The 68,465-nt window shown below is 51.6% G+C and overlaps 4 protein-coding genes across 4 annotated transcripts in view; 3 read left to right on the top strand and 1 right to left on the bottom strand.

Annotated features, from left to right (window-relative positions):
* Nucleotides 1–12,638: 12,638 nt before the first annotated feature.
* Nucleotides 12,639–17,131, top strand: LOC112550249 (kelch-like protein 6). The gene is made up of 4 exons (XM_025203720.1): nt 12,639–12,696; nt 12,929–13,007; nt 14,201–14,428; nt 15,643–17,131. The coding sequence occupies exons 1-4, from the start codon at nt 12,639–12,641 to the stop codon at nt 17,129–17,131; spliced, it is 1,854 nt and encodes a 617-aa protein (XP_025059505.1).
* A 2,937-nt stretch (nt 17,132–20,068) lies between these two features.
* On the top strand, nt 20,069–24,761 carry LOC112550240 (kelch-like protein 24). The gene is made up of 4 exons (XM_025203608.1): nt 20,069–20,126; nt 20,385–20,463; nt 21,508–21,735; nt 23,318–24,761. The coding sequence occupies exons 1-4, from the start codon at nt 20,069–20,071 to the stop codon at nt 24,759–24,761; spliced, it is 1,809 nt and encodes a 602-aa protein (XP_025059393.1).
* Nucleotides 24,762–28,563: 3,802 nt separating this feature from the next.
* On the top strand, nt 28,564–34,502 carry LOC112550245 (guanylate cyclase activator 2B-like). The gene is made up of 3 exons (XM_025203698.1): nt 28,564–28,801; nt 31,678–31,864; nt 33,255–34,502. Exons 1-3 carry the CDS (start codon nt 28,727–28,729, stop codon nt 33,317–33,319), a joined length of 327 nt encoding a protein of 108 aa, XP_025059483.1. The 5' UTR covers nt 28,564–28,726; the 3' UTR covers nt 33,320–34,502.
* Nucleotides 34,503–59,149: 24,647 nt separating this feature from the next.
* The window catches only part of LACTBL1 (lactamase beta like 1), an 11,542-nt gene continuing 2,226 nt past the window's right edge, over nt 59,150–68,465 (bottom strand). Inside the window, exons 2-7 of the mRNA XM_006023236.3 lie at nt 67,978–68,122; nt 67,545–67,654; nt 64,858–65,015; nt 63,823–64,070; nt 62,657–62,762; nt 59,150–60,502 (exon numbers count right to left, since the gene is read on the bottom strand). Coding sequence (XP_006023298.2) covers nt 59,524–60,502; nt 62,657–62,762; nt 63,823–64,070; nt 64,858–65,015; nt 67,545–67,654; nt 67,978–68,122 — 1,746 coding nt within the window. The 3' untranslated portion in view covers nt 59,150–59,523. The remainder of the gene's footprint in view (nt 60,503–62,656; nt 62,763–63,822; nt 64,071–64,857; nt 65,016–67,544; nt 67,655–67,977; nt 68,123–68,465) is intronic.

Genomic DNA, 68,465 nt, shown 5'->3' with positions numbered 1-68,465 from the left:
GCTCGGCGGGGACGGGACGCGGCTGCCGAGCCGCTGTGGAGGGACACGAGCACGTGTGCACGGAGCAAAACCGAAAGGCTCCTGGGACGATCCAGGCAAGCCCGACTCCGGAGTGAAAGGAAAGCAAAGGTCCCTTCCCGGGGCCACACGTGAAAGCTAGCAAGAGCCAAGGCACTGCCTGGCCCCGCCAGCTGGGCTCTGCCTGGGGCTGGGGCCGGGGCCGCACACTGACCCAGGCCCTGATCCTGACCCCGCACCCCGTGGCAGAGACCCAATGGCGAGCTCGGGGCTGGGGTGCGGGCAGGCTCCGCGTGCCAAGCCTGGATCTGCCCCGAGGAGGGGCCTCATCCCCCAATACCACTCCCCGATCTCCCTTTGCCCCGACCAGAGGGAGCAGGGGCAAGCAGCCTGGGGCACGGTGGTGCTGTTCTGCTTTCCTGGGGCACATGGCCAGCTTCCCCGCTCTTTCTTCTCCAGCAGCCTTTTATTCACACCCCGCCAGGCTTCTCCATGCAACACCCTGGCTGGGTAAGCATTGGCGGCGGGGGCCAAGCACCGCGTCTCTCCCTGGGTGACACGGGTGCTACAGTGCGCAGCTCCCCTGCAGGTGGACGAGCCCCCGTCCTGCTGCAGAGGGCACCTGGCACTGGGGTCCCTTGCTGGGCCACGTGAAGCTGGATGCCTTGGGGATAGGACAGGACAGAAGGGAGCCCTCGTGGTGGCCAGCAGCTCTGTTCCTGGGGGTCCCTCGCACAGGCCATACAGGTGTGCAACTAGCTTGCAGCTGATGCACACAAGCAAGCATCCACTGAGCAGCACTGCCTTTGCTCACACCCGAGCACCCGCTGACACCCTTGCCAAGTCCCAGTGCTGAGCCACCCATCATCACTGGCAGCTGGCACAGGATCCTGCCAGGGCAAATCCCCGGAGCTGGGCAGCGTTCCTGGGCATACCTGGCCCTCCACTGCCCGGCACTGACCCAGTGACGCAGCAGGTGCGTGAGAGCAGCCACGTGATGGCACCCGGCAGGCAAGGAGTCAGTGAATGGGTTGTGCGCTCTCTCAGCTGCACACACAGGCAGCATGCTGAGAGCGCGGCTCGGGACCTTTGTCCCAGGAACAAGCAGCCAAGGAGGCCAGAGAGCAGGCAGGTCCTTGGCTTCCAGCCCATGCACCTGAGCACGTGTGGTCCAGCGCAGCCCTGTCCCCTACCCCACCCAGGCCGCCTTTGAATAAGGGCTCCCAGGGCATCCTTCCCGGAGACTGTGCTGGGTCATCGACCCCGTGGACCGGTGGTGCTCATCGATGCAGAGCTGCTGCCATGGACCACACAGGAGCAGAGGCAGCACACAACCAGGAGATATGCCCTTCAGCCCCTTTGTGCCTGCCACCATCCGTGGGGCAGAGCTGGGAGAGGTTCCTGGTTGAATTCCTGCCCATCAGACAGCACCGTGGCAAGATGGAGGCTCAGGTTTGCCCATAGAGGGAGAGGATCCACTACCTACAGGCAATTCCTCGTGGCTTGCTTCGTTTCACAGCTGCAACATGGCTCTTGCAGTGCTTACAGTACACTTCCAGGCGCTGGGGCAGAGGAGGGAAGGGGTGAGACCATGTCCCCTCCCCATCAGGCAGTGCAGCCCAGCCTTGCACATCCCAGTGCCTCCCACATGCCAGGCCATGCTGGAGGGAGAGCCAACCATGGGGGTTCAGTCTCCTGCCTGCCACTGATTCCCCCCACCCTGGAGGAGAGGGAAATCCCACTGGATCTGCCTGTCGGCAAGGCAAATCTCCCCTCCGGCACCCCGCCACGGCCCAGGGGAAGCTGTGTGAGGCTGGGGCCTCTGGGCTGGTGCAGGGAGCAGCACAGGCTGGGGTCTCTGGCTGCTGTTAACCGGCTGCTGCATCTCTCCCCAGAAGTGGCTGCATTCCAGTGCAGGCCTGGGACATCCCTTCCCTGCCCCACCAGCTCTTTAATGAACGGCTTTAATTAAAGCTTTTGGCCTTACTCCTTGGTGATGAGCAGATAGTTCACAGCAACCTATCTGTGGCTGAAGCTAACCCCATGTGACAGCCGTGGCCGACCAAGATAAACTCGCCTTCACCCCCAGTTTCCAGCTCCCTGGCCAAGCATAGGCAGGCCACTCCCCTGCTTCTTCATCAAGGCCAGGCAGCTCTGAGTTCAGATGCCAACCAGTTTACCTTTACCGTGCCCGGGGCAAGCTCGTCCCTATGCCAAGCAAAGCAAACAATAAAATAAGCAACTACCAGACAGAACTAAACCATGTGCTTTCTTCAGGCCGAGAGGGCAACCCAGGCTCTGTGCTTCTCCCTCAGCCCACCGGCCTCTCTTCTCTGCCCCTTGCCCTCCACCCTCATGCACTGCACCCCGGGCTCCCAGCCTGGCAGACTCTTAACTGCTGTCTACCTGCAACTGCGTCCCAGCCTTTTGCAGACCAAGCACCTCCTTATGTGGGCAGAGGGTCTCCTGCAATTCATGCCAGGGCCAGAATTTGCCACCCTGGTCTGTCACACTTTGTGCTGTGAGTACCGGTGCCTGCTGCGTGATGGGTTCCCAGAGCCTGCAGCTCATGCACTGGAGGGGATCGTGGATGCTGCTGCACCCTGTGACTTGCTAAAGCCCACCTGGCTTGCCCACAGACATCAGAGGTGCCTTTCCTGCCCTCTGTGCTGCCCCAGGGTGGTACCAAGCAGGTTTGCAGAGGATCCTGGCTTTACCAGGCTGCTCCCCCATGCCAGCTGCAGAGGAGAAGCGAGACCCCGGCGTGCCCCGGGGCGGTGAGGCCCAGCAGCGAGATGCACTGAGCACATCTGCAGGGCAGGAGCATTCCCAGCCTGATCAGATTCCCAAAATCCCAGGCAGGCATGGGCTGGGCTCTGCAGAAAACTCGGCCTGGATTCCCAGGGCCGGGTCTTCAGTGCCTTGGAAGAAAAATGGGGCAGAAAATCCAGAGAGCCCAGCTGGATTTACACCATGCGGCATGCCCCAGAGAGCCCAGCCAGCACCTCCTCTGCTACAGCATGGTGCCACGGCTCTGCTCCTAATCACTGCCAAATCATAGGCCGAGGGCGACTCCCTGGCGGTGCCCCTTATGCAGCGGATGCACGAAAGGACCAGACATGGCGGTGATGGGTACAAGGTGGACAGCGAGCCTGCCGTCCGTGTGCCCACGCTGCAAGCAGGCGCAGGCCAGAGCTCCCCCACCGCAGCCCAGGGAAGTGCCCATTGCGCTCCAGCCCTCCGGCATTTCCATGGGGTGCGGAGGAATCTTCCCCCTCCTGCTCTGCAAACAGCTCCCCAGCCACAGGGCTCCAGGTGCCATTAATAATTAACCCATTTCCTGCAGCCTGGGCCTCAAACCTGTTCCTGGGAGGCCTCTCCAGGCCACATCCCCCCATGGATGAGCAGCTCTGCGGATCCCAGCTAATGCAGAGCAGCTGCAGCCCCAGCCCAGGCACCAAGTGGCTCGGTCGTGCAGGCGCTGTCGGACTCAGGCTGTGGGGGCAATGCCCACCCAGGAACACCCATCCGGCAGGGAGACCCCCATTGCTGGGGGCAGCCTGCCCAGGGGTGCCCTGCTGCTGGTGTACGCTGCAGGGACCATCCTGCCTCAGTGCAGAGGTGCTGCTCTCCCAGGCCTGGTGTAAGCACTGGAAATAAAAGCCAACACACCTAACTAGGGCCCAGGAGGATGAGCTGCAGATTTAGAGGCCTATTTCCATGCCTTGAGCCCACCTCCTCTCTTGTGAGGCTCCCTGGGGGGCTGGAAAACTGGGGCTGGGGTCTCCGCTGGCCTAGGACTGCAGGTCCGGCTGCAGGGCTGTGCAAAGCCTGCTCTCTGCCCGCTTGCCCGGGGAGAAGGGACCATGCTGGGGCAGTGCCGGGGGAGCTGTCGCTTTTTGTTCTGCTGCCGTGTTTGTAATTGTTGGAAAACACAGAGGTCGGGTCAATCGCTTTCTGCTAAACTGGGCCGCCATTCACCTCCGCTCCTTTGCCATTCCCAGGGAGATTGGGGAGAGGGGACCAGGCTGTGATGTTCAGGGCTCTTCATTGCAACCGATGAAGCCTCGAGCTGTGCTTGACCCTGGGGCAGCTCTGACCCCAGGCAGCGGGGGGGTCCGGGGGGATCTTGTGATGGCAGGGAGCACCGAGCTACACCCACCGTCGTCCCCAGCGGTGGTGAGAACGCCTCAGCGTGGTGTCGAGGCAGGTCAACATGGATACAACCCCCTGTGCCCTCCTGCTGCAGGTCCCCTGGCACCTGGGAGGAAGAGGAGGAGGCAGTGCCCAGGCCCCTGCTATCCCACGCCCAGCTCGGAGGTCACCGCTGGCAGGGTTGTGAAGGGAGCGGTTTGTCCCCAGGACATGGGCAGCTGCGGTGCATCCTGGGCCTGAGAGAGAAGCTGCAAAGGAGGCCCCTTCGCCCCTCCACGCTGCTTTGATGTCCGGGGCTCCCGGCTCTGATGCTGGGGATCAATAGGGCCGCCGGTGCCAGCTCCTTCCCTGCTTTCAGCAGCACACAAAGCCCCTCTCTCCATGCCTGTCATGGGAAGGGCAGCCCGGCTGGGAACGGAGAGCAAGTGGCCTTTGGGCAGAAGCATCCCTTGCTTCAGCTCCCTGTGCTGGGAGGGGAAGGGACGTCTCTCTTGGCCACCTGCCTGAGTGTGGTGGCTCATCCCAAGCCTTTCCTGAGCCCCCCCAGGGAGGAGGAGGGCAGGGATTCCCCACCACGGCTCCATGGGGGTAGAAGCAAGAGCAGAACCTGGGAGTCCTGCCCCCAGGTCGTGCCCACAGGTCGTGCCCCCAGGGGCTGCAGGGACCAGGATGAGCGGGAACAGGTGGGGATAAGGAGCCGGGTTCCCATGGGCAGGGCCCCCTGGGCTCAACTCTGGCTTCTGTGCAGCCCAAGCCCCTGCTGGAGCCTCGTGACTGCCCCCAGGAAGCATCTAGAGGTGCTGAGCCCCCAGCTCCCATTCACACCATTGGGACCTCGTGCACTGAGCACCACGCAGATGGAGCCTGTTAGGCTGTTGGCCCCAGCCAGAGGCTGTGGCAATGAGGAAGAGAGGATGCCCACTGCTGGTTTATTGCTATGTTAGCTTGCTGTCGCTCGTCTGGTGCTGCCTTAGTCCCTCGGGGCAAGCTTGAGCTAAGTTGCCTGCCACGCAGCGCCAGCTGCCAGGTGCCGTGCACCCAGCTGACATGTCTGTGGGGTCTCCAGCCCAGCCTGCATCGTTGCCCCCCTGCCTGTCTGTGGAGGGGAGGGCAGCCCTAGGATGACAGCTAGGGACAGGAAAGCAGGCTATAGCCCGGGGTTTTAAATAGCACTGGGTTGATTGCTCTGGAGGATGCCAAGTGGGTGAGTCAGTCGTTCCTTCCAGGCATGCAAGAAGGGAGCAGCCTGGCAGATGGGCTCCAAGGCCGGTCTGTGTGCATGCAGGGGAGGGAGGGAGGAGGGAGGGTGTCACCGGCCCAGAGAGCGGGTGGAAGCAGGGGGTCCCGGGGACCGTCACGAGCTACTCTCCAGTGTGGGGGTGGGCGGCAGGGCCGGCTCTGGGCAGAGGCACCAGCCGGGAGAGCCTGGTGTTTAATGATCTGTGATCACTGCACAGTGATCCCAGGCTGCGAGCCAGCAGGCAGGAGGTAAACACAGGTCCGGGCAGGGTGATTTAGGGTTATGGTGAGATTGCAGGGTCTCCCCGTGATGACAGCACAGCGCCTGTGCGGCTTTGTCCTGCAGTGACCCACATGTGTGTCTGGGAGGCTGTTCCCCTCCTGCCTGGCTCAACAGAAATGGGGTGTCCAGGACTGGCCAAGGACATGCACCCTGATCTGCAATGGTCTGTGCCCCGCTGCCCACCGAGGGGCTGTTGCTCAGGACATCTGCACTGGGCAGCATGGCCCAGCCGGCTGTGACCGTGCCCGCAGCCCTGGTGCCAAGATGCTGCTCGTAGACTGCAGCCAGCACCGAGCTGCCCGCCGAGACTGCCGTCACCTCCCCCTGCAAGCCTGGGCAGCCTAAAGCGGGTCCCCACGGGCCCTGCCCCTGCGGCACCTATTGCTCCCTATCAGCAAATAAAAACCTGGGCTTCCGGACTGGCCCAGGGATTGGCACGACACCTCGTTCGAGGACTGACAGAAAGGCTTTATTTACTACAAGTATTTAAAATCAAGTCAAGTGAGCCCGAACCCAATCCAAGTCCAGTAATTAGCTGTAAGGTGATGATTTCTCACCAAACAGGTGACGAAGAGGCGGTCCGTTTCTGTTCAACTTCTCGAGTAAGTCGGTGCATCAGCAACTGGTGTCAGAGAGATTTCTCACTCTTGAAGCGCACGTGCCATTTGCTGTTTTACTGCCTTTTTATACCCTTAGTTTAGCATCTTCAAATCATCCTTGTAGTAAATCAAGACAGAGTCCAAAGCAGTGATTGACAGGAAAAACCTGCTCATCACTGGTTATCAGAAATTTTTAATTTGAATGAGTTACCTTCTTCAGTAAGGAGGTGATCCAGTTTGGGACACAGCAAGTGATTAACAGCCAGGACAAACACACTGAATCAGGAAGAGACATCTATCACATATGGAGAATGTCTTCCTGCACATAAACACGAGTTAGTCGCAAAAGAAATATTTACCATACTAATTAATCAAGGATAGACATTTCATACCGTTACACACCAAACAACTAAGAGTCTGCTTGAAATCATTCTGAATATAGCAAGATAAGGTGGAAGAGATACTTCATTATTCCTTCCCAGATGGCCTAGCCATGAACTCGCATCCTCTTGCAATATGCAGTTAGCAGTATTATTCTGCATTTTAACTTTTGTGAGTAGGCCCAAGCTTAGCATGAGTTTCAGAGTCATCACTCCCAAGGAGGGAAAGCACATTGTTTTCACCAGGAAGAAATCACTGCTTTCAACTCAAGGGACAGCTAAAACCATCCAGCCCTGCAGCTCTCTCCAGGCCGGTGCTACCGTGGGGCTCTGCGGTACCAAGTGCACATCACCTCTCTCTCTCTATCACGTATCTGCACATCCACCCACCCATCCCTCTGCACCTCGTGTAGGCTACTTAACATTACATGGTCTTCAGTGAATAAAAAATATGTCCAAGTTCATCTTTTTCCTATGAGCAACAAAGAACAGCTGGAAACCTTTCCAACCACAATATATACATGACATTGCTCCTTGGTAGTGAATAAGCTGCCAGCCAGCTTTGCCGTCCCTGCTGCCCCTTGCATTGCGAGTCCAGAGCATGGCATTTGCCTCTGGCTCTGGCTGGGCACGTTGCAGCGAACATGCCCTGGACACGGGAAGGGATTGTTTGCTCCTTTGTGCAGGGCAGGGATGGCTTTCCTTGTCCTGGGTTTGACCAGCACCTGGCACCCTGGGGTCCTGGCCTGTGACCAGGGCTCCTTGGCATGGCCACGTAGCAAATGGGGGATTTCTCTGAAGGGGATAACCCAGGATAAAAGTTTCCTCACCCTCCAGAAGGTCCTGGGAGCCGGAAGGGAGCTGCTGCAGCGCAGGTACTGAGCCACGGTGGCAGCTGGCCGCCGGCACAGAGGGGAATCAGCCTTCGAGAGCGGGCGCCTATGGGAGCTGCTTGCACCCACCCACGAGGTACCAGGTTTCCGTCCACGGCTCAGGGCTCTGTCCTGCACCAGGCAGGAGGACGGACCGGCAGCTGCGGGCAGTCCCCCCGGCTTTGCAGGTTAGGGTGGCATGAAATGTCCCTGGTACAAGCGCCCCGGCAGGCCCCAAAGGACATGCAGGCAGCCTTTGACCCCTGTACCTTGCAGCTAGAGACTGGCTCAGGTCACCCAGGCTGCCCTGAAGGGGCACAGATGGGCAGCTATGCCCGGTCCAGCTCCTCGCTGGGCACTGGCAGGCTCTGGCTTGCTAGCAGAGGACCGGGACAAACAAAGTTTGCAGGGCAGGGAGGTTTTGCCTGGAGCTAGGAAGGCGTTTCCCACGGCCTGGAACAGCCACTTGGCTTCTCTCCGCATTATCGTTTCTTGCCTTTTACTTGATTTTCTTTTGGAGCCGGGTCTCCGGGGCATATGGGAGCAGCTGGAGGCTAGTGGGAGGTGAGCGGACAAACACAGGCCCCTCCTGAGCGAACACTTGGGCAGGCAGGGTCCCTGCAGCACGGCTCAGGGCCCGAGCGCTCAGCTTCAAGTGGCACTTGCTGGCGCTCGGCGCAGACCGAGAGCTGCACTGCGGCTTTGATAAGAGGGGCTGCGGCAGGGCGAGGCGATGGCAGGAGCCGAGCTGGCAGGAAAGGTCGTGCCTGATCTTGGCAGGCAGCGAGGGGACTGGACGTAGCATGTGTGAAGGCCCCAGCCTTTGAGACTCAGGAATTAAGAGCCCGTCCTGGAAAGTGCAGAGACCTGGGCACGAGGAGCCCTGATTAACACAGGTGCAGGATTTTCATTGCACACCGAGGAGTGGGGATCCCCTGCACTGCTCTCCTCTTGCAAGGTGGAGGTTGCAGGTGTGAAGGAATCCTGTTCCGCCCCCCATGTGTCCATCACTCCGGTTGCTAAGCAACCAGCTCGCTGCCTACCTGTCGGACCACAGGTAAGATGGTGGGGATCGCCCGCTCCATCACTTCAAGCCCTGACCTCATGGCACGGGGGCGGGGGGCTTGAGCCATGTCACGCCCTTAGGTGACCGGGATGCTTTTAAAATTGGTTGGCCGGCCTCCACCCACACCTGCCCCGATTGGGTCCACAAGGTGAGGGCAGAGCAGTTATTTAAGGGCCCTCCATCTCGGGGGTGGGAAGAGAGGCATCTTGAAACTCACGGACGCACCGTGAACTGCCCGCCTCCAGGGAAAGCTCAATCGGTCTCTGGACGATACTCGTGACCCACCTGAAACTTATCTAGAAACGTAGCCGAGTGTCATGTAGCCGCGTGTCAAAAGGCGAGCAAGGCGTACAGTTGGCTCTGGGTCATTCTTGAATACTTCCCCAACTTGTATCCCTCCCCACGCCTACCCTCTCTACCCAATGAAGCGATCTGCTATAACAAGCTCGGTGGTGCCTGCAGGAGAGGGATTGGGCACAACTTTTCTGTCCCCTTGGCTCGGCTGACCAAGGGAGGCGACTTTCTGTGCTTCAGGTTCATAGACAGACAAGGTTCCTTGGGTGAATTTGATATCTTTTATTAGACCAACCCAAATAGTTGGAGAATAGTTATTAAGCAAGCTTTCGGGTTCAAAAACCCTTCAGGTTCAGAGAAGCACTTCACGGTCCCAAGTGGTTCCCAACCCTTTTTTGCTGCGACCCTAAACACTGCACCGTTACCTGCCACCGCTGTTAACTGCCGTGACCCTAATGAGGACCCTGATTTGGGTCGCACCCCGAGGTTGGTCTACAGGGCCTGTGTATCCCGGGTGGCACAGGGCCCAGATAAAGGCCTGAGTCCGGGGGTGGCAGCGGTACCCCAGGCGTGCGGGTGTGCTCCAGAAGTTGGTGCCCCTGGGGTGGCGTCCAAAGCCAGGTTTTTGGTGGGGTGCAGTGAAGGGGGTTTCTCGGCACAGGAGTGCCCCCTACTTGCCCTCCACGCAGGAAGCAGTGGGAGTGAAGGCCCGACATCCCGAGCTGCAAACAAGGAGGTCCTGGGCGGCGGTGATCCCACAGCTGGGACTGAACAGATGGGCTGGGAGGCAGGATCCCCGGTACCTGCACCACCGGCCCTGTGCGTGCTCCCGGGAATGCATTGCATGCTGTTTGGGGTGCATGCCGAACAGGGAGCATCGACGTGGAGGGACGCGGATCAGTTGGGCTCGGACCCTTCCAAGCCCGTGCGGCGCTCTAGTTAAGTGCGTGGGTAAGAGCCTACTACAGCTGCTGGCTAGTGGAGCTCCACCTGCAGTACAACCAGCAAGAGTCCCTCGCTGCCTCTGGTTCCCTCCCTGCCGAGGATGAAGGGGGTGCTTGCTTACCTGCCTGTTGCCCCGGGATTGTGTGGGGGCTCCAGGGGCCCCGCGCTTGCAGGGCTGGGGCTGGAAGTTCCCGTGCTTGCTGCGGGAACAGGCCTGGAGCTGAGTAACAGGAAACGTTTGGGCAAGTGTCAGGAATAGACCACGCTTGTTTGTTCCTCTGCTGACTCCACCGCTCCATCCGGCGTTCCCAGACAGCGCTGGAGGTGAGGCCGTGCCTGGCCTGGCTCACGGGAATCAGCCCCAGCTTCCGCTTCCTCCCCTATCTCAGTGCAGACAGGGGCCCCAGCCCTGGGCGTTGTGCAGGCAGATAATGGGGAACAAATACAGCTCTGTGGAAAAACACTCAGTCAAGGCCCCTTCCAGGGCTGGTTGAGGCTCCAGGGCCAGTGGAGGGGAAGGGCAGGGACTGCTGCATCGTCCTGTCTCTTCGGTGCTCTGCGTCTCGGAAACCAGGGAGGCAACGAGCTGGACCGTGCTAGTGGCATGCAGACCCACGGCTGCTGAGCGAGGGTGCTCCACGGGTCCCCCGCCCCAGACTAGCCTCTTGGCACATGGTCTCTCCTCCAGCTGCCTCCTGGCAGAAGTGGAGGGTTACCAACTATTGGTAAATCTATGGACAGTCCGTAAGAAAAGCTTGCAAAATCAGTAAAAAAACCCAACTGAGCTGTCCGTAAAAGCCGAAGAAACCCCGAGCTTGATTCTTCAATCTGATGCGTTGTCGTAACGAGGCTGAATGCAAGCGTTGACAGACGCACCTTGTATCTGAGCAGGAGCATACCTCAGCACCCTGCACGAAGCTCTCCATCGAGGCTTTGGGGTCGTGGGACCCTCTGTAGCCCGCCCCCCTGCATCTGCTGGCCTCAGTGGTAGGAAGCCTGGGGCACCAGATGAGACAGAGGTGGGGAGGAGGCACTTTGCAGCATGGCACCTTCTTTCCCTCTTCCCAAGTAGCCAGCCCCAGGCGAGATGGACCCGGGCTAGCTCAGGTACTGCTGGCAGTGTAGCCATAACAGCTCCCTCCCCGAAAGATGAGGGAATAAATATGCAGGCGGTTGACCTGTGCAGATCTCCTTGCTGCTGCATCTACACGGGTACCGGTACTTCGTTTCAGCGCAGCCCCACGCGTTGTCCGCGCTGTAGCGTGACCAAGCCCAGGCCCATGGGTCACAACACAGTATGCAAAACAGACTGTGACACAAATCCCAGCTCCACCAATTAGGAGACAATTAATAGATCGGGGCCGGATGTGGCAATATCGTTACTCCTGGACCCTCGTCACTCGCGTCTTCGGCGTTGCAGGCTGTAAGGTCTGCACAGAGCGAGCCGTGCACGACTTCCAGGCCAGGACACCCTCAAAGCCAGGTCAGGTCAGGCAGGCACGCGGCTGGGACGGTTTGGCTGGAGATGATCCTGCCTTGAGCAGGGGGCTGGACGAGGCGACCTCGTGAGGTCCTTACCAGCCTGATTTTTCAATGATCCTATAAACTGGAGGAATTAGGGAGGCCCACCGAGTTTAGGGAGATGTGACTGTACATGGCAGCAGGTCTGGGAGGTGTTGTGTAGGATAACCTGGATTTCCCTGGGTTGGAAGGATCTTGCATGGCGCGATCCATCTAAACAGCTTGTGGCAGTGTCTCAGGTTAGTCTCTAACCAGGGCTATGTCTTCCCTCTGAAGGGCACATTTATTTTATTTTCCCCAAATGCTGCCCTTCTGTAACGGAGAAAATTGCCTACCAGTCGTACAATGCAGCCCCAACAGGTACCTGGTAGATACCTGCCCAGCTTCCCACCTGCAGAAGACATTGCTCCTAGGCGTGCATTTTGAAAATGTCCAAGTCCCCAGAATATCCCTTTGAGAAACTCTAGTCGTCTTCAAGAGAGGTTTAAATGGGGCATGGGAGCTTTTCAAAGTCTGACCCCAGTTACAGATGTTCTGCCCTTCTGAAAGTCTGGCCCTTAAGTACTCATTTCTCCTTGACTTAATATCTCTCAGCATCTTGAAGAGAGCCTTTCTATGCAAAAGCAAGAGGCTCGTGGCGTGCAAAGGGAATAGTGAACAGGCTCTCACCTTGAATTGGCTTCCATGGCTTTTGTGGGGATGTCATACCCTTAAGGCCACACCAGAGCATTTCTGGGTTTCCTTTCTCCTGCCCATCGTAGCCCTTGAGCATGTGAGCATCTGTCATTTCACCAAAGACCGGCTGTGGCTTTGAGGACGTTCTCCTAGTGCCTTGTACATAAAACTAGGGACTAAGACCGTGTCTCTGCTTCTGAAGGTAAAGAGCAGCAAGGAGTACATGGCTGCAGTGGAAGGGGATAAAGCAAAAAGGAGGAAACATGAGGCAACCGACAGCTTCAGGGTGCACAGGTGTGTTTAAACAGTTCTCTCTGAACCTGGTGCAGATATCTGTCTGAAAACAATGGGGGAAATGAGGGACAGTCGTGACCCACAGGTAAGATACTGGGGGAAGACAGGACATCTGCTGAGGTTTCACTGCAGAGGTGAGACATCAAAAGGACTGCGTCCCTCTGATGGCGGTCAAGTGTCGCTAGCTTGATTTCCTTTCTTCCAGCGGGCCTGCCGTGTAATACGGACCCCCTTGAAGTCTGACTTCCCGGTCAGAGATTCCAGCCCTGTCTCCGGACCGGCAGGATCATCTCCCAAATGGACAGGGGAGAAGAGAGAGCGACACTTCAACCACTGGACCACTGCATCCGTGAGGGTAGGCGGGCTGCTTTTCGCACGAGGGTCCCTAAGAATGGGTCCCTTCGGTGCGATGTCCCATGGAAGGGGAGGGTCATATCTCCAGCTGTCACCAAACCATGTTGCTGAGCTGCCAACTATTTAACACGATTTAGGTACAATTTCCCTGAGATCAGTCACTGCCCCGGAGGTTCCTTCTCTCCCCCTGGATAGTTCACATTTGAAGCCTCGCCGCATCTTTGTCTCAGCAGGTTTCAAGAAGTTGTACCAAAACCAGCAGCTCTGTGATGCCACCATCGTGACCGAAGGACAGCGGTTCCCATGTCACAGGTAGGACGGTTTCGGCTCGTGTACGTCGTCACCTCTCGCGTTGCTTCGGTGGAAGATTCGTATGTAAAGACAACGATACCCTGACATCTCATCACAGGATAACTGTACAAATCTCATTTCTCTTCAGTCGGGTTTCTAGTTGGTTTAATTTGTCTCATGTTCTCCCAGAAAGTGAAGTTTGAATCGTCTGAGAAATCTTTTTAATATGTCTCTTAGCAAAGGCAATTCTCTGGTTTTGTCTCTGACTTTTTTTTTTCTGCAGGCCTTTTATTTTTTTGTAGGGCATGCCCCAATGTCAGATTTCTGTTTGACTCATTCCCAAAATCAAGAATTCTTTTGAAATTAAAATTAATTTCTAGCTACCTTCCTCCAGGAGTCTTCTGCTGTTACCGCATGCTCTTTCTTTTAGACTAGCTGTAATAGCACACAATTAAATGGAGTAATGGCCTTGTTCTGAATGTGTCGTTTCACCCGAGCCCGTGGTGTTTCACAAGGCTGATTCTCGCCCGCTAGCATGGGAGGAATAGCTCCACAGGGATCAGCGAGCTACACCAGAGCAGACCTGATCTGAGAGGAGAATAAACAAACCCTCGTCTTTAGGTCTTGCAATCTGCATTTTGATTAACTTATTTCATTCCTTGGCCTGTCTTTCAACTCTGGGCATCACGACTCTGGCAGGTGCATTCATAGCAGTCTAGTTAGGGCTGTTTCTTCATTTCCCCATACCATTTCTTGGCAGAAAAGCAAAGGTTATGGATGCCAATGGTTATATATGGTCGAATGGATATGTTAGTTAGGCATTAACCTACCCCCCTTTAATTAGGCGTGCCATTTCAGCCTCTTTTCATCTCATTCCTTTTAACCAAACTAAAATCAGAAACCAGGTCATGGTCTCAGAGAGAGAGACTAGTTTTGCTTTGTGCCGGTAGCAAGAGAAAGATTACTGAACAGGTGGAGGCAGGGAGGAGAAGACCAGAGCTCTGTTTAGCAATCTTGAAACCGAAAGGGAAAGGATGTGGCACGACAGAAACTCCAGTATTCAGTGCCTGCCAGTTTGGCTGCAGTTTTTCCTTTCATTTGTTTATCAAACTCCACACGTAGCCTGTGCACGTGCAGCCAGGATTTCCCCTAATTCTTCTATTCCTCTCAAGACAGCACCGTGCCCATTGACTGCGTCTTCTTTCTCCGCGCAGGATGCTGCTGGCTGCAGTCAATCCCTACTTCCGAGCCATGTTCGTCAACTCCTTCAAAGAGTCCCACGACGGCGAAATTCTGATGCATGACATGGACCCCTTCACCCTGCAAACCGTCCTGAACTACCTGTACACCGAGGAGATCTCCATCACGGCGGAGTCAGCCCAGGCTGTGTTTGTAGCAGCCAGCAGGCTTCAGATCCTCCCGCTCCTGGAGATCTGCACCAGGTAATAGTGATGCACATGCTATGTTGCTCTGGACATATGTATGGTTTTGGCTGGTGGGAGAGCTGTGTTAAGCCAGCGACGTGTTCCCCGCCACCTCTAAAGGAACTGGAAGGTAGGCACTTCGGTCTTCTGGGATGGCCAACGCCTTGGGCAACTTAGAGTCTCCCAGGGCTGGGGGACAAGACCAGGTCAGGAGTAGGAAGCTTTCCAGGGGTCATGCTGGTCCAGGGGTCCAGAAAGCTTTCCAGGGGTCATGGTCCAGACTGAGGCAGGGGCCAGGGAAGCTGGGAGCAATACAGACCTGAGCATCAACCAAGCAGGAGCCAACCGTGACAGTCAAGCAACAGCACCAAGACACTCAGCCAAGCCATGGGAGCAAGGCTGAATATATATTGTCTTGATGTCCTCAAGCCAAACAAAGCACTTAAACACCCATCCGCTGCTGCCTGGAGCCAGTCCCACAGCTCCCCCGGTGCAGCACCCCGACTGAAGTCGAGTGGCCCAAACGTGGGACTCAACAAGAGGAGTGATGCATCCTACCTCTACGTACCTGGTACGGAGACACCTCCGTGCCTTTTGACTGGGATTCGCAACCGCCTTGCTATGCAGAGAGGAAAGAAGTTGGGGCAAGAGTGGTTCTGGTGCAGTAATAAAGACCAGAACCAGAAGGTTTCCGGGGAAGGATGCGATTGTTTTCCAGCTCCCGATTGGGAGGGCATGGGGAGCGGGCTGCAAAAGGGAGCTGAAGCTTTAGAAAGGACTTCCAGGGTTGGAGCCTGAATCTCCAGGAGAGAGGAGTAAAGGCAAGTGGCAAAGACAGCAGAAGTGAGAGGGGCAGAATAAACCCACAGTGGAAGGAGCAGTGAAAGGCAAGGCGTAGGGCTGGGTCCTAACCTTTTTTCAGAGTGGGGCGCCACCGGTTTATGGAGGGGGATCTGTGATGCGGTGCCTGCGATAGAGGGGGGCTGCACCTAGTCGCTCCGGAGGTCCCGCTTGCTCCTATTTTCCTAAGTGATTTTCATGGTCTAGTCCCAGCTGATTTGCCCAGGCTCCGAGACTTGATGTCTAGGCCACTGACCATCAGCTTGGTCCTTTCCATAGGATGACTTTAAATCCCCGTCTTGTTATACAGTTATTCTGTCAGGATGAAGGGCTTATACAACAGTTCATTCTCGTGGTCTTCCTGTTAACACATATTCCAATTTTTCTCCCAGTTTTCTTCTGAAAGAAGTTTCCTTGAAGAACTGCGTGAAACTTTATGAGCTGGGCTATGCCCACAACGAACAAGCTCTGCTTCAAGCAGCCATGAGACATATCAGCCTGAACTTCAGGCGCCTTTTCGTGAAGGCCAACAGCTTCCGACAGCTGCAGCTCAGCTCTCTCATCAGCATCATCTCCTCCGACAGCCTCCTGGTCTCTTCCGAACTAGTCGTGTACTGGGTCGTCCGGCGCTGGGTGAGGTTTCAATCCTCCAAACGCCACCCGTTCCTGGGCGAGCTAATGAAGCACGTCCGCCTGCCTCTCCTCACCCACGAAGAGCTGCGGGAAGTCCAGCTCGAATCGGAGCATTACCGAGACATTCGGCTGCAGTGGAAGCGTCTCAACGGGCAAGAGCGGCTCCAGGAGTGTGGCGGGCTCAGGCAGGGGATGTACAACAAGTGCATTGTATGCGTGGACCTGTTCAACAAGGAGGGCCCGGAGCTGAAGATCAAGGACTCTCAGATAGGCTGCTACAACCCTCAGTCGGGGGCGTGGGAAAAGCTGCCCCCCCTGAAATGCTTGTATTGCGCGCGGTGCTTGGCGGTGAGAGACAAGCTCTACGTCACGGGGGGCGTCCACAGGGACTACTCGTATTCAGACACCCTCCACGAGTACAGCTCTTTCCGAGGCCAGTGGATACGGCTGCCCTCCATGTCCACGCCCCGCGCGTCGCACGGCTTTCTCGACTGCAACCAGAAGCTTTATGCCATCGGCGGCTGGTGCTGTTACGAGGGCTACCTCGACTCGGCGGAGTGCTTTGACCTAGCGAAAAAGGTCTGGGCGCCCATCTCTCGGCTGCCATTCACACTGAGCCATTTTGCTTCCACCGTGCTCAAGAACAAGCTGTATATAGTTGGCGGGGTGACCGGTGCCCGGGGCTCTTGGACCGCTTCCAGGAAAGTTTTGATCTACAAGGCGAGCTCCGATGTGTGGGTGCAGGTGCTCCTGGACTTCGAGTGCTGCTGGGCTGGAGCCGTCTCCATGAACAACGGGATCTGCGTGGTCGGTGGGTATTTCAGGAGCAGAGCGAGACATTACAACGAGGGGTGGCCTGATTCAGGAAGCCTTCACTGCACGAGGAAGTGTTTCTTCCTGGGCGAAGATGGCCGAGTGAACAAAGATGTTGCCATCCCAAAGCTGCCCGTTGAGATTGCTGGTGCCGGCGTGGTACGCTGGAAGAAGAGGATCTACGTGCTAGGCGGTGAGAAAACAAATCTATATACAAACCGGGATGATAAAAACAAAGAGGAATATTATAACACAATTTACTATTGGGAACCTGGAGATGCCCGATGGACTCAGTGCCCAGAAAGGCTCCCTTTTACCAACTGGGGTCTCAGTGGGTTTGGCTGTTCGACGCTGAAGGTACCGAAAAGACCTATTCTGTCTCTTTTCCGAAAGACATCCATTGCCCTGACAGCAGTTGAGTTAGCAGAGAGTTAGCTGCGTTTTAGCCGTCGACCGACTGCCTCATGCGTAGCATATCCTGTACTTAAAACTGCTTGCGTGAAAATCATTGGGCCGTTATTTTACTGTGTATCGACGTGGCATTCGGAGGTGTTGCATTGAAAACCAGCAGGCTGTTGCTGAAGGGAAGGATGCCTTCTGTTGGAGCCATGTTTTGCCCTTATTCATTGTGTACCTACATTACTGTCAGACCCGAACTCCCCCACCAAATTTTATCTATTAAAATATATTGAATATATTAAAACCAGCTAACAACACACTTCTTGGTGTAGGAGGGAGGGCTGAAGATCGTATTCAATCATATCCCAGTTGTGGAGTTAGCCTCCAACTGCTTGTGGCCTGCTTTACTTGACCAAAAGCCCAGAGAACTATTCTGGGGGTAGCTGGGATGTTGGGCTCCCAGGCACCTAAGTCACTTAGGAGCATCTGGAAATGTTATTAACTGTGTCTACAGCTGTTTCTCCTAGACATGCCCTTGCCCTTACTATTGAAACCAAAAGGTCAGCAAGGTTTGGTATAGTATGGGGTACCTGAATGGATAGCAAGAATATCCAGAGCTAGTGTGGAAAAAAATAAGTAAAAGGAAAAAAAAACATGTACATGGTCAAATCATCATGTGTACAAGCGCCCCAAGTGCTTTAGGTGCTGTTTCAGTTGTCTTGTGATCTTCCGTAGCTAGCTCATGTTAATTAAGAAACTTTTAATAATATTTAATATCAATTTTACAAAGCGTTACCTACTTATTGCCTAAACCCTTTAAAACACATGTACAATATTATGCTTGTTACATGTAAAAATGCTTGTCCCGGTATTTAAAAGTTCTTGATTAAGGTGAATGGTCGGATACAATCTCCCGCTGATCAGCTTTAGGACTGCTCGAGCATGTTCCCGCAACATCTTAAGGTTCATTAGTTGCACAGGGACACGGTAGATTCAGACAGACTCGCTTCAGTTCCAGTGATAGTTTCTTTATTCGACCTTAGCAGATGTCTGGTGTTCAATTCCCGAGTACAACGGCTCTAATGCTTGTTTTGGACCTGGCACAGATTACAAGCTTAGTAAAAGAATAGCATGCACACATTATCCATTGTAACATCACATTTTCCTTCAAAAGATTTCAACCCCAAGTCCTTGTCTTGGCTCAACTTTGATTTAGGAGAAAAGCAACTGGGATGATGTATTTCCCCTTCCTGTAGCCAGAATACAAGTGTTCACGATGCGTATAAACATTTTCCTGTGGGTATTAAGTCCTATGTTTTGTTACATAGCCCACGCGTGACAGGGAACATGATCTACCGCACAGATCTGCAGTGACTGAGCAAGTGCCCCAATGATGTAAAAGCGACTCGCTTTTTTTCCTTCCCTTGCTCACATGTTTGCAATGCACTGCTTTGTAATAGCGCGCCTTTATTCCTAATGAGTTGTTTGCATGGGAGCGAGGACCATTGCAGCTACTTTTTCAGAGACGGTTGGGAAGAGGTCAAGGTTGGGTGGGTTTTGCCAGTGGTACTCAGTTGGAAAACACCCAGCGTGCCATGATGGGGGGGTGGTACACCCTCAGTTGTCTTGGTAGCAATGACCGAGCACTGCGAAGCTGGGTAGCTGCAAGAAATTAGTGACTTGTCTTAAATTCTGGGCTTGAAGCCAGGGCTAGTGCCGGGGAGTCCTAGACCTGGCTCATCGCCTGGGCTACTGCTGCGGCGACCTGCACGGGCTGTGCTCCCCCAGTCACGGCGGCACTGGAGTCTTCATCGCTCTCCCGGGTGGTGTGGGACATGCCCGGCTCGTTTTGGCACATCCCAAATCACCGTGCAGACCTGAGAGGTCTCACTGATTGTATCTCCCTTGTGGCACCCCGTTGGGATTTCCACTTCTCCTTACGCAGCCGGGCTCCGCAGGAGACCCTCCGCGGCGGCCAGCTCTCCCCAGACCTTCACCAAAGGATGGTTCCCGGCATACAAGGAACTCTGCCAACCTCAAATTGCGCGACTCATTTGTCCTTTCCCTGGCAAGGGATTGTGGCTGCTCCTGCCAGACCTTTCCTCCTTCCCCACGCCAGGCCCTCACATCGGTTTAATGGATCGGAACAAATTACGATTGTGATATTTGTATGCCATGTACCAGTCCGATTCTTCCCTTCCGGGTCACCCTGCGCAGGGGATGCAAATGAAGCGGGAGACGATGATATCACAATGCCGCGCTCTGATACAGCAGTTGACATTTGCATAATACGTCGTCAAGTTCCAGCGAGTTGGGGCCGAGGCCGTAGGGGAAGCGCGTGCCCGCGGGCTTGGGTAGCACCGTAACAGGCTCAGGTATGCCATGGCACAAGTCATTTTAAGGTCAAGAGGGATAATTACATCATGCATTTGAATGCCAGAATATCACAGAGACAGAATTTCATCCAGGTATTGTGGGCTTGACTGTTCTTCCAACTCGAGCACGGGGGGAGGCAGGAGGTGGGGGTTGGCTGGCTCCCAGCACAACATTTTTTAGCTCCTAGCAGGACCCTCCCTGCCGATCCAAATACCATGCAGCCGGGCTCTCTCCATAGGGCTGCCTGGTCCTTCTTAAAGGGACAGACTGCTCTGTCCCATTCCCCCTTCAGGTATTTGAAATCTCCTCTCCTCAGTCTCCTCTTTTCCAGGCTCAAAACTCTATCCGAAGATGCATGTAAGCAAACAGCTTTATTAGGGTTTTATTTGAATCGGTGTAAATGGAAGAAAATGCCCTAAGGAAACCTGGACGTCTAGTCATGGAAGCGTATTTGTTCAGCCTCCCTTGTCTTGTGGAGCGGTGCCTCGAGTCTAAACAACGCTGTGCCCTCCTACTGACGCGGCTGCAGAAATCCAACAATTAGCACGGGGGTTTCATACATCGTCTCCTCTCCAGGGTCCTTTCATTTGGTTCGTCATGACCCTTAGCCAGAAAGGGGGCAAACAGAAGTCAAAGCCACTGGGCCTGAGCAAAGGTAGGTTGGCTGATCTTCATGGATCGGTAATCTTCTGGTTAAGCTTGGGGCGGCGGGTGCCGGCCATCCAGAAAGTGGTTGTGATGGGCCGAGCGCCGGGGCTCCTGTCACTTCTGCAGTGTGCCGTGCACTTGTAATTAAGGGGCAAGGAGGAACTCCTTCTCATTTTCTCAGCACGAGGGATCACTTCCTCCCCTTGAGATATTTGTATGCCATGTACCATTGCAGCTTTGCCTTTTCCTTCCCCAAATCCCACAGGTCTAAGGCAGCTGTACCAGCACCAGTTGCTCTGTGACAGCACCGTAGTGTGCGAAGGAAAGAGGTTCTCCTGTCACCGGTGGGTTTTTGCTTATTTATCATCTGCACTTAGCCCGTTAGACAGCAGGGACCTATGTTTGGTATTATCAAGGGTGCAGCACAGGCTGCTGCAGTGTGCTGGGTAAATCAGGCAAAGTGAGTGTTGACATGATTGGGCTTCCCTGTTGTGCGGCGCCAGGGATGGCACCGCCACAGGCAGGTGAGATGGGCCCTGAGTAACTGGTTCATGGGACTGCAAACTGGGCTGGTGGCCTGACCTCTGATGGTGGAACTGCTTCCCCCAGTGCTGCTCACTGGCAGATTTCTAGCTGCCTAAGTGGCATTTTGGGCATTCGTGCACAGGCAGTGATTGTACTTCCCTGGCAGGGTGCGTGTGTATAGGGTACATGCTGGCAGGGCATGTAGATGGCCACGTGTGCATACTCTAGACACACGACGTGGAGGACAGCTTCATAATATGGAGTGGTTAGTGCACCCACCCAGGAAGACAGAGGGAGGATGCAGATCTGGGTCTCTCACTCAGTGGATTAAAGTGACCTGACCAGGAGGCTAGTGGGATAAATCACAGATAGGTTTAATTCAGCATCCTGCCTCTCGTAGGTTTTTGCCAGCTACAGTCTGAGGACTTGCGGGACATGAGAGCACAGCGCTGTGTCGATGCCGAGCCCGAGCACAGCGCGACTGGGCAGGCTCAGTGGGGATGCACACGCTTCCATGCCAAGAGCTGACTCACAAACGGTGCACACGTGTCCGAAACTCCCAGGCATCCAGGTTGTAGCCGTATGGGTCTCGAGGCAAAAGAAATCAAAACTTATGGATGAGGCAGTATTTTTATTAGATCAACTAGATATTTGCAAACAAATTATTTTATTTATTTGCAAGCTTTCAGGCCCAAACGCTTGCAAATAAATGTATAATTTGTTTGCAAATATCTAGTTGGTTTAATAAAAGATACCACCTCTTCCACGAGTTTCAAAACTCCCAGGATCTCTCTCCTCACCAGGGTTGCATGCCTACCAGTAACAGATGTGATCCAGTAATATTGTTTCTCCACTCGCCGCAGAGCCGTGCTAGCTGCAGTGAGCCCTTACTTCCACGATGTGTTCACCAGCTCCCAGAAGGAATCCCCGAGTGGAGAGGTCCTGCTGCAGGACGTGGCTCCTTCTCTTTTCCAAAGCATTTTGACATATATCTACACAGAAGAAGTATCACTGACAGAAGAGACGGCCCAGGCTCTCTTTGAAGCAGCCGATAAGCTAAAGATCCTTCCTCTCGTGGACATATGTTACAGGTAAAGTGAAAGAATGGATAGCGCGGTGTCTGTGCTTCCAGACAAAAGACGCTTGTGCCTGGGAATATCAGTGGCATAACCAGAGGCAAGTCAAGGCAAGCATCAGTAATAGTTCATCTGAAAATCAGCACGTTGCAAAAGCTCGCACTACTCTGGATGGTTTTGGAGCATCCTTCTCATGAGAAGAGCTCTGCAGCCTAGTGAAGGTGGATGTTGGAGAAGACCATTATTATTTTCATCAGTAGCTCTCAGAGTTATCAGCTAAAAAACTCAACCGATCACTCTGAGAACTACTGATGACAATAATACCGATAGCTACCAGGCCATCTTCTCCAGTTGCTTTGGAGGAGATGGCTTGCATGGAGAAGATGGCCTGCATAAAGATAGGCCGTTTAGCCTGATATCTCTTTAGGGCAAATCATTAATAAAAAAAGATAAAGATTAAAAAAAGTGAATTAACAGATATGATTGTGATTGGTTTTTGTAGTCCCTCATTGGAGTCAAACAGCAGTTTGATTAAGAAACAGCACTACCTAAATTCCCTGGGTCACATAAAAGGGTTAAGAGTTGGATCTCAGCGTGTCATTGCTAGCTAGGGTTCACCAAGGAGGGAGGGGATTGCTGGCCAGTTTTCAGGGGTTGTTCTTGGTTCCAGTTCAAATATTTGCATCTAACCTGGAGAAAATACACCAGGCCTCTGTCTCCACGGCTGGCACTCACCTGGAAGAACTCACTTGCATGGCTGGCACTGAATCCATGTGAAAACACAGCTGCCACGCTGGCGTGGAAGCAAGAGGTTTCACAACCCCAGGAGGGGAAGATCTGTTCATGCAGGTTCCTCGTACACCGTGCCTCCTGACCCCTCACTCGCTTCGGCGTTCAAGCTACTACTGCCGGCTACTGGAACTAGTCCTTTAGCTCAGTGGTTTGCAACCTTTTTTGTATCAGGACCCATTTGTGACCATCAATGGCCAGTCCTGACCCAGTGCCCTTCACTCCCAACCCAATGCCCCCCATCTCCAGGCCCCAGACCCCCAGCACGTGGGGCAGGGGGTGGGTATGTGGGGCAAGGGAGGCCCCAAGCAGCCCCTTGCAGGCTGGACTTCTGCCTCCTACAAGGCAAAATCCATGGGTTTTCTCCTTTAAAGGAGAATCCATTTTTAAAGTTTGTGCTTGACCCCTTCACATATTCTTGCAACCCACTTTTGGGTCACGACCCATAGGTTGAGAAACACTGCTTTAACTCAAGCAGTAGAAGTCTATTCCTTGGTCCTGAGTTACTGGTTATGTGTATGACCTGTGGTGGGGCTGTGCCAGTCACCTAGGGCACGTCTACACGCGTGCTCTAATGTGCATGAGCCTATTTTAATGAGCATTAAAGCATCACTGGAAAAAACCGTGCTCTTTAGTTAATGTGCATTGAAATAAGCTAATGCACATTAAAGTGCCACTAAAAACTGTGAGCATTAAGATGGGCTAATGCTCATTTTCCTAGTACTTCACAATGGAGGTACTAGATTTAACATGCATTAATGTACGTGTAGATGCGCCCCTAACGATTATGGCCTTTGATGTTCCTCAGGTTTTTTAGGAAGAACATCTCCCCGCAGAACTGCTTTGCGCTTTACAGACTGGCTCAGGCTCACAGCGACCAAGCTCTTCTTCAGGCCACCGTGCGGTTCGTAATCCTCAACTTCAGCCGGTTCTGCGAGGATGACGACTTCTTGTACCTGGACCTGACGAGCTTAATCACCATCCTGTCTTCAGGGGACCTGGCCGCTGCTTCGGAGTTAGACGTCTTCCGGGCCGCGCAGCGCTGGGTACGGGCCCATCCCGGTACCTACCATTTCCTCGTCAATGCTCTGATGAGCCACGTCCGGCTGCCGCTCCTGACCGACAGCGAACTTGCCGAGGTTCAGGCCTATTTGGGACAGGTCGGGGATGTTCAGCTTCAGTGCAAACAGCTGGATGGCGAGGAAAGGTTGCGTGCAAGCAGAGGACTCCGAGCGGGCATGTACGACGAGTGTATCATGTGCATCAACACACAGATATTGGAGACCCAGGCGCCGGACACTGAAGACTCCTTCATGGATTGTTATGACCCTTGCACCAGGACATGGAGAAAACTACCAGGCCTGACATCCTTGACCCACCCAGCCTGCGCGGCACTGGGGGACAGGCTCTTTGTGTCCGGAGGCATCCGCAGAAACTCTTATTCGGACGCTCTGTATGAATTCAGCTCCTTCAAAGGCAGCTGGGCCCAGCTTCCTTCCATGCTAGTGCCGCGTGCTACCCACGGGTTCCTGGTCTGCGACCAGAGGCTCTACGCTATGGGAGGGTGGTGCGGGTTTCACGAATTTCTCAGCTCTGCCGAGTGCTTTGACATAGCAGAGGGGACGTGGACTCCCATAGCGAGAATGCCGTGCGTCTTGAGCCGCTGTGCTGCCGCAGTCTTGGGGAAGAAACTGTACCTGCTTGGAGGAGTCACCGGCCTGACCAGTTATTGGCAATTCCACAAAGGGCTTCTGATCTACGACGTTAGCAAAGACGCGTGGACGCAGGTGCTTCTGGACGCGGCGTTCTTCTCCGCGGGCGCGGTGGCCATGAATAACGGGATATATGTGGTTGGGGGCTACACAGAGAAAAGAGCAGGAGAACGGATCTACGAGGGGGGCCTCATGCCCGAGAACCGCTACTGCAGCAGAAAGTGTTTCTTCCTCGCGGAGGACGGTAGCGTCAATCATGAGATTGCCGTTCCCAAGCTGCCGAAAGGAATTGCCTACGCTGGGGTAGTCGGCTGGGGAAAGAGGATCTATGTCTTAGGCGGGGAAGATACCACGCACTGCTACAAAACTATTTACTATTGGGAACCCGGGGAGCATAGGTGGAGTAGATGCCCCGATGACGTCCCTGTCCCCGAAGGTGTCAGCGGGTTCGGGTGCACGACACTGAAGATACCCAAGGAGCGAATGCTGTCACTTTTGCAAGAGACATCTGTAGCCCTGATAGCCGTTGTTGGCAAGTAGCTGCCTTTAGAGGTTTCTTTCTAAATAAAAAAGACTGGAGCAAGACAGCTGTAGGCGAAGGGCTGAGCACAGGGCGCGTCTACACCTTCACTAATGCACTTTAATTACTGCGCATTTAGTTTAGTACCTCTAATAAGAGGCAGTAACTGCATGCGCAGTAGTGGCAGCGCGTGGTTTTTTTCGTGATGCTTACTGTGCATTAGCCTAATGACTGCACAGTCGGCTATTAGCACAATTAATAACCACTACGCTACTGCACAGTGTTATTAGGCTAATGCACAGTAAGCGTCTCATGTAGATGCGCCCACAAAGTAGGGGAAAACACCCTAAGTACATACCTATTATTTCCCCGCCCCTTGTTCACTGCCATGGAGAGGCGGCTGCTGTCTTGGGTTCCTTTCCAGGTAAAATAAATGAGGCTCCATCCTTCTCAGTAGCCCCTCAACTGTCTTCTGTCTATCCCGAAGCCACCTTCCAACAGCCACTTCCCAAGTGAGAAGCCGAGGCAGCGTGGCACTGGGAAGGGGATCACCTTGACCACTTCACTGAGGATGTGCCATGCGGACGACTGTGTGGGGTTCACATTTATGTTTCCTTCCTGGGCAGCATCTGCTGCACCCTCGAACACCATTGTCCGCTCATCCAGTGCAGGTTCTTCAGCAGGGCCGAGACGAGCAGGTCCGCTTTGCTGCTTTCCGGCGTGACACGACAGGGCCCCGCTAAGTTGCAAAGCAGAACAACGGGTGGGGACCCAGCTGCATCTGTACGGCACTTGGCAGTCAGTCTCGTGGCTCGCAGTGGGTCGGCGTTGCAGTGTCAAATGATACGATTCCCCCCCTTGCACTTCCTGGGACAACTTCCCGGGACAGCTGTGCATTCGCAGCTGCAGGCTGAGTGCCCGGGCAGCAGGTGCCAATACTTTTTGAGCTTCTGTTAGGACTTGTACTCAGTGTCAGGGGTGTCACCCACTAAAAAGAGCTGTTGCATATGTGCTGCACTTGTTCTGCATCCTAGGAAAGGAGCCTGCAGAAGTGATGCTGCGTGGCGGTGATCTGTGACCAGCGGAGCCTGGCTTTGCCCCATATAAGTATGGCTTAAATTTCTCCCCTGCGCCCCAACCGGACTATTTATGCAGTGCTCTCCTCTGCAGCTGCAAGTGATGGCAGTGCAAATGCTATGGGCCAGGCCGTGCCAGCGAGAAGAGCCCCGGCGCCGTGCGAGGATGCCCCAGACCCTAGCCGATGTGAGCAGTCTTTGTGTTTCCAGGGAAGCTTTGTGACATGCATGGCCAAACGCGCTTGTGGTTTGTCTTTAGCAAAGGACGCATGCAATGCAGTGGCTAGGTTTGGCCGGCTCTGCTGCACCTCGCTGCCCCACGCCGACATGGCCTCCCTCCAAAGAGGGCTTTCCAAATGATGACACCACTTCTCCCACCCCCATGCCCTGGCTGCCAGCTGCTTCCAGTTGAGCTGGGACCGGGCACCTGCAAATGGCATTTGCACTGACACTGCCTCTTCCCTGCTCCCCTTTCCAGGTATGAGTGATGTATGCCACCAGTTTTAATCCAGAAGAAAAGTGTGCCCCAAGTATCAGAAGTCTGGGCCACACCGAGCTAAAGTGTGCAATGATCAAACCATTTCCCCAGCAGTTGCTGCCCTCTAGCGATCCCATGCGGGTAAGAAGCAAGAGGGAAGGGGAAAGACGCACCTTGTCCTTCACAAATATAGATCTGCCGGAGATGTATTACATGCAGGACTGCGGGGAGTCCAGACACGTGGTGGGGTAGCAATGCCGAGGCCGGGCATCTGTGTTTGGTGCCATGCTTGCTCACCGCAGAGCTCAACAGCCAGAGCATGAATTTGGCCAGGTCTCCACTCACTCACCTATTAGAGCAATTCTCACCCGGGGTGCCTTGAGATCCTTTCAAGGGTGTTATGTCTTGTCAGCTCTGCTAAGGGTGCAGACAGGACAAACCTAGAGATTTCAAACAGGCGTCTGTATCGCTACAAGCATTCTGCCCTGCCGGGGTCTTTCTGAGGTTTTTGCAACACAGGAATTGCTCTAGTGTTTTTCTGTAGGCAAAAAGCAAGTGAGGGGGCCTCGTGTCGACATGAGGTGCCTGGAGTCGAGGAGCACCGGCCTGTTATCTCCCGAGTGGAATTTGGTGTTGATTTTTAACCTCAGATGCCTCAATAGCATAGGGCTTTCTCATTGGACTGATGCCTCTCTCACACCGCAATGCCAGTTTGGATCTGTATGTCCTTTCTGAATTAAGATTGCACTCCATGGGTCAGATCTAGTTGTGCAGGCTCATGCGGTTTGTGGCACCGCAAACCTCCTTGCAGCACCACAAACTGCACGTGTTGCATGTTAAAACTCTGTCCCCTGCTGCTAATTTGCAGAGCTGGGGCAAAATTTGCTACTGGGATTTCCCAACAGCAACAAAAATACCCAGAAAAAAAAAAGCAACGCAAAGCATGCCAAAGTGTCACATGCCACGTCCCAGGACAAACGTGGTAGTCCCAGGTAGCCCAGGACTGCCTGCTCCCTCATTTCCACGTGCTGAGGCGCCTTGTGCCCCAGGCGGCCTCTCCCTGCAGCACAATGTGTCCTGCTGCAAACTGCACATGCAAGGGCATGCACCACAGCACAAAGTAGCGGCACACGTGTGCCACTCCTATTTGTGTTGCTGCAAAGGCACACCCCTGCTCATGTGGACACGGCCATGGGGTCTTTAAGGATTCATTTTTCCCAGCCAAAAGCCAAAACCCAGCTTTGATAATCTCCTGGGCATCCCAAAATGGCAACCAAGCTGCACCTGTACCACCAGGCTCTGATGCTTCAGAGCTTGTCACACCTGGGGATACCCGTCCCCCCAGTCGGGGGGACCATTGCCCTTAGATGGTACAGGGACCTTCTTTTCTTAGGTGCTTGGCTGATGTGTCTTCCTTATGGATTTATAAATGACCTCAACCATTGTAGCCAGTAGAGATTAGTCTCAACGAACAGCTCTACCAATGCAGCAGCCTCTGAGGACTGTGTTAAGATCATGGTAGCTAGCGAACAAAGGGAGAAAGGAGAACAGCAATTAATGGACACAGCGGGCGGGGCAGAAATTAGGCCTAAATGATGAACAACCGGGCAACAATATTCTGCCCATCATTTCCTCCTGTGTTGGCAGTTCCCAGGTTGTTTCATAAAGTTTAAGCAATTTGGACGGCTTTGCTCAGAAAACGAACGAGAACCTCACCGTAAAATAAATCGACGCCTGCTCTGACGCCACGTGCCTCGGGTCATAAATGTGATGGTAACGCAGCGACCCTTCCCGGGGAAAGGCGTCTGTCCGATGGCTATTCTGCGGCGCACACGTGGGCATGTTCGTGCGCCTCTTGTACGCAGCGGCTAGAGGAACTCATCGCCCTGCCCATCTCCATCACTAAAGGTCAGGGAGACTCTAAAACGAACGTCATTTGGGGCAAGGGCGCAAACACGCCTTATCTTTTCCCAAGCCTTTTCCACCAGGGCCCACGCTACCCGGGCACATGGTTACGTCCCGTTCGCAGGCGAGTGGGTCAGACGGGCATTCCCTCTACTTTTCACCAGACTTGTATGACTCTTTATAGTCTGACTACTTTCCCAGGCTACCAGAGGCTCATAAATGCTGAGATTGGCTTGGGTGTGGTTGATCTACCCTGTCAATAAGTAGCTAACTGTGAGTCCATAGGGTGATTATCAGATGGCAATAAATTTACTTGGATTAATGAATTACCAAGTAAATGTTGTCTGCAAGCTTTATAAGGCCTTCCTTTGCTTTGGGAAGGTATGGCCCTGGAGGCGCGAAGATCTGAGGCTCAGAAGCCAAAAGAAAAAGAGCTGGAGAGACACAGAAGAAAAACAAGAGACTAAAACCAAGAGAGAAAAAATAAGATTTTTTGAGAAGAAAAACGCGGGGTCCTGCCGGTGCCATGAAAGGCTTCACTTTCCCGGCGATGCTTGTGCTCGTGGTGTTTATACACAGCGTCCGGCCTGTCTACGTCCAGGTGAGATCACTGGCTCTCAGACATTTCTTTTTTATTACTACTAGGTCAGCACAAAGTATGTGATAGCAGAGCGCACGGTTAGAATAAAATTAAAAACTACGCACACCCCACCCTCATGGACTCAACTCCTTGCTTAAACACTTTGCACAAATACCGTGTCTCTCTCCGGGGGATTCAGAGTGTTTGTGCAAGAAACGTGCGTCTCCAGACCTCGGCGGACCTCTCTCTACGGCGAGCGTGCGTCTGTTGATAAGTGAGCACCGGGGAGCGCACGTTTCTTACACGAGTGCTCCGAATCCTCCAATGAAAGACACAGTATTTGTGCACAGTGCTTACTGGCCCACTGTCATGCATCACATTAATTACAGGCTTTTCCTGTTTTATAAAAGAAGCTGAATTTCTTTTTGGCACAAGGGACCATGTGGCCTCACTAATTAGTCTGACTTTGGAGGAGCACACCCCTGAAAAAATCTGCTGGGTTTTGTGTGCAAAGATCTCCGCGGAGGTAGACTGAAGAAAGCAATGGCTAGGTAGGGTTACAGATGCGTAGCAGTGGGTCTTAGACCAAACCACGGGGAAACAGGACACGATTAGCTGTGCGATCCCATGCATGTAGACTAGGCGTGGATGTGGACAAGTCTTGGAAAGAGCTGACACTGGGGGAAGAAAGCCTGGGAGCTGAGCAGTGAGAGCACTCGCCCGGGAAGGCAGGGCCCAAAGGCTCCAGGCCCCTTCGCTCAATGGCATTTCAAGGGAAATGAATCTCCAAGGCTGCATCCAACAGTTGCATCCATGAAACAAATGTTTTTTTGAAGGCTTCAGCTTTCTTGAAGGATTCAACTAACTAGCACCCCCGGCACTTGGTGTTATTAAGTGAAGTGGAGCTGCTGCTGCTGCTGCTTGCACACTACAGTATCTAATGCACCAGCGAGAGCAGAGTCAGCCTGAAAATACTTATATCTGTGTTCGGGTCTGGTCATTGGGTGACTCGCTCTCAAGGTTGGGTGCTTTACATTAGCTACCTAAAGCCCTAATGAAGAGCGCAGCTTATAGGAGCATCGTAGCTCCTGCTGACTGCAGGTGAGATCTGTGGGTGCTCAAAGCATATTCGGCTGCTTTTTAGGTGCCTGGACTCCAATTGCAGTTCTCATTATAGGCTTCCAGTTTTGACAGTAATTGTCATAAATGGCTACAGATGAGGAGCGGGGTGGTGATTGCAATTATTGTGACATTCCCTCTCTGTCATCTCTGCATGTCTTCCTCCTCGGTCCAGGATGAGCTGGATGCAATCCTAACCAAACTCCATCTCCGCTCTTGGGATCTGTGGCATGTGCAGATGCAGCACTGTCTCTCTTTTTATTCTGGGTGGAGCGATCGTCATCAATAAAATCTGAGTTCATGGCACGGTTCCTGCTGCTCCAGATGTTTCAGTGTCTTTTGGAGCAGGAGGCTGGGGGAAAAGAAAGCAAAGCTGTTGGTTCTGGCACCTCATGTCCTATAAATGATCCTCTAGTGGGCACGTCTCTGTGGGACGGCCAGCTCAGGTTCCCGTGGCTGCCCCTCTCCTAAACACCCGCTCCTCTCCCACTGGGATCTAAGGGCTGTAGCATCTTCTTGGTGTTGTCTCCAAGCCCTTCTGCTCTTTTAGGATCACAGGAAAGGGAAGGAAAGGCTTCCTGCATTATCTATAATGTAGTTAACACTCCTAATTTGTCATGACTGCTGCAGTGCTGATAAAACTATTAGCTGGAGCATCTAGGAGGGAAGACTATCCTATCTGTACAGCCACTGCTGTTTAATGGTGTGCGCTGGTCTGTCTGATTGACCAGCCTGATCATATCAGCACCCTCCAAGGTCCAAGTGTTAACATCAAACTTCAAATCCATTTCTGTTCAAATCTTTCTTGGCAATCTTGATGGTTGATGGGTGTCTTGGCTGATTTGATAGTCTGCATCTCCAGGTGCTGAGAGCGCAGGAGAGATCCTGGCGCACACCGCTTGGAGATTATGAACATTGCTCTGCAGCCCAGAGCAGGTGGGAACTGGAGAGGACCATGCTCAGCAGCAGAATCAAGCAGGACTTTACTGCTTCGTTGTGAAACAAGATTAAAGAGCTGGGAGAAGTTTATGCAGGGGATGGGATGGCAGAAAAGGGGCTCCCTAGCTAGTGTGATGAGTGGGGCTGTGTTGGCAGTCTGCGGTTGCAATGCAGAGAGGAAGGTGTTTCGTTTCCACGGGCCTCTGGCTTTTGCTCATTGCCACATGGGGCCAGGAAGGAATTTTTTTACCCCTTCCCGGGTTTTCCCACCTTCTCCTAAAGCATTGGGGGTTGGCTGCAGCAAAGGCTGGGGATTGTGACTGGGGTGAGCCGGTGCCCTCGCTGGCACGTGCACCTGCAGGTTTCTGGCCACATGCTCTGGATCAGGCAAATCACCACTGGGGCGGTCAGCAAGGAGTTTGACCCAGCAATCAGACTGGCATGGACCGGGGGGCTTTGCCTTCCTCTGTAGCAGGGGACACCCCCCCCTCCTCAGATCGCTCAAGCATGTGCAGTAACAATCTTCCCGGCTTTGAAAGTGCCCTCCTTCTCCTGCTTTACCTATGGAAAATGAGAGGTTTTTTATGTTTGAGGAAATCAGGGATAGCAATTTTGCAAGAGTGCTTGTGCAGTATTAAGAGCAGGTTCGACAAATACCTGTCCAGGGTGGTTTAGATAGGGATGATCCTTGCTGACCTCCTGAGGTCCCTTCCAGCCCTCCTTTCCTATGCTCTTTTCCTATTAATATGTAAGATTTGGCATGCATGTGCCACCCCTGGGTTGTGGTGAAGCGATAACAACCCTTTTCCTGATGCATTTCTTTGATTCTCTCTATACAGATAGGGAATTTCTCCATCCCGCTGGAGGAGGTGAAGGTGCTGAACAAATTTTTGGGTCTGGACACCAATGTTAATGCCCGTCTGATGAGGAACATCGGTGCCCTGTGCGTGGATCCAGAGCTCCCGGTGGAATATCACCGTATCTGTCAAAGAGAAGATGCACCCGAGATTTTCAGAAAGCTGCTAAGTGAGTCACGCAAACATGATTCACGTGGTAACCCAGAGATTTCACATAGGAATCCGTCCTGTTAAAGCAATCCTGCCTGAGCTCCTTGCACGAGAAGAATTGCTTGATTATGTTGCTATTACAGTCAAAAAATAAGTGACAACTAAGTGCTGGCCTTAGACTCGAGGCATCCCTTGGAAAAGGAGGGGTGAACTGCTCTAGAGAAGCTGTGAGGTCCCCTCCTAGCCAGAGCTCCTGAGCCACCCCTTTTACTTACCTCGGAGACAAGTGTAGGACTGAAAAATTGGCAAGGGCAGAGAAAAGTGACACAAATTAGTCAACGCCTGGAAAAATGCTGTACAAAGAGAGGTGAACAGAGCTTCCTCTGTTGCATTTGACAAAAAGAAATCTGGGAGGTGACTTGATTAGAGTGAATAAATACACCCCGAAGGGATATAGTCGGAATTAAAAGACTCTTCCTTCTAGCCAAGGCAGGGCAATAATCAACAGCTGGAAGTTAATGCTAGACTTTTCCTTTTTTAATTTCAAATTAGAACTAAGGCAAATATTTTTAGCAGTCAAGGTCATTAACTGCTGGAATCAGTTGCCAAGGAAAGTAGTGGACTTGCCTTCTCTTGACATCTTCCAAGTTGGGATGCGTTTGTGGAAGATGGGACTAGCCAAACACTACACAGGCTTTAGTCAGACCAAATTACTGTGCTAGTAATTCCTGCGCAAAATTCCTGTGCTAGCAACAGGATGAAAATTAATGGTCTGTGTTACAAAAGAGATCAGCTGAAATGATATAACTCCTTTGTTGGCCTGGAGCTCTATAAATGGCTGTTGGTTCAGTACATCGTATTTCTGTGCCTCTGGTAGGCTTCGTAGCTTGGTCGCTATATTTCTTCTGTGCTGTCTTCCCTGGGGGAGGTTGATGGGGGATTCCTTACTTAAGGCTTTAACAAGGTCCTCTGTTCCCTGTTATGACTTATTGGACATGTCTACATGTGGATTTAAGCACACCTAAATTTAATGTGCATTAAGCAGGTTTAGGCTGGTGTGTTAAAGCGCATTAATGCTGTGTGCACTGGCTTAGGACTAAAGTTAATGCGCTTTAATGCATCTAACGTGCATTAATGTGCTTTAATGATTTGTGCCTAAATTGGATACCTACGTTTTCCATTTTTAATGCGCATTAAGGGCACACGTAGACGTGCACACTTAATGCGCATTAAAGCTAGGCTGATGTGGCTAATGTGCATTAACGCATCACGCGTAGATGCACCCATTGCACACGTGAACGTGAAAGGTCCCTAAACTGCAGTGAAACATCACCGGCCCTGATGTCCTTGCAGATTCCTCCTTGAAACATTGCCGGACAGCATCACTAATCTCATTTCTTCTTGCACAGACATGGATGCCCGAGCCATGGAGCTGTGTGAGATCTGTGTCAATGCGGCGTGTGCCGGCTGCTGATGAAACCGTATGCACAAGAAGGCCAAGTTCTGCAGTCTTGATTCTTACCCTTCAGCTTCACACGTCTGGACAACACTGCTATCGTCTGGTACGTCCTCACTGCATTCAAGGGGGACTGCAGCCTACGTAGATGTACCAAGCCAGCTTGCTGGAGACTGATAACAGAGTAGCCGGGTAGCATGACGCTCCATGCTGCTTGCAAAACCTGTCGTAAGAGGCAGTGCAGAGCTCAGATCCACATGCAGCTCCACGCTGCCACCGCTACACTGCTGTTAGTACACAGCGGCATTAGTTTTAGGCTTTTTAGAGGTACATCTACCTGAGATGCAGCCGCACCTTTGACTGCAGTGAAGAGGCACTTCTCTGGGAACGCTGTATGTTGAATTTGCTCTCATCACTAGAGTCTGGGTCACTGTTTCAATCTCCACAAATTTTGCTGAGGAGGGTGGAGGGGTTTGGGGAATAGTAGGCTGCTATAAAAGCTTTGGTATGTCTAATTCAGTGGGTGATTAGTCACCATCTGTAGGGGCAGATCTAGCAGCATGGCAAAAACCTTTATTGCGACAAATTCTGTGAAATACAAAGGCAATGCTCTTCTGGTGCAAGACAGTTTTACAGGAGGAGGTGGGGATACGAGCAGGATTGGTTTAGTGCCCACGTGCATTGTCCGAACGAAGCAGTGTGCGCCAGATCACGCCAGATCAGTGAGATAACAGCACGTGCGAGCCAGCTGAAAGCACTCCAGCCAGCAACGATCACAAACCAGACATCTGCCCCCCATCCCTTTGCACTAGCCTGTTTTGAACAAGGGTTTTTCCCAGCACGAGGCTCACCCACCCGGCAGAAAGGATCAATGCCTTTGCAAAGATGCTGTGCTGCTAGCAGTGGCGATCCACACCCCGAACAGAGGCCTATGGCTTCCCCATATGGCATCATCAGTAATTTCTCCGCATGCTGCAAAGCAGTCCCAATGGTTTTGGAATGAGCTACGGAAATTCAAGGCTAAGAATATTTCTGCTGATGCAAGAGGCTCCTAGAGGGAAACCCCCACCCCCCCGCCCTTTGACCTGGTAGCTTTGTGCAGATGGTTGATCTGCTTCTTGGCACACTCATGCTCTTTGCACTTTTGTGGGTTTTAAATGCTTAACTTATGGCAGTGAAATAAAGGATTTGTGCATACGACTGTGGTGTTTGCATGCACGTGCTTTGCTGTGTGTAGCATACAAAGAGTGGCGCATGGATGCGTGTTTGCAGTAAACCTGTAAGCGTTTCGGGAAGGAACAGGAACACCCTCTGAGCTTTGTGAACAGCAGGGGATTTTTCTTCCTTTGTGTTGGCTGCCATTCTGCAGCTTCCCTGATAATTCATCGGTGTTACTTTTTATCCATTTATCATCAAATCCCATCAGCAAAAGGTACACTTTAATCTTTCATGCAGGCTACTAACATGAATTGCAGCGTGAGGACGTCACAGTTGAAATATGCATGGGAAAGATAATGTTTCTACAGATACACTAGAATCACAGAATCAGAGAAAATGGGGGTGGGAAGGGAGCTCAGGAGGTCACATCTCGTCCAACCACCTGCTCGGATCAGGACCAGCCCCGACTACATCATCCCAGCCAAGGCTTTGTCTACCCGGGTTTTGAAAACATCCAAGGATGGAGCTTCAGCCACCTCTAGTCCCATGCCCCAACCCCCAAATCATTTTCATTGCCCTGTGCTGGGCGCTGCAACGTGTCCACATCCTTTCTGCAGGGGGGCCCACAGCTGGACACAGGACTCCAGATGTGGCTCCCCCAGTGCTGAATAGAGGGGAAGAATCACTGCCCTCCATCTGCTGGCACCGCTCCTACCCATGCAGCCTAGGATGCCAGTAGTCTTCTTGGCACCACGGGCACACTGCTGGCTCCTGTTCAGCTCCTTGTCCCCATCACCCCCAGGTCCTTTTCTGCAGAGCCACTGCCCAGCCGGTCACCCCCAGCCTGTACCTGGGCATGGGATTGCTCCCTCCTAAATGCAGGACTTTGCACTTGTCCTTGTTGAACCTCATGAGTCCTTTTGGCCCAGTCCTCCAATTTGTCCAGGTCACTCTGAATCCTAGCCCTACCCCCAGTGTATGTACTGCTCCCCCCAGCTTGGTGTCATCCGTGAACTTGCTGAGGATGCAGCCCAGCCCATCCCATCCTCCAGATGGTCAATGAAGATACTGAGCTAAACTGGCCCCAGGAACAACTAGTTACAGGGAATGAGACACTTCCTTTTACAGCCAGGGAGGTACCAAACGTTTAGACTCGGTCTGGCCTTTGGATTTTGTCTCAGTGGCCTAAAGCGGGGATGGATGGTCTGGGCAGCCTCCACTCCTGCCTAGGCATGTGCATCAATGGTCTGGATAACCTCTCTCACATACGCCATGACCCGGAAGGATTGATGATTGCCAAACCAACCTGGCTGCTCCCTTTTCACTTATCACACAATTCAGTTAGGATCCACCTCTCTCAGTGCACATTTAGCAGCTCCAGTATGCTGTAATGCTGTTATACATTCATAGATTGTAGAGTCGGAAGGGACCACAATGGATCATCGTGTCCGACCCCCTGCCCCTGGCAGGAAAAAGGACCGAGGTCAGATGACCCCAGCCAAGTTCTCTTGTAGACACCACATAAAAATGCACCTTTTGGTGTAAAAGCGTTACCAAAAGTTGTATGTTGCATATATTCCCATAAGGAGAAAGTCTCCTTTTGTTCCCATATACATCAACAAGTTTCCAATTCACAGAGAAAAATCCAGGAGCATTACAGTTAAAAAAGCACCGTGGGCATTTTCTTTGGTCAATAAATATTCTGTGCTAAGAGAACGGCCAAAGGCAGCAGTTGTTTTCCTTTGCTCATCTGAAAGGGAGTCTTTTATTATCCAAGTGGCACACGTTGCGATCACGTACAGGCAGCCATTCTGGCCCCGGCGGCGTGGCAATGAACGTGGGCACACGTCGTGTGCACAGAGACATAGCTGGCCAACTTCCTCACTCAGCCCCACTGCCCCCCAGATCCACTGCTTGGTGGGGGGCCGCGCAAAGCCTCTCCCACTGCTGCGAAGGCTCCCAGCGGGCGATGCTGCCCGTGCTCCTGTTCCCACCCCCCGGGCCCGGTGCCTTAGAGGTGGCAATAGCTTATATTAACGTGCATTAGCTAAAGAGTATGGTTTTTTCTGATGCTTTCATGGGCATTCAAATAGGCTAATGCACATTAAAGTGCACATGTTGACGTGCCATTAGTGTATCTGTGGGGCAGGAGAGCGAGGTGGGGAAGGTGAGGGGTCCCCTCCCTCCATCCCCGGGACCCCTCACTGCCCCAGGTGCTCAGTCTGCTCACTACGCCCCCGTTCCCAGCCTGCCTTCAGCGGTTCTCACACGCTCCCAGCATGCTTCATTTACTTTGACCACCTCCCCGACATGGTCCAACGATGACTGTCGTTGACAGCGGGGCAACGGCTCTGCTGTTGTTTGCATCTCCCGGGTTTCAGGCCTTTTTTGAATCAATAAACCTATACTCACCTTTACATTGGTGTGTCCGATGGGATATCACTGCGTTAGGATAAGCCAGATACGGGACTGCCACCTGCTGCAATGTGTTTGCAGTCGGTTCTTCCACTTCCTGGCTGCTGTTTGCCATGTAATAAAAAAACGGTATCAAGTTGTGATAACAAATGGCCTCGTTTCTTTGTCAATTGATCCTCTTCTGCATACAGAACAAATGTGTCTGAAAATAACAGTAATGATTGACACGACATCGCGCGGGACAAAGGATTCAAGTTCCTGTGACAGACTAAACTCTTCTGACCGCACGCATGCGTGCACTCCTGATCCCAAAGCATTGTGTGAAGGAGCGCTTTGCGGAGAAAAGGGACTGCGTTACGCAGCACAGAAGAAGGGCAGAAGAGGCTCCCGTCACAAAAAAAAAAGAGCAGAAATTCTGGTTTCTTTGAGTTATTTAAGTGCACTTACGTGCAGGTAGCCGTTCTGCTCTCTGACTTGAAATCCTGCATGCATTTGCCTCTGCGGGGCAAGTCGGGCTGTGGTTTGAGGGCTGGGAGCTGGTGCCACGATTAAGGAAGGCTCTTCCGCCCTAGGCAGCGTGCCAGGCTATGTGCTTGGCCCTTTCTGCCTGCAACAAGGTGCAGTCGGGTTTGCCTCTGGATCAGGAACTCGAAAGAGGGTCCCTGCAGCCACTCGCTCTGGGCAAGACGAAAGCAAGGGTTAGCTGATCTGGGCCCTGTGCATGAAGCCTGGCTGCCTCCCAGGGTGCAGCTGGGAGCAGAAGCAGCTGGCAGTCAGCTCTCCACCTTTTCTATCCCTTGTCAAGGAAAACAGTGACGAGCCCAAGGGAGCCATCTCCTCCAAGGGCATCTCCGGGGGGCAGTGGCCCACCCTGAAGGGATAGCCACCCCCAGGGAGTGATGGCAGCCCCTCTTGCTCAGGGTGACGACTTTGGACACATCAAGGCCTCCGGGCTTCATGGGCCCCCTCTTATCCCTGCTATTCTCAGGCCCCGAGGTGGTGTGTGTGGGGCTCCCCATCCTCCTCAGTGGTCCTCCAAGGTCTCTCTCCACCCTGATTTTCTTAGGAGCACATTTCCCTGGGCTGGAGTTTCCTCCAGCTCTCGGGCTTGCTTCTGCTCTGCACCCTTGGCACAGAGGGCACAGAAGAAAACTCAACCTCCAGGTCATTGCTTCTGCACTCAGAGGTCTCCTCCACTCGCTCACGGGCTGCAGGACCTGCCGGGCTGCAATGGCCGGACTGGGCTGGGGGTGCCCTCAGTAGGAAACAGGGCTTCTTCCACTGCAAGGGTGCAAGTGGAGGGGGGCTCCCTTCCCCAGCCTCCGCCAATGCAGGACAGTCCTCAAGGACTTGGCCCCATCCTTCAGGATCGTCAAGACCCATCTCTTGAAGGACAGGCCCTGCCTGAGCTCAGGGCTGTGCATCCTAGCAAAGAGTCGACTAACGGGGCTTGATATTTTACTGGCACGAGCCCGCTCGTCACCACCGAGAGAGGGGAGGGTGTTGGACAGCGCATCCCTCATTGCCAGGGTGTGCAAAGGGGGAGCAGTGACGTAGGCTCCCCTCGCCGCGATGCCCTGCTCTGCACCCCTACCTTGATGGTGCCGGGGGCTAGAAATCTGCACATCCCCTTGCAGACTGAGGCTGTGGGTTAGAGAGGGCTGTTTTACCTGGGAAAAGGCTAATGAAAGATGTCTCAGGCTGCTGTAGCATGGAAGGACTCAGCAGCGCCAGATGCGGTCAGACCCGTGGTCCATCTAGCACAGTGTCCCTTCTCCAAGAAGGCAGGAGTGGGTGCTAGAGAGAGAGCGCATTGAATCCCATCTGTTCCCTATTCATTACCTTCCTGGGTCTCCACCCTTATTAATTTAGAGATGCCGGAGGAAACCTCTTCAACCGCTCTGTTCAATAGCCACGAATAGCTCTATGCCCCGTGCCATTATCCAGTCCCTTGCTGAACCTGGCTGTGCTCTCTGCCTCCATCACAAGCAATGAATGCCACACGTTAACTACGGGCTGCATAAAAAAAGGACTTTGCCTTGCTATAAGCATGGGTGGATGAGGCAAAAAGGATGGTTTAGAAATAGCAGGAGAAAAGGTACAAAGAGGAGGAAGATCAGGTAAGAGCTACAGAAAATCCTAACCTAAAGAGAGCAGGAGTGATTTAGGGCAGGGGGAAGCTGCTAATGCCTTAAGTTTGGCTCTCCAGGGCGTGGGGTGGGCAAAGGGCTGCTGCAACACAGAAGATGGAAAGCCCCAACGCGGTGGCGGTGGAGCGGGGGTAACAGCTGAGAGGCTAGATCTAACCGAGGAGGTGTAAACAGCCCCGAAGTCCAAAGGGTGAAGGACGAGGGGGAATGGAGAGCGTTAATCGCTGTGACACCGGGACAAGATCAAAGCAGCTGCCAGTCACCTCCAGATGGAGAGAGAGACACCGGTTCCCACCCTGTGATCTGTGGTCCATTGTGGTGCTCCCTAGCAAGGCCGTTTTATTGCATCCCAGAGATTATCATGCTTTGGTGCCGGACCGCATTTCTTCCATCGTTTTAAACTGCTCAGTGAGTATCTGGACTGAAAGATATCCAGAAAACCATTGTCAGACTTGTCCCCGCAGAACGGGAAGGCATTTCACACAAGCTTCCTCTGGTCCCAGCGTCCCGGCCTGTTTCCCAAACCAAGCTCTGCAGCCTCAAGCGGGGTCACAAGACCCTTGCCGCAGCGTCCTAAGTACTTGCCAGATTTGTCTTTACTCAATCACGTGATGGGGCCGAGGGGAGGAGCGCGCGCACATCTCCGTCCAAGCGTGTTTGAGAACCGCGGTCGTAAATGGTTTCTGAGAGAATCGGGAAGAGGAAACCTCAACTGATCGTACTTCACGTGACTTGCTTCTCTGCTAGACAGCCCCTAGCAGGGAGGACTCGGATCAGGGAAGAGGATCGGGGCACGATTGTCCTCTCAAGAGTCACATCTGGGCTGATACAGTACAAACCGAACGATGCCCCGCGGTAGAGCAGCCACGGCGAGGGCTCGCGGGCATCCCGTGGAGGGTCCATGCGAGAGGTCGAGGCTGCGGGGGCACATGCATTACGGGACAGCCAACCTTGCACTCTCACGAGGCACTAGTGCAGCTCAAGTAGACACGAAGATTAATATCATCGGAGGCTATAAGATTCTCCCAATGGAAAATTAAGCCCAAATTGATCTTTTCCTATGGGAAATTTGGATTTTGAAAGAAAAAAAAAATCCCATGTTTAATTCCTGGCTGGAACGATGCAGGCCTGGCTGGGAGGATGTAGCTGGGGCTGGACTAGACGTGACCTTCTGCGGTCCCTTCCCACCTGAATTTTCTGTGATTCTGTGATAACGGGGAAAACAACACAAACAAGTCATCCAGTCTGCAAGCTGAAACCTGCTGTGCAAAGCATAGGTGCAACTTGTACCCATGGGAGCGTCAAGTACTCGGGGCTTATGGAAAAGAAGTTGCTTGGCCCTTACGGTCGGTCCTAACGATGCGTTTAAAATGACCGTCCTGTTTTATAAGCCTTGTCTTGAATTGCTCTGGGCATTATAAATGGAGGACAGAGAGATGCTGTGAGGTTTGAGGGGCTTAGCTGGAAGTCAGGTCGTGGAAGGACACTCCACGTTCGAGGAGATGATTTCAAGCCTCTTACCCGGGCAGTGCCGCCATCGGAGCGCAGACAGACAAGCACGCATGGTGCACCAAGGTCTCAGGAAGCGCTGCTCGGCTCTTGCCTACTAGCATTTCTTTGGGCTTCATTTCCTTTAGCCTGAAGCCACCTAGGTGTGATTTTTAAAGGATGTTGCTGTTGTCCCTGAATAACGAGGGCACCGTGTCAGTCTCAGTTTGATCGGCAAAGGCTCAGGGGACACCCAAGGAAGGAAATCCTTCCTTTTTCACGTCCTTGGGATACGGTATTTAGCAGAATTTGCAGAATCGGTTGGCATCTGACAGGCCTCCAAAGAAAACGAGACCAGATGAAAGATAACAGGAGTCTCCATTTTTAGCATTTCCATTTGTTGACTTGCAGTTAAGCTTTAATGCATTGCTGATAGGAGTCTGGGGCACAAGGGGTCAAGGAGCTGGCAAGGCAGTCTGGAAGCATCGGGTTTTGGGTTGGGGCCTGGACCCAGGATGAAAGCAGAAAGGAGGACCCAGGCCTCCAGCTTCCCGTGCCAACATGCCAACTAGGCAGCTATGAAGACTACAATGTAGGAGAAGGATCGACTGGGATTTGCCCTCAGGTACGTATTCATTGATGCATTCGGGCTTATGCATCCAGGCATCAGGCTGCTCGCCCGTGCCACAATGCGCACACGCAGCAACTCAAAGAGCAAAATAGCCGGCGAAAGGGGAAGTCCCAATTCCCGCGGAAGTTGGTTGGGTAAAATGGTTTGCATGAAACAAAGATGTTTGTGGGATATTACCCATTTCAACAAAGCATTCACACAGCATGTTTTTCAGCACCGAGAAGGAGGAAGTAGCCAAAGCAGAATGACCCAACACAAGCAGCCCGGCAGTCGTGGCACTGCCGGGGACCGGAGATATTACACCGGATAAGGACAGGAACTGCACTGGCCCAGAAGAGCGATACAAAGCAGTCTTGACCCTCACATTCCTGGTGAGCAGCCCAACCCACAAGCTATTTTAGGGCTTTTGGTTTGTGAAAGACTTCAAAATCCCTTTGTTTCTTCCAACTGCGGAACAGGGATTTTTTTTGGGCTCATTTTGAGCACTTTTGTAAGACAGGAACACTTCTTGCATTGTTTCTGCTCCCCGACTTGGGGCCTACACTCCTTAAACAGTCAAACCTAAAATTAGGACATGACAAATAATGGACTTTATCTACTGAACTGTTACTTAAATGATATGTTGTAAAAAAACTTGCCGAAAGTTCAGACTTCAGGAACGTTTTCGGAAATCCTTAATCACTGTCTGCGTGCTGAGCAATGGCCAACAGCATGTCCTCACAACTCCAGAAAACCCATCGACTTACTTTTGTTCACGAAAATATTTGGGAATTATACCTGTGGTTTGTTTGGGTATTTTTGGTAGTTAGCCATCTCTAGTTTTTTTTTTTTTCTGGAAAACAGCTGTTTCTGTCTTGACGTCACGGAAAACTTCCACAACAGTTTGCGGTGTTGTATTATGATTAATTTGAAAACCTGATTTATGTGTATAGCAAAGCAGAGGGACATGACGCAGGTCCCTATAATAAATCAGCGTATAAGAGGAACTGACTCTGCCCTCATCACTTACTGAAGACAAGGACGCTCTCATATTGCTGGTTTCTAGGAATAAAGGTCAATCCAATGCAGGATTTAGGCACCCAAAGTGGGATCTAGATGTCCAGGTTTCACATAAATCCCAAAATGTGTTGAAATGTGCCTTCCTTTTTCTTTTTTCTCTATAATACATCATATATTTCATAGACATCAGGGCTGGAAGGGACCTCGCAAGATCATCGGGTCCACCCCGCCCCAGGGGCAGGAAGTCGGCGGGGGTCAAATGGTCCCAGCAAGACAAGCGTCCAAAATCCCGGTGGTGTCTGTGCCTTTCCTCATGCCCAGAAGTCCCCCAGCCTCGACAAACTGAGCAGCCGGGCCCTGGACTGAGGTCTGAGCTCAGCCAAAATCCAGAAAAAAGCCAATCCTCCATCCTCTTAGGGGCTCTAGCTTGTAGACACGTTCAAAGCACCCCCAACACAACTGGGCTGCCTGCAAGATGCAGCTGCAACCATTTTCGTTTAAACTGTGGCTCTAGGAGGCGCAGGCGGAGCCCACCTCTAGGACTACTGAGTTATTAGGCCTGCAGTAGCCCACAAGTCATTTAGATGCAGATTTTTATTAGAAACCTGAAAACAGCTGTGACAACCCCAGCAAACCAGCAAGCTAAAGAGAAATAAGGGACAACAGGCAAGGGCCTCTACCTCCTATGGAAGCCTGTGGAGCAAGCTGGTGCCATCCCATCTCACCCCACTCTGGGCTTCCCAAAGTGCCCCTTTACGGTCTTTATACCGCAATACTACCCATTACGGGGTGCTCTGGAAAGTAAACCTTGGGAGCGGAGATTTGATACTGCCTTGGCCTGCCATTATAGTAAAATAATGCCTTAAAGCATAGGAAATCCACAGGCCACGATGGCAGTCGAACGCAGCAGCTGGATCTACAACGGCGCCGGGTAATTCCATGACCAAACATAAGCTCTTGTTTGCCGAGCATCAACAAGTTTGGCATTGCACCGAATACAGATGGCAGAAGCCCCTATCTCCTGGAATTTACAGCCAGGCAAATGACACGAAGAGATAAAGATTATCGCATGCCTGCCCCGTGAGGTAAGGCGATCGCTCAGGGAGTGGAGAGGAAGATTTGCCAGGTACGGCTGGGTCGTGAGGAGGTCTCACGTCACCCAGTGCTCCAGAGAGAGAACAGCGCTTTTTTTCCTGCGAGTGTTTGATCCTAGCAGTCTTTTAAGTCAGAACTTCTGGCCGTCGAAGCACGCTTGTTCCTTGCTCGTTCAGTACGGACCCCAGTAACGCTTTGGCAAGCATCGTGCAAAGATGCAGACATTTCTTGGCAGTACAATCGAGGCTTTTTTTTTTTTTTTTGCTTAAAACAGGCATAGTGCTGTTGGTCCCAGCTCTGAGACTGTATGAAGAGAGGGGGAAGCAGAGGTCACAAAATCACAGACAATGAGGGCTGGAAAGCTCAGGAGGTCACATCCAGCCCAACCCCCCGCTCCAAGCAGGACCAGCCCCAACTACATCAAGGCCTTGTCTGGCCGGGTCTTAAATACCCCCAAGGATGGAGACTGCCCCACCTCTTTCAGTAACTTGTTCCAGTGCTTTACTACCCTCCATGCGAGAAAGTTTCTCCCAATATCTAACCTAAACTTGCCTTGCTGCAACTCGAGCCCATTGCTCCTTGTCCTGCTGTGCGTCATCAGACATCATCACACCAGGTCAATGGAGAGTGTGGATGGGCATGGGCATGTGGATGTGCCATGGATATATTCACCTACGTGTTTAAATACCCAAAAAGCCCAGGTGACATCCAAAAAATGACCAATTAGATGACAAGGAAAGAAAAGACTACCACCCTTAGTGGACAGAGAGCCCCATAAGATTGCAGGCTCTGTAAGGAGTGATCGCAGAAGCGTGTCCTTCTCCACGGAAGAGGAAGATGAAACAGAAGCTCCTCACAAGGTATTTGCCTGATATTTTCAGTGAGAGCTGGAGACCGAGCTGCTCTTCTATTAACAAATGAATGCAAACACATGCCTCCTAGGCTGCTCTTATCTCCCAGGCAGCAAGGGGAACCAGACAGCTGAGCTGCAGAGAGATCATGGAGCGCGCTGAGGGGATCCTGATGCCATGCCTTCGGACATCACCACGCCGGGGCAATGGAGCATAAAGCGCGGTGCACAGATCTCCTCCTAGGTGCCTTGAATCAATGCCAGGCAGGGATTCACTGGGTGACCGATCTTTTATTGCGCTAACTGTAAAGCCTGGAGAGCTGTTGGACCAGCATTCAACCATCAAGTGCTCGTCTTCAGGACACTGGCTTCTTGAATGAACAAGCAAGCCAGGGCTCTGCATCAACAGCCTCCCTGGGGTGGGGATCCGGGGGCAGTTGCCCTGGGGTGGGAGCAATAAGCCACGCAATCACACCGGAGGCACAGCAGCAGCTGGAAGTCACTGCAGCCCCGGGCGCCCAGCTGGGCTGCTATGTCTCTGCCTCTGCACGAAGGCTTCTTTGTGTGCAAAAGGTCTGATGTACGGTAAGACGTCAGTGTGGTTTGAAGCAACCGGGTGGAAGACATATGGCAGAGGCAGCACACAATCCCGTCGCACTGCTGGGATCGTCTCTGCCAGCGTCTCATAACTAAGTTTTCCGAGGTTCAATGCTGCCTGAAACCATGAGTCTGATGGCTCAGGTGGCTGCTGCTGCCTCTGTGGGCATAGGGGATCCTGCAGGAACTCTCTCTTCCAGGCTCTGGGATGAGATGGCATACTCTGAGCATGGAAAAATGTTCGAGAGCACACTTTATCACGATCATTTGCTCAGGCTGCAGGTCTGCTGGGCTTGGGGGTGGCTTGGGCTCCTGCCAGAAATCTCCCTTTTACGCCACGCTGCTGCTATGCAGAAATCAGGAGAGAATAGACCCGGTGTCTGGTGCAACATATCCCTGCCGCTGCTTTGCCTTTGCAAGAATTTATTATTAATCAAGATAAGATAAGACCCATGCGGAGGAGGCGGTATTGAGTCACAGGTCACAAAATGAACTTTAGTATTGCACAGGCTTGACTAGTTATGACTCAAGACCCTCATCTCAATCCCAGTGAAGGCAGGTAAATGCTGCAACACTCTCACAAAAGGACTTTGAGATACCCAAGGGAATCAGCTTCCACCCTCCACCTCCCCTGTGCAAAGCAGAGTTTCTTTTTTACCTAGGGGGACTTTGACAATCTTTGAATTCTCCTCACCCTGAAGACGGGTGCGTGCACCCAAAAGCTTGCCAAGAAAGGATTTTTTTTGCTACTGTTTAGTTGGTCCCTCAAAAAGCAAATATAAAGTTGGGCCATGTGAACAAGGGGATTGGGTATCAGACACGGAAGGTGATAGTACCACCCTACCACGCACGCAGGATATTATGTGTAGTTCTGGACCCCGTGTTTTAAGAAGAATGTGGGCAAGCTAGAAAGAAGCAAGCAACAGAAATAATAAAGGCACTGGAAGGCAAACCATGTGAGGCAAAGTTGAGAGTGCTAGGTACGTTTAGCTTGGAGAAAAGGAGATGAAAAGGGGACTGGATAGCTGTTTTCCAGTGTTTGAAAGGACGCCATAAAGAAGAGGGAGAGCATCTGTTCCCCTTTGCCGTGGAGGGCAGAGCGTGAAGCAATGGTTTTAAATTGCAGCCGAACAGATTTAGGTTAGATCTCAGGAAAAAACTTCTTTAACGTTAGAGGCGTCGGGCAGGGGAAGACACCCAGGGAGGCTGAAGGCTCTTGCACCGGCGATTGTCGAGGGGCGGCTGGAGAAGCACCGGGTTGGGGTAGCTCAGGAATAGCATGCCTGCATTTGTGCAGGGGAGTGGATCAAATGACCCTTGAGGTCACTTCCAACCTTAGGATTTTAAATATTCTTATTTTTACAAATGGAAAAGTCACTTTTTACAAGGCCGCCAATTAAACCCACATCAGAAGCCTTTTGAACACGGTCTCCATGTGCTGGATCCTACAGACCAGACCAAGGATTTAACTAGCTGGTGACTGAAAGAAATATCCAGGCTAAGGTCCCCAATCTCAACCACTTCTTGCCATTCAGGCCCCAAGCAATCCCCTCTGCTTGCAAAATGATGTGCAGAGCCGGAGATTGGACTACCACGGGGGTCTGCATCAAGACAGATGCAACGGCAGACTGCGGGACAGGACGCACGGAGGCGAGGCGGGTGGGCTCGCGGTGCAGGAGAAGACAGATGACACACAGGGCTGACAAATATCCAAGGCTGATGGCTATCAGGGATCCTAGGCAGGTCTGAACTGCAGCCGAGGGGGATGACAGCAGAGTCGATGCATCTCATTTTGGCTCTAGAGATTTTCTTGAGCTGAAGCCTGCCCTGAGCTGGCCCAAAGACATGGTCATTCAAGGCAGGCAAGCAAAGGCAGCGGTTGTATGCTGCTGGCTACAAACCTGGCGGGATTTAACCATGCAGCGGAGCTTAGACAGGCCTTTGACCATGACCTACATTGCAGCCCCTGTAGCGTGCAGCTCAGGAAAATACCCAAGGTATCTTCAAACCAGCTCGCTCAGGGGCTGCTAGCCATGTCACTGCCACAACACAAAGTTCAGCGCGGGAAGCAAAGCCTGCCCGCGCGGCTGGGTAAACACTTGGGCAATTAGCTTGTGCAGAGCTCTGCGCTGTTGTAGTAACGCTGGAAAACAGCACCCGAGCGTGCTCATGTGCATCTATAGCACAGGCATGTCCTGATGATGAGCGCATGCTGTGCAAGCATTATGGGAGGCTTGCAGCTAGCAGAAACACCCAGGGCTTTGTCGTGGTAGTAAAGGGCATGTGCAGTCTTTGCGGTGTGCAGAGGTATGAGGTTCACCTCCTGATGCCTCAGGAAAGCTTTTGCTACGATACTGGTGGAGAACTTTAGCTCTTATTTCTTCCAATGCCAAGGAACTGCAAGAGGGCAAGGAGGAGGAAAGCAGCACTCAGATGGGGACAGTCACAGCTGGGATGAAACATGGCCGTGATTATTTGGATTGTTTTAGGCTGCCTCACACTGTAATCACTCTTACCATTTTACCATCCTTCTTTCCTCCTTAGCTTCATCTCCCTCTAGGATTCATGCATGCTCATTAAGTTGCCCGCTCCCGTCAGCCAGCTCTTGTGCTACCCTGGATCACCCTTTTAGCTGCTCGTCCCATCACTTGAGACTCCACCACCAGGCCAGGGTTACCCCCACCAGTGCCACCAACCCCCTTCCCAGGGCCTAAGCAGACAGCTTCAGTAGGAGGAAATACTTCTTCCTGCTGTTTCACTCCTTCCTCCTCTTGCAGAGAGCATTTTCAGCCTGCTTTCTTTCTCATCCCATCCGGCAACACCGGCACTGCCAAGTCGTGTCCCTCTGCCGTGAATGTAATGGAGAGACAGGTTTTAGTCTCAGGGAAGAAACAGAAGTGACTAAAAAAGAGTTAAGTCCCGAATGCTGATAGCTGAACAGATGTTACCTGACTTAGCAGCAGCAAACAGTCTCGGTATTTGATGCACCAGCCAGGGCTACTGGATTTGGAAAGCAGCTACATCACCATGGTTTTTTACACCGGTGGGTAGATGCAGACGGCTGAGAAAGTGATTTAAGATCACAACTGCAGCACAGAGAGTTTACACAACCCAGCGAGGCAGGCTAACAACAACCATTTCACAGCAAGAAGACAGCTTTGCAAAGGCCAAAGCCTACAACAGCTGATGAGCTGGAGATCTCCCTTGCAACATCTGCCTTGGCCCAGGACACCTCTGGGAGTCAACACCCTGGGCAACATCGGGTTATCCTGGTTATGCCATCCACCTATAACCATTACTCCCAGTTCACCTCCTTGTAACTAATGCTCCAGGTATTTTGACTATACTCCTACACATACACACACTGCTACTGTACTTCTGAATCTCAAAAATGAAGAAATAAAGTTATCCCTGGATACTGGAATTGCACTCTGATCCACGAGGGCTGCAGACTCCATGCATTTGCCGTTAGGACTTTTCCAAGGCCTTTTGGCAGAAGATAAATCCCAATGCCAAATTCCTGGATATGTTTTTTTAGAAAACGCGTGTGCGTCTGAGCTGCCGCTGCCTCCCAAGTAAACCCGTGGTCTGACGGTGTGGGCAAGCTCGCTCCCAGCAGATGGCAGGAGACGCCTAACGAACACGAGCCGCGATTACAGGCCATCCGCCTGCAAAATCGCTCTCCCTCGTCTTTAAACAATGAAGAAAGAGCAGGAGGGCAAGGAGCTATGGAGGCAGAATATCACCAGGCGCAGCTTTTATAGAGCGACAAACGAGGCCACATATACATGGGTGCCCTCTGGCCTTCCTGCCACGTACCACGGGTTGGTTTCATGGCTTGTGTCACTCCGCTGGAGCAAAGTGAAAAGCCAGACATGATATGTCAGACAGGAACAAAGGAGGTTTTAAGGCCTGTCAGAAGTATCTGGAGTCAGGAGTGATGGGATGACAGTCAGCGTCAAGCCTTCAAACCCAGCCCGTGCAGGAGAGGCCCTTGAAATGGGGTCAGGCTAATCGCAGCATGGCAGGCATGTATGGCAGGGGGTTTTGGAGGGGGGGAAATCACACAGGAGACTGGGACTCTAAAAGACAAGAGCTGCCTGCTTTATGCAAAGCTTCCTCGTTTACCTATGTGTAAAAGTTAATGCATCACTTGAATGTCCTCCAGCTCCGGTGGGTCGGCAGGGGTTTCAATCCGGCTTCTGATGAAATCTCACACAACCACCAGGAGAAATGCGGGCTAGACCAGACTGCTGTAAAGGTGGATAGACAGCTAACCGGTTGTAAGCAAAGAGGTATTAAAACCAGATCTATGCTGGAATAGATTTGGGGCTTCGAGTGGGGTGTGTCCCAGGTCCAATACTCTTCAAAGCGTTTATTCAGGAGAAAAGGGGGCACCATGCCTCCCCAGTCTTGTGTCATCTGCCCACAGGAGGATTCAAAAGGCATTTCTGATGGACTGGGAAGCTGGGCTAGAGACAACGGGATGAAGCTCAGTACAAATGCAAGGGGTGACACGTAGGGAAGAATAACCCAAAGTACAAATGCAGAACAGGGGATAACCGACTGGGGGGCAGTCCCGCCGAGAAAGATCTCGGGGGGCCGTGCAGAGGAATCACAGACTCAACCCAAATACTGAACTCGGGGTAGGATATGGGAGGTGTCGTGCCACTCAGACGCACCGAGTACTGGCTTCAGCCAAGGCTGGGGATTGGGCTACAATGCTCTCTTGATACCTGGGAGGGGATGTGGTGCTGTCGAATATACCAGCGATGCAAGGATATAAATGACCTTCTTCGGCCACCCGTGCAGGTTGACCGGGACATAGGGCGCGAGCCCAAGGGGACTGAGCTAGCTCAGGGGGCAGCAGGATGCAAGCTACGGTCAAAGCCAGGTGTCAGACTTAGTCCGGGATAACAAGGGGAGGGCTGGGACGAGGCTGTGCACATGGCAAGCAGTTGATCCAGGCCAGGAGGTCCAAGACAGAAAGGGAAGGTGAATTGCTCTATATTTATATGGGGCGGAGAGCTGCCAGCTCAGTGCTTTGATGATCCCAGGTGCTGAAAAAATAGGAAAATTAGTGGTCTAAAAGGCCCGCTGTGAGTCTTTTCTGGAAGGGAACATTTTAAAATAGCTTCTCCTTTTTGTCTGTCTTACAAGGAAGAAATCCTAATTGGACTCTTTCGATGGCAGTGAAACGCTCCAAGATCAAATATCTCAATTTCATTCTTACTCTCTCATTTCTTTTCTTTTTACATTTAAAAACAGCCACTTAGCGCCGTCCTCGATCTCCTCGCCCCACCCACGCAGAACGCAGCATGGGTGAGCATGCATCCTGACCACGGGCCCAGCGCCATCCTCTGCATCGGCGAGCACGTGACCTTTTTGCAGCTAATCCGAATGCCAGATTTTACTGATCTCTTAACAAAATTGCCTCGAAACGTTATATAACAGCCATGTAATTAGTGGATATGGGAATTAAATGCAAACGAGACCTTTCCCTTTAGGCGGGTTTGTGATGACAAGGCCACAACAGCTCTGAAACCTGGGTTAGAAGCCGGGAGCTCTGGCTTCTCGTCCCTCGTCTCGGAAAAGTAGTGGAAAACTTTGCAACAAACGGGCCAGAAGCCTGACGCTGCGCGATTCGGCAGTGCCATTTCTGCATACTTCATTGCAGCGCGTTTCCCGAGCAGCACGCCTTTTGCCTCGTGCTCTATCGAGCACCAAGAAACCCTAGGCTTTGCATTCTCTTGAATGTCACCTATTTCAGGGCGTCCCTCCCCGTGCCTTTGCCACGCTATTTGCTTATAGGCTTTGTCTGCACTGCAGGGAAGGTATTTTTTGCAGCGAGATGCATCACCTGCACTAGCGCTGCTGGCGAGAAAGCCTAGGAGAGATTGACTGCAAGGCGGCTGGGTCAGGTCAACACTACGGCTCTACCCGTAGTCGCCTTTGCCTGACTGTATCCCAGTGAAACCATGCCTCCTCTCCACCACGGATCTCCAGCTGGTTAGCGAACGTACTTTAGTTGGTCTGCGGCAAAATAATCACCGACTTCAGCAGTGAAGACAAAGCCTGAAGGTCCTTTGAGGACTCCTATCAACCTGAATCTTACCGTTGCTTTTTTCCAGTGAGATACTGTAATAGAGACAGGCTGAGACTCAACAAGGCTAAAATGGCATCCTCTCTCCCACCTCCCCTCCTCCAGAAACAAGGTCCTGTATTACAAGAACAATCCAGGAAATTGCAGACATTTAACTTTCTTCTCCACGTTTTTCTGCGAGACAGGGAAGGAAATCAAATGAAAACTGGGAATGGCATCCTAGGGAACGATTGTTTGGCCCTGGGGTGAGGGCTGTAGAAAATCATTGCATCTGAGAACTTTGTAATTTAGATCTCTGTGGTAGCGCTGCTTAAATGGCGAGGCTGTTAAACCAGCGTCAGAGTGGGGGACGCCTGGATTATTTGTGCAGGGGGAGAGCGCGACGGGGGGGAAGCTCGTCCTTTCAGAGATGCAGCAGCCGTGTGAATGGCAGGTGGCCCAGCCTCCACCACCCTTCCTTGGGTTTGGCACCACCAGAAAATGCTTTGCCGCCCGAGTGCAAAATTGCCTGCTTTAAGTTCACAGCATAATGCTCCTCGGGTGGCCTGGAGCCAAAGGAACCGGGACTGCCGGTTCAAAGCATTTACCTCTGGGGTCTTCCCACTTGTTAACCAAGGCAGTGTGAACAAGGGGTTTCTCTTCGCTTGGGCCCCACTTTGCCTCCCCTGGTTTTTTCCCCCCCCACTCTACCCATTGCACAGACCCTTTGTTTCTCGTGCATCTTTTTCCACCGCAGTAACCTCCCACCAGGCCCATCTCCCAGGTGGGACAGGCGAAGTCACCGCCTGGCCAAGGACGGCAGAGTGAAAATGTGGGCAGGCTTTACGGGAGCAACACTCCTCAGGCATCGACTCTTTGCCGAGCATACGATGAAGCGAGCATTAGGGTAGAGCAAACCCTGCGATAACACGGGGCCCTGCTGCATGGCTTCTCTCTTAGCGTGCGGGTCCAGGAAAGCCACTACGTGGGGGTCAACCCTTTTTGGCAGCTGCGCCACACCACGCTCACACCCTCCCCTAGTGCCAACCCCACCTAGGGTGGCCAACTCCCATTCTGTTCTGGGAGGTTTCCAGAACAGCCACGTGCCCGTGGCCCGCAATGCCAACATGCCCACGTGCTTGCATCTATCATTACAGATTACGGTGCGTAGACTTCACAGCAGGAAGGCAAATGCTCATTTTAAAAACCCACTGGACTACTGTATAAATTAGATGCAACAATTAATATTTATTGTAATGAATGCCTCTCATTGATCTCACAGCAGTCTCCTAGAGATTTATATCTAATTTCCAGAGACTCCAGGGCAATCCTGGAGGGTTGGCAACCCTTCTCCAAATTCCTGCCCCTGCCTGATCTGTTGCTCTGCTTTCTGCTCCTTGCCTTGTGCTGGCTGCCTGATCTGTTGCTCTGTTGTCTGCTTCCTGCCCCATCTGCTGCCACGTTCCCTGCCCTTTCCTGGGTCTGCCGTGTCACACACACAAGCTGCTCACGCAACTTGTGATACATGCACTGCAGCTTGGTCACCCCCGCTGTAACGAGTGGGGGGACAGAAACTAAGCCTTTGTATGAGGTCCGAAAGGTAAACCCAGCTGCTTGCAAGTACCCTGTACTGTCACTGAGAGAGGTGGAGCTGGTAAAAACTGCTGTCATTCTGCTATGGTTGTGCCTCAAAATTACTCAGCCTTTATATTCTGAGCCGGATCCAGTGATCCACATTCTCCGCTGCACTAAATGGTGCGTGGTAGCATGCAAAATGAGTGTCCGAGCAATGCAAATGCCTGCACTCCCATTTGGTGGGATTTTCCACCCACCAGGCACTGGCTTTGCAGGGATGTCCGTGATGATACTGCAAGGAATCTGATGAATTCCTCCCCCCGACTCATGAAGTGCAAAATTATCATTAAAATAAAGAAATCTGTTAATTAAGGGGCTGGGAGTCAGCTTCATTTTGGAAGTGTATTCCATTTTCACTAGAACTCAGCTTTTCCTGCTAACTAAGCCAACCCGCTCCTAACAATAGTTGTCTGGTGTCTTATCCCTCCTCTCATATACATAACAATTCAAACATTGAGTTTTCCTACTACAGGGATGCTTCTAATTCTAGTCCTAGTCAATAAGCAAGATCCACGTCCACGGGCTAATCTAGGGGGTTGCACGGCATGGTGCCGCAACGCAACGCAACGCAACGCAACGCAACGCAACGCAACGCAACGCAACGGTTTCTCCATTTGCTTATCCCAGAAATGCTGTGGGGATGCCCCTATGTGGGCGCTCCCCTCTCCATGCATTGCTTTCAAGCTCCCTGGTCTTCAGTGTGCTAGGAACAGCAGCCAGGACCCCCGTAGGGCAGCATTGGGGACAGTTTTAGGGGAAGGGGCATGGGACCTCTAGGCATAAAGGGCCCCAAGGGGGTGGGCTCAGACACTAGTAAGCACAGGATGTTCAACAGCACAATCACACTACCCCCACGACCCCGCAGCTCATCTCACACCGCACTCCAAATCCACGAGCTGCGTTGCTTTCTGGTGCCTTATACAGATGCTGCTCCCCCTACAACCATCCCTGAAGAAATCTGTGAGCATAACTGATCACATTGAAACATAATCCCCGCTCGACAAGGACTCACCATCTTTCTCTCCCCCTTTCCTTCCCAATCGTGTCATTTGAAATTGCATTGCCGGTGCACTCATCTCTTTCTATAGCTTTCAGTTCTTAATCTCCTTTAATACTCTGAGCACTAAGTTGCGTGCTGCCTTGCTTTGCCTATTCATTTCTTTTTCAAGAGGAAGGACATGGAGATCACGATCATGGTATGTGGGTTGTGTTTTGTTGTTTCTGTAAAGGCAATGCAATTTCTGCAGAGTTAAGGCCGGGAGAGCAAACTAGCCCCAGGTGGGGTTAGTTGAGCCAAATCCCCTGCGGCCCACATCAACTATCATACCAGCTAGGGCAGCTGTTTATTCAGTTATTTATTGCCCAAAGAATAGAGGGCCGATAACTAGGGAAGGGCAATGACTGCAAAAGCTAGAATGGCAAAGTGAGACTGAATCATGATTTCTCTTCCCACCCACAGGCTTTTTGCTGGCAGGATAGTGCACCTTCTCATGCACAAGGAAAACGAGGTTACAAGCCTACCTGATCGCATGTGGCTCAGACCACTGAAGAAATCAGAAACCCCAAATGAGGGGGGTATGCTGCCGCCCCCATGAGACCTTCATGGTTAATCTTTTGCCCTGGCAATATCATAGCTGTTAACACGGGGCATGTGGTGAGGGTAAGGCTTAGTGAAGACAAGCACACCTGAACGAGAGAAGCACAAACCAGTTGTGGGGCAGCTGATGATCTTCCCTGTGCTGTGGGCTCCAGCTCCCCTGTAACCAGGGGCCGTCTCCCAATTCTCAGCTCCTTCCCTCTGCCAAAGGAGGGAGCATCTCTCTGCATTATAGCTTTTCTCACCACATCTCCCCTCCTAGCCACACACTCCCAGTGACTGCCCAGGTCAATTAACAGCCATGCAGAGGAGACATTACTGCATCACTCTGGAGTGAGTTTTTAACCACTCGCTTTCCTATTCTTCCTTTTTCTGTGGCTCCTTTAGCAAGCCCCTGCAAGCTCTCAGGAGGCTTCATTTTCCTTTTGGACTAATGCAGCATCCATCCTGGTTTCCAGCTTGTTGTTGATGGGAAACTTCCCCACACCAAGTCTTGACAGACCCAAGTCCTAGGCCAGTCCTTTATTCTGCGGCCGTTTGCGGGGCACCTGCAATGAGCTCCTCTGGAAGCTCAGCTCCCACCAGACAAGCTTCAACCCTACCAGCACAAGCCAAAGAAATCAAAAATACCCCATCCTCTCTAGACACAGGAACAGCAACTGTCCCCCCTGGCTTTCCCCACACACAGCAGCCTAGCTTCTCCTTGCAAGCTACAGCTAAGCCTCCTTCTGCTCCCTCCTCTGGGGTGTGAAGCTCCCAGCAGGACATTCCCCCACTTCTAAAGGAGCCAGGCCTCCCTGTTGCAAGTCCTTATATTGGGATCTAATTGCCTCCTTGGAGCCCCTCATCAGGGCCACCTGGTTTCCGAGGGGGCGCGGGCTGCAGGGTGGATTGGGCTGAGTATACAAGCCCAGACCCTTGCAGCAGGCTCTTGCTGCCCACAAGCTTCACAGCCTGCAACAGCAATACTTTCCCCTCCCCTCCCCATCTAATCACCCCTTTCTTTCTCGTTAGCAGCTCTACTTCCTACAGACAGGATCTTTGCTATGCATCTCTGGTGTAGTTAGCTGGTAAAGTGCAATGTTATCCTGCCTTCTTACTAATGCCACTAATGACCTCGTTCCACCAATTTGTTGGGAACAGAAATTAGATGCACTGGCCTATATTTCCCTGGCTCCTCTCTAGAGCCCTTCTCAGACTGGAATTACTTTGGCTGCCCTCCAGTCCTGTGGCACTGAAGGTGGCACAGTAAATAACTTCTATTTGACCTCAGAGATCCTATAGGTACCTTTCTTATCAGTGAAGGTATCTACCCTATTTGACCCTATGTGGACTTGGACATAAGCATACCCTACCAGCACAGTCTGCCCTATCAATCCTGGCTGAATTAATCACTGGTGCTCCTTTAGCAAGCAGCACAGGGGCAACCGAACAGATGGATGCTTAATAGTCATAAAAAACATTATAGGCAGACCTCACAACATGTATTTATATGGTGTGCCACACAAACTGAACTATCTTGCATTGAAATGCAGATTCTTTTCTCAGGTTTTCTCATATTGCAAGGTGGTTTCAAGTAGGAATGCACTGGTCTCAGTTCAGTGTTCATTCAAGTTAAGCCATTGAATTATTTTATTCATGATTTGGATTCAGGAGTAGAGAGTTTACTGATAAATATTTCCACTTAATACAAAAGTAGGGGGTGCAAATAATGTGGAGGACAGGGTTAAAATCTTGATCTTGATGGGCTATAGGCAACACAATGACACTCGGCAAGGGCAAGTGTACCATCAAATGCAGACCGGGGGGGGATAACTGGCGGGGTTGCTAGAGATGGTCTGGGAGTTATGGTGGATCATGAGATAACTGGTGTGATCCTGGCACAAAAAGAAGCATTTGCATGTTGGTGCTCTATAAACAGGGGCATCGTTAGCAAGACAAGTTGACAGAACAAGGAGTGATGATCTTAAGTTGCAGCAAGGGAGGTTTAGGTTGGATATTAGGAAAAAAATGATCAGTAAGAGAGTGGTGAAACACTGAAACAGGTTATCCAGAGAGGTGGTTGGATCTCCACCCTTGCAGGTTTTTAAGACCAAAGCCTTGGTTGGGATGATGTAGTTGGGGCTGGTCCTGCTTGGAGCAGGGGTTGCACTAGATGCGACTCCTGAGCTCCCTTCAACCCTCATTGTCTGTGATTGTGTGATGGTAACACTGCTTGGTGCTGGTTAAGGTCAGCTGGAGCATTGTGTCCAGCTCTAGGAACCATCTTTTAAGGAGGACGTGGAGAACCTGGGGGGATTTAGAGGCATGTGACAAAACCTTTTCTACAGGAGTTGAAATGCAAGCTGTCTAAGGAGAGGTTGAATGAGTAAGTTTGCTTAGTTCTGGGGGAAATGAGACGGGGGGTGGGGGGCGTGTAGGGCACATGGTAGCAGTTTTCAAATATTTCAAAGACTGCTGTAAAGAGCAGTGAGAAAAATAATCCTCTCATGCCAGAGGGGGCAGAAAAAAAGATGTAGTGGGTTTAAACCCCAGCAAAGAAGACTTGAATTAAGTCTCAGGAAATAGATATCCCCCATCTTTTGCAAATCTCAGGAAAACGTCTTTATTATAAGCACAGTAGGACAATGGCACAGGCTGGCTGGGAAGTTAGGGAAGCTCCTTCACTGGAGGCTTTCAAGACGAGGTTGTAGAGACGTCTACCTGGACTGGTTTAGGAAGGAGCAGTCCCGCATCTCTGCGAGGGGATCAGCTCTGTGACCGTATTCATGAAGTTGTCGTCCTATCCTGCTAGAGAGGAGCCTTCGCTTTGCCTGGGATCTCTCCGCTTCCAACCGAAGGGACGACGGCGTTGACTCTCACAAACATCTTATTCCACCCCAAATATTTCTCAGGGGTTGGAGTTAAGCAGAGGTTGACAAAAATCCCACAAAACACACCGCGCACACAACAAAACACAAGTAGCAACAAAAAATAAAAGGTTTAAACAACTAAAATAAATCAAACACATCCTTTTCCTCTGAATGGCTCAGGCTACCTTCTTTGCATGTCCTAAATCGTGGCACGTCACCAACAAACTGGGTTTGTTTTAAAGAAAATGCTTTAAAATGCAAACTCTTTTTCTGTTTTTTATCCAAGAAAGGAAATCAAAACGGAGCTTTGTCCCAGCAAGGGTTTTACCGCTGCTTCACCTGTCAAAAGGGCCCCTAGTCTGTCGAGGTGGCACGCGCTAGAGCTGGTTCCTCGACGCTTGCTTTCTTCTATAGCACCCCATGCTAGCGCAGCCATCTCTGCTGCAGCCCGGGCAGGCTCCGGGTGCCTTTCCCACTAACACGAACACTATCTCCCTCTGTGGGGAGGTGCCTCTGCATTGCTTTTAATCTTGGGCACAAATGGCTCAATCAGGTTCTTTGATATTTAACCACTTTTTTAATCTAGCTGAATTCCCTTTATTTCACAGAGATGCAAATGTGCACTTCAGGCACATCTACACGTGCATTAATGTGCTTTAGTTAGTGCGCGTTAAATCTGGTACAATGTGAGGTCCTAAGAAAATGCACATTAGCCTATCTTAATGTGCGTTAACTAAAGAGCATGGGGGGGGGGGTCTATATATGTGCACTCTAGGGGGGAAGGGAGGTGTTTTAATTAGAGTGGCTCTGAGAGCTGCTTTAATTAAAGAGCCTGCAGCGCCACATGTATTCATTCAACAAGCTTTAGTTAAAGCACCCTCACCACCATTTTGAAACATGGGGACACTGAATACACGTAATGTGGAGGTTGCTGGAGCACTAAATAGCATGCTCGAGCAGACTCGCTCCAAAGTATGCTAATTAGCACACATCAGAGCAGAGCGCTGTCATAGGTATAGGTGCCCCTGGTTTTTAAGTGACACTTAATGTGCATTAGCCTATTTTAATGTGCATTAACTAAAGAGCATATTTTTAGTGATGCTTTAATGCACTGCACATTAAAGTGCACGTGTGGATGTGTTCAGGGTGTCCTCTACCATATCAGAGTTCCTGGAAGCAGTAGTGCACCCAGGTGGTGTGTGTGTTTATTACTGCTCCGTTAACTGCATTTCCTGAAATGCAAAAATGACTTTGGCGACGTCCCTAGGGACAGGGGAACTGTAGCAAATCTATTCTATTAGTTTTGACCCCGGAGCCTTGCCTGCTAATTTTGTAACTTAGGAGTTCTGGGGAAAACGCAGTTTCCAGATAGCTCAAAATGCAGGTCGCCTCCTCAAAACAAAATAAAATCCAATCAAACCCCAAGTCAATTGTTAGCAAAATTGTTTCACATCTTAACCGGCAAAGACACTTATTAGAAGCTCTTTGGGACACAGCTAATCTCATAGAAATGAATATTCTGCCTTAAGCCTTGTCATATCCCACTCCAGTCAAAGCCTCTAATGACATTTCACAATATCATGCAAATAGCTTAAAGAAGAAAAAAAAAAAAGAAGGTGGGAAAAAGCAAGAGACAAACTGAAAATCTCTATTTGTGGGGAAAAAACCCTTCCTTAACAACGCCGAGAGAAAGCGCCGTGTTCTCTGGCTTGACTTTCTCTCCTGCACCAAGCATCATGCTTGATGGACAATATCTCCACTAACTCTGACACACACGTACTTTTGGCCATATTTTCAACTGCTTTTCCCTGGTAGAGCCATATAGGAACGGCACTCGTCTACCCCTATCGACTCCACTGGAGCTGCTCTGATTTCTAAGCGGCTGAAGATCTCTGCCATTCGCCGCAATGGAGCGATGCTGATGTTTGCCAGCTGGGGACCACGTCTGTTCTTCCAATGAAACAACACTGCTGATACCGTCTGGAAAGCTCATCCATCGACTCCAGCAGAGCAATGCTGGTTTACACCAGCTTACGACCGGATCCGTATTTAACTGCGGTAGCCCTGACCCTACGCTGCTAACGACGTGAATGATCATTTGATAACAGGGAGCGAGGTACTCGGGGTAGGAAGGCCTATGGGCTCCAGCTCATAGCAGTGCTGAATACTGGTTTTGTGACTAATGTTTCCACGTAGGCATTAGCTAATGAGTCATTAGCTCAGCATCTCATGAGAGAGGGCCTATAAGCCTCCTTTTACAATGAGATAGCTAAAATAGAGGGAAAGGAAGTGACTTGTCCAAGACCACGGTGCGGGTCTGATGCAAGGTGGTGCATCGAAAATGCCGGACACCAGAAGAGAGGTTCTCAGAGATGCGCTGAGGCCAGTCTCGAGCACCCTGATGGTGGTCAAAGCCGCTCTGCTGCGGTGGAGGGTCTTCACTGGCGTCCATATAGCATCCGCCCAGCACGGGCCAGAACGTCGTTTTTGCGTGCGTCCCCAACACCCAGCTGGACTCGCGGGACCGGGGGAGACGAGCCACTGGAGTCAGTCCAGGAAAGAAAAAGTGTTGTATGAAACGGTTAGTGGCTATCATCTTCCCCTTTAATGCGGCCTCTCCAAAGCCATGAGGACAAGAGAGTGGGGGAGACACTGACCCGAAGCCCCCATCAGTTAGCTGTAGAAGACAGGCTTGCGGTGTATGCGCACCACGTTGTACGTGTTTAGCCCGGGAGCATCAAAGCCAGGAGACAAACCCTTGCGGTCGAAAGGGTAGAAATTAAATAGCTGCCCATCCTGGGTCTCTAGAGAGACAGAGGCAGAGCCCAGGCGCAGGACGCATGGGAACTCCTTGTCAAAGACCACCTGGAAGACCCGGTCCTCCAGGTGGTGAAGCTTGATGGTCCGGTAGTTTTCAGGGATCAGTTCTTCTATGTGGGGCCCAAACTGCTGCATGACCAGCACCCCGTGAGATCCAGCTTTGATCTCGTAAAAGGTCAAGTTGGAGTACGTGTAGTAGCCCACGTAGGGAGCGGGGCTTGGGGGAGCGTTCAGGCTCTTCTCTGCTTCCCGGAAGGCCGTCTCCATGGCGGGGATAAGGGTCTCGTACGTCTGCGTCACGATATCCCCCCCCTGGGGCCTGGGCCCCGCCATCAGAACGATGAAGCTTAAGCGGAGCTTGGGGATGAGGGAAAAGGTCGCCGAATAGCCGTCCAGGTCACCGTCTTTTCGGATGACATCATAGCCCAGCTGCTCATTGATCTCCCAGGGGGTGCCGGTCTTGTTGGCGAAGTATTCCCTCGAGCATTTAAAGAGAGGTGTCAGCATCGTCTTCACAGTATCAGGCTCTAAGAGGCGTCGGTGGTAGGTGCCTAGGAAAACCATCGCCAGCTTGGCCAGGTCAGCGGCTGTGGAGTACATCTGGCCGGAGGGCCGGTACCAGCCCAGGTCGTACAGGGGAGCTGGCTGCCCGCTGCTGTAGAAGCCCACTGCCATTTGGGAACGGATGGGCGGTGTGATGTCAAAGCCAGTGTCCTCCATGCCCAAGCGATCCAAGATATTCTCCGAAACCCAGCGCTGGTATTCCCCCGCAGCAGCATGATCAGCCAACACGTGGGCCATCAGTGAGAAAGCCAGATTACTGTAATGGCATCTGCAATGAGAGAGACATGCATCTCAGTGTCATCCTTCAATAGGACTGCAAGAGCCCTGGCCTTCGCCGGTGCTGCAGTGACAGACATGTTATAAATGCCGTCAGTGACCCAGGCAATCAGGACTCATAGTAGAGAGGATATCTTTTATTAGACCAACAAGATTTTTGCAAAAAAAAAAAGGTCTTTAATTGCAAGCTTTCGGGCGCAAACACCCTTCACCTGGATACCTGACACATAGAAGACAATGACCCAGTTCTTTCATGAGCAGAAAGTGTCATGTACCCTAATGGAAACTAGGAACGGAGATATCCCGAACCTGCTGTCTTGTGACCTGGAGCCACTTCCAAAGCAATCAGAAGAGGGGGAATGAAGAAGGGATGGAGAAAAGGAGAGAGCTTTTTCCTGTTTGGTGACTCAGGATTCGCGGTGAGGCAGGGAGCGCCGCGCGTGAGATGCAACAGCACCATTAACACTGCCCGTCTGCATTACCGTCAGGTGCATTACAACACACTTAAGAGGCAGGGAGTGAGGGGGTGAAAAATACTACAAAGGATACATGCCACAGGCATCGTCTCCAGAACCTTATTTACCAGGCCTTATATTTAGTAGCAATACATTTTTGAGTTAATTATCTCTATTATATGATAACAATCAGGTGTGGGCTGAAGGCCTGCACAGCAGCTGGCCATGAAAGTCCCAGTTAAGTGGTTTTGTAGGTTTTAAGCACTTAAAGCATCTTAAGGTGTGAGAAGCTCTTAAACCAGTTTATGCCTGCAAGGTAGCATCAAGCTTTGAAGTTGTGTCACATCCTTAAGAAGCATAAGTCCATGAATCATTAAGTCCATGAAATCCTTTAAATCTTAAAATGGCCTGGTGTTTATGGACACAAAGCAGGGTGCACGGGCGTGCACACTTCGGCCCGTTCCACCGAATCGGTGCACACGTGGACTTGGTGTGATGCTCTTCCATGCTGCTGGAGTCCTTGACAAACTACTACAACAAAAGACGCATGGACCTTCCTCTTCCTCCTCACTGCTTTTGGTCACTCAGTCTTTAGATAAGACAATGATGTGTTCAAAAGCAGATGCGTTAGCAGACTTTCAGAGGCTTAGATCGGGAGAAATAGATTCTGGCCCCACAAGTGCTTCAGCGATGAGTGCCAGACTCACACCTGCATAGATTATGGGTCCCTCTGCTCCTAGAATACATTAATAATCACCTAGTAAACCTTCCTGAATAATACAGACCACCATTTTACCCGGTTTTCCTGCACCGAGCCCATAACTTCTAGCTGAAACGGAGCAGACTTTTGGGAACCAAGTGGACAAAGTTTATTTAAAGCCTGTTCATGACAGAGAGTCTGCCACATGCCTAAGCAAACTGCTCTCCTACTAAATTAAAACATCTGAAAAGTGTGTAATTTAGTCCCACTTAGTTGGAATATGTCTAGCTTCAGCTTCCAAACACTGGATCTTGCTCGGCTTGCGCCTTCTAAATTGTCAACAGGCAGCTTAAATTCTGACATTTTCTGAGTGCTTGACTTTGAAGCCTAGACAGCATGCTTATAACATCATTTTTAATCATGATAAATATTTATAGCTTCTATTGACAATAAGAATTGGCCAGATTTTCAAAGGTATGCAGTTCCCTAATTAAGCTGAAAGCTGCCCAGTAGGATTTTCAAAAGTAGCTATGTAGGAAGAATTTAACTAGTTCATTCCCGGGCTGGAAGGACTGAGCCGGGATATACATCCTTGTGAAAACACAGGGTTTGGAAGGGATGGTTTCTTCCCTTTACCCTTCATCACGTTAAACAGTCGCTTACCCCTGCCTGCGGGAGTGGAAATCAATAGGCTGAGCCTGCTTAGGCGGTTTGGGAAGGCAGTGTCTTCAGGCTCCATTGAAAATCTGGTCCAATGACTCTATTATCATGCCACATATTTAGCAGACAAACATGCTGTCTTTCTGTATTGGATCACTGTGATCTCAACTTGTCCCTTCCCCACTGCAGAGGTAGTTTCTGTCATGTCTTTTTGCCTCAATGCAGCTATTTGTAACGCTGGCACTGATTCCTTAGCCACTGAACAGCGCTGCAGTCACCCGAAGGAGAGGCCTGCCCCTCAAGAGAAATGTAAATGTTGCATTTATCTGACCTGGTTCCTGGATCAGCCACCAAAACATCATCCTTCAGGAGAGCAAGTGCTTCTTGTGTGCTTCCGTTAAACAGCAGGCTAGTGGACCGGAGCCTCCTAGGAAGTCCTGTGCAATGGGAACAATCGGGTATCAACAGCGAGAGATACCTACTGACTTATACGAGGGAAAACATTTGGACACGTTCACTGAGCCAGTGCAATAATGAGCTGAAAGTGAAGACTCGAGTGCCCATGGAGACAGCCATGATTACTGCACAGTGTATAAACGGCACGGCAAATGTGCTGCTGAAACACACTGGGTCCAGAACAGTGCTCCACGCAATAATAGGGCAAGGCGAATCAGCCTGTGTAACAAGGCCTGTATGACCCCAGCAGGGTCGTTGACTGGCCTCAGTGGGCCTCGAGAAGCTCCTGTGCCTCTTGGGCAGTGGCTGTTCTGGGGTCCAGGGGTGAAGCTCAACCGCTGCCCAGAGCAGCAGTAGTGGCATTTCTATTCAGGCAGTGCTGAGGGAATCAATTGACTTTGTGCCCCATTATAATCTAATGTGTGGATCCAAAAAGCCCTGCTACTGATCGGTATGCCATCCTCCTCCACGCTCCCAACTCCCCTAGGTACTATAGGAGAATCAATACCAGGACCGTGTCACAGGTCACTTGAGGGACACAGGAATTGGTGTGTATTCTTGTGCTTTGGGGGTTTAAACAATAAAACGTTGGGGTGTGGGACCTGGCTCTTGCCCCTCGTATCAGTAGCCAACCTACTAGTACATCTACACTACCAGTAGCAATGCAGACTCTCGCTTTACAAGAAAAAAATACTCTGACAAGAAGCAGCCAAGAAGAGACATGCAGCAGCTCCTGCCATGGCCACAGCTTGCTCAGTCAATAGGTAGCATCTAGCATGGAGAGAGGCCTCCTTTTGGTCACCTGTTCTTGGACTCGCTGGGAGAAGATCACAAAGATGCTAGTGCAACTGCAGAAATCTGCAGGACGAGCATCAGGACGGGACTGTGTTAACTTGCAAATGCCGAGCAGGGGGTTTTGCGTTCCTCTAGTGTGATCTGTCCTCACTGGGGAAAGGGAGTTTGGCTCTTTTAGCTGGGGCCTTGCACCCATTTGGAGGCCCTGATGAGGTCTGCAGGGTGGAAGCGGAGGGGTTTTGTCACCTGAGAGCTGGCTGGCCATTCTGCGCAGGGTGACGGGTGACGGCTTGAGAGGCAGCGACCCCTTCTCCAGAAAGACCAGCCCGTCGGCCGTGTATCTTTGCTCAGCTTCCCTTAGCCGCCCCAGGGGATTTTTGATAACGAAGCCCTGAGCGTAACGCTCCAGAGGGTCATCCAAAGACGTTACCTTTCCTTCTTCCCACAGTCGGTACAGCATGATCGTGGGGAAGACTTTGGAGATGCTGGCAATCCTGTTATGACACAAACAGCGACGCGGGTCACCTCCAGCAGCTCTTCTAGCACTAACGAGTCCCTGGTCCAAGGTTTTTCAAGCTACCACGTCATGCCAAATACTTCCTACACAACTACACTGATGCAGCACTGCTGATAAAACACATTTCCAAATATTCGTTCTGTTGTTAAATTAAATCCATTTATTTCCCAAGCCCCAAAACACTGATCTTCACTGGAGACTATGTCCATGCCACGTTTCTGACTCCATAGAGTTTTGCTCTACTTCGAACTGAAAATGCCGACTAGATTTTTCTACAAGGGGGAAATCACATTTCTTTTCACTCTTACAGACTTGAAGAACAGTTGACGTTGCTTGAATTAAAAAACAAGTTAGAAAAACGACCTCATTCAGATAAAAGCCCTTCAAAATTTCCTCCCAAAAGGTAAATGTTTCCATTTGCAATCATCGTGCAATAATTTGGGGAGATAACGAATGCTACTGTCCAGGTCTAAATTTGCATAAACACACACTGCTTTTTTTAAATCGAAAAAGGCTCCCGGCGACACCAGTTGCAACAGCAGACTCTTTTCTTATTGTAGCTGGAGGTAGGGCAGGCAGAGGGAAGGATTTATGGGAGCTTTCTCATTGTGACTGACCTAGATTTGCACGGGTAATCGAGTGGCGAAGTGTGCACATCCCTTCCTTTTCCGTTGAGGGGCACTGGTACAGAAATGTTCCTCTAACCCCTTGGCTAGCTCTGGGGTACAAGAAAACCCCTCTTGCAAAGGAACCTGTTGTCTCACCTGTAAATGGTATACTCGTTAGGCATTGCCGAGAAGGGGTTAGAGCCATTTTTCTTCCCAAAGTTACCGGTCCAGAGCACAGTATCATTGTAGATAACGATGGCAGACATGGTGGAGAGGCCTGGGCTATGGATTTTGTTGCGCAGCAGCGTGTCCACCTGGGTGATAACGAGAAAATGGTCATGAGTTTGCTACCAGGCTGACAGGAGAACAGAGAGATGACTCCATACCACAGCAAAGCCTTGTCTGGGATGACGTAGTTGGGGCTGGTCCTGCTTGGAGCAGGGGTTGGACTAGATGTGACCTCCCGAGGTCCTTTCCAGTCCTCGTTGTCTGTGAGTCTCTGATTCTGAAGTGTATTGGTGCAAAACGGGAGAAACGCCCCACATTTACTGCCGAGCAAGTAGCATCCTGCCCTCAGATTCATCAACATCTTTCAACCAAACATTTTTGACCAATGGTCCACCTCAGCTGGTGCCCATCACTTAAACTTCATCCAACAAACATCAGACACGGCTACTGCTACTCTTGTATCTCCTATAGAGAACCCTTCATCTCTTTCACATCACTTATGTGCGGGAAAGGAGGTGGGAAAGCACGGCAGGAACAAGGTGCTGGGTGCTTGCCAAGGTGAACGGACCTCAAGGCACATCCTACCCCACTAACTCCCCGGCTGCAGATTCATTAAAGGAGAAGTCCATCGGGGACCAACTATGAAAGTGCCCATCCCAACCCCTCCCACATCCCTCTGTCATCTCTGAAATAATGACGTGCTCTGAAAACACAAACGCCCTTGCCCATGCTACGACTCCCTCAATACCAGCAGAGTTCGGCCAAGTGCGAACTGTCCATAAACTTAGCTCAAGCCATCTTACACGCACGTTATGGAAGGAACCTACCAGAATTTCAGCCTTCGCTGAAACTTTAGACCCAATAAACCTGGCCGTGAAAATAATAACCCTGCTGCCAGAAAGGCAAATCTTCTTTTTAGAAACGTTGTGGGAGCTTGTGAAGTTCAGGCAGGACGCCAGGAGGAACTTTAAGGGCTAGATATGTCATTAGGAATGGAAATTAATGCAGAAGGGCACGATGAGCTCCTGAAGTGTCTGGAGGCCCTTCGTTCTCCAGGGTCCTGCTAGGTTCATCCCTGAGTGCTTTCTTCTGAAGCTCTTGCATTACTGGGAGAGTCTTGGGCATGCACATGTGAATTGTGGCAATAATTGAGCTGGATGTTGTTATCTTTACCCAGAGGATAACCAAGGCTATGGAAGGGGTTGTGGTCAAGGTGGTTTTAAGGGCATAGGATTGGGAGAGAGCACACAGGGCATCAACGTTAGAGCCCTGCAGTCAGAGGCAATCATGTAATACATGTTAAATGTAAAAGTATTTACAAGAATATCCGTTCTGGCCCCTCTCACATGCCACAGCTGCACAGCATCCCCCGACACCTTGTAATGGATCTTCGGTACAAAAAACGTAAAGGTCTCCAAAACTATGACTTGCCAGAGGAGGAGACCTAGGGAGATGGAGGTCATCACCCATGTCCTGGGCTCCTGCAGGGCCATGGCCTCTTCACTCTGCGTGCCTAGCAGGGATGGGAGGATTATGCCCCATATTGTAGATGAGGTCTTGCTAATGGGCACCCAAGTCGGGGCTGCTTTCAATCGCTCCCTGTGTCTTGGCTGACACGTCCTACAACTGCCTCGGTGTTTGCGCAGCCACATCACGTCGTTGTGTTGGCTCATTGTCATTCTACGATGGGCTAATACATTGAGATTCCTCCTGTCCTACATCCCCCAGCGCACGAGCAACCAGCTTGCATCCAAAGGTCTTGGTATCGGTCTTAGTGCATGGCTTCGAAGTGTTGTACCATGTTATTACTGCAGCCCAAGGTTACCCCTCTTGTGTGTCCATCGTATCCTCCGCAGCATTCACAGTGACCCCCAACTTTGTGTCATCTGCAGTTTTCATAATCACGAACCTGGTTCTTGCATAAAGGCCATTAATGAAATTAGCCATCGAGGCTCACGGCAGAGGTGATATCTTTTATTAGATCAACAACATTTTTGCAAAAACATTTCTTTAATTTTTTGCAAAAATCCTGTTGGTCTAATAAACGATATTACCTCAACCATGAGCCCTGATTGCTTTTTCCGTTAGATCAATACGGCTACAATCTGGATACCTGATTAATGAAATTAGTGATCCTTGAGAAACACCACCAGAAACCGCTCTCTGGTCTCATGGCTCCCCTTCAATGTAGCCCGCTGGAGTTTCCCCTTGAGCCATCTTATTATTATTTGACTTCCAATTTTAGTATTAACCCCCATCTTCTCCACCGTAGGTAGTAATTTCCTGCAAGGTGCAGTATCAAATGATTTACTGAAATTTTCGAAGATAATAATTTTATTGTAGAAAGATATTAAGTTATCCAGCCTTTTATATTAGAGCCACATTTCATTTTCCACCGTGTTCTATCTACCTCCACATCTTAATTAGTCTTTCCTTAACGGCCTGTTCTACAGCCTTTCATAGTACTGAAGGCAAAGCAACAGGACTGCGGCTGCTCAGTTCTCTCGTTTTTCATACAGACACAGTACAGAAGACCACGCAATAAGGAAGTGTCTGCACCTAGGGATAAGGCTGGAATTAAAAATATGCAGCCCCTCCATCCTACCCCCACAAACCTTCTCCAGTGCATCCTTCAGGATGGGGATCGGGTGATCCAGCGGGACTGGTTCTGGATAGCGGGGACACATTTGCACAGCTTCTGACCTCCCCTCCATTCCAGATGGACCTGGGAATAATTCAAGAGAGGCGGCTGGCTGACCGGATAGTGCTTTCCGCACTTTGTTAGATACTTCTGTTTCCTTCTCCTGACTAGCTGAGAAAGAAGATTGTGCAATGAGATACGAATGATGAGAAACAGGGATATATGGGGAGGAAAGGGCTGTGCTGACTGCTTTCCATTTGTTAGCTAGGTCCCTGCAGAGCCCCTCTAAAATACTGTAGAGCTTAATCCTGGGGAGTTGACACAGGCAGAAAACCCTTCATGTGAACATCACCAAAATCCTAGGCGTCACCTCCAAACGGCGCAGAGCCCAACTGATCCATACTCACCCGGCTCCACTTTGGGGAGACTGTATTGCCACAAGAAGCAGCCGGTCATGGCAACAGAGAGCAGGAAAAAGAAGATCAGCATCACATGGATCCACTTCACTTCCATCCAAGGCAGCTTGAGGAGGCCCCGGCTGCTGGAGGTCTGCTGCAAACAGAAGAGACGTGTGGTTTCAGTACGACTGAGACAGGAAGGAAGGGAGAGAAAGGAAATTGCTTCCCACGTGTGCCAAGTGGATATGTTATTCCACATAGCATGTTGTTAGCTAGAAGCTGTGGCAGGCAGATGGACCCCGAATGAGCTCTGGGTTTTTATTCTGTGCTCGATAAGAGTCTGATTTGGTTTTACTATGAGCTCCTGTACGGGATACAAACCAGACTTTCACAAAGCTCCCAGCACTGCTGCACCAGGAAGTTAATCCGTAGCAGTGCCATGGAATATATATATATGTGTGTGTGTGTGTGTGTGTGTGTGTATATGCATGCATATG

This window comes from Alligator sinensis, unplaced genomic scaffold, assembly GCF_000455745.1.
Source record: "Alligator sinensis unplaced genomic scaffold, ASM45574v1 scaffold512_1, whole genome shotgun sequence".
NCBI lineage: Eukaryota > Metazoa > Chordata > Crocodylia > Alligatoridae > Alligator > Alligator sinensis.
The sequence above is the reverse complement of the archived record's forward strand: the minus strand, read 5'-3'. Positions and strand labels throughout refer to the sequence as shown.

What these genes read in the sequence shown, in the direction of transcription:
- LOC112550249 (XM_025203720.1), top strand. Translation starts at nt 12,639, where the DNA reads ATGGACAGGGGAGAAGAGAGAGCGACACTTCAACCACTGGACCACTGC. An exon ending in GGACCACTGCATCCGTGAGG is followed by an intron (nt 12,697 to 12,928) that starts GTAGGCGGGCTG and finishes TTGTCTCAGCAG; the next exon opens with GTTTCAAGAAGTTGTACCAA. An exon ending in CTCCTGGAGATCTGCACCAG is followed by an intron (nt 14,429 to 15,642) that starts GTAATAGTGATG and finishes TTTTTCTCCCAG; the next exon opens with TTTTCTTCTGAAAGAAGTTT.
- LOC112550240 (XM_025203608.1), top strand. Translation starts at nt 20,069, where the DNA reads ATGACCCTTAGCCAGAAAGGGGGCAAACAGAAGTCAAAGCCACTGGGC. An exon ending in GCCACTGGGCCTGAGCAAAG is followed by an intron (nt 20,127 to 20,384) that starts GTAGGTTGGCTG and finishes CAAATCCCACAG; the next exon opens with GTCTAAGGCAGCTGTACCAG. An exon ending in AAGAGGTTCTCCTGTCACCG is followed by an intron (nt 20,464 to 21,507) that starts GTGGGTTTTTGC and finishes CACTCGCCGCAG; the next exon opens with AGCCGTGCTAGCTGCAGTGA.
- LOC112550245 (XM_025203698.1), top strand. Translation starts at nt 28,727, where the DNA reads ATGAAAGGCTTCACTTTCCCGGCGATGCTTGTGCTCGTGGTGTTTATA. An exon ending in TCCGGCCTGTCTACGTCCAG is followed by an intron (nt 28,802 to 31,677) that starts GTGAGATCACTG and finishes CTCTCTATACAG; the next exon opens with ATAGGGAATTTCTCCATCCC. An exon ending in GATTTTCAGAAAGCTGCTAA is followed by an intron (nt 31,865 to 33,254) that starts GTGAGTCACGCA and finishes CTTCTTGCACAG; the next exon opens with ACATGGATGCCCGAGCCATG.